This window comes from Schistocerca nitens, chromosome 2 (genome assembly GCF_023898315.1).
Source record: "Schistocerca nitens isolate TAMUIC-IGC-003100 chromosome 2, iqSchNite1.1, whole genome shotgun sequence".
NCBI lineage: Eukaryota > Metazoa > Arthropoda > Insecta > Orthoptera > Acrididae > Schistocerca > Schistocerca nitens.
In genome coordinates this window covers 837,084,238-837,134,746 of record NC_064615.1, presented here as the reverse complement: position 1 = coordinate 837,134,746, position 50,509 = coordinate 837,084,238, and the positions used below count along the sequence as shown (strand labels likewise).

The 50,509-nt window shown below is 40.8% G+C and overlaps 1 protein-coding gene across 1 annotated transcript; it reads right to left on the bottom strand.

The window, feature by feature from the left end:
* Positions 1 to 19,382: 19,382 nt before the first annotated feature.
* On the bottom strand, positions 19,383 to 46,182 carry LOC126237107 (glutathione S-transferase D5-like). The gene is made up of 6 exons (XM_049946918.1): positions 46,137 to 46,182; positions 33,157 to 33,309; positions 30,631 to 30,689; positions 24,608 to 24,746; positions 19,976 to 20,137; positions 19,383 to 19,619 (listed from the first exon to the last, which is right to left on the bottom strand). Exons 2-6 carry the CDS (start codon positions 33,298 to 33,300, stop codon positions 19,449 to 19,451), a joined length of 675 nt encoding a protein of 224 aa, XP_049802875.1. The 5' UTR covers positions 33,301 to 33,309; positions 46,137 to 46,182; the 3' UTR covers positions 19,383 to 19,448.
* Between the last annotated feature and the right edge of the window lie 4,327 nt (positions 46,183 to 50,509).

The following is a 50,509-nucleotide window of genomic DNA, read 5'->3' as shown; positions in this document are numbered from 1 at the left end:
TGGAGCAAGCGACAGTGCGTTCCACGGAAGACTGAAACCACAGATGAGCACATGATATCGCACGGATGCGCTGAACATTCAGCTGGCGCTACACTACTGCACTGCTAACAGTATGGCAACAAAGTTATGAACCGGCCGATTCACAGCGCGTATCGCCTGTGGACTGTAGACAACGGGTGTGACGTTGAAGTGTCTAATTTCGTTACGACCGCTCTTGTAATGTCTTTATGCAATGTAACATAAACTGATTAGTCAGAAAATTATGACCAAAGACCTACTATCGATATAAACCCGTCCATGTCATAGCAGCGTCAACTGGCGAGGAATGGCTGCTAGTCAGACACACACACGGTGCATGTAGTATCAGTGCACATGCTGTCCGTGTGTAGAATGAAGGAGGTCAGTCATCTGTTTGAGTTTGACCGATGGAAGATTGTGATGACCTGGAGTGCTCGGTGAGTGTCTTCAACACATGGCGAAACCTTGGTGATGTTTTGGTTTGTGGGGCGCTCAACTGCGTGGTTACCAGCGCCCGTACAAATTCCCGACCTCCGCTCAGCCCATTCTCGCCAATTTCATGAATGATGATGAAATGATGAGGAAACACAAATACCCAGTCCTCTCGAGGCAGATGAAAATCCCTGACCCCACCGGGAATCGAACCCGGACCCCGTGCTCGGGAAGCGAGAACGCGACCGCGAGGCCACGAGCTGCGCACGCGAAACCATGGTGAAACCACGTCCAGACATGGGTTGGGCGGCCGCCCCTCATTACAGATGCCGGATATCCTAGAAAGAGCCGACTAGTAAAAAATGACAGGTGGCGAACTGTGGCGGAACTAAGGTCAGACTTTAATGTTGGGCAGAGTACAAGTGCGTCTGAGCACACAGTGCACCAAACACGCCTAAGGTTGGTCCCCTGCAGCCCATGACCCAAACATGTGTCAAAGATAACATCACGACATCAAGGGCACGTGACCATCGGCAGTGGACGTTGGCGCAGTATCAGAGCGTTGCATGGTCGGGTGAATATCGATAGCTTCTGCATCATGCCGATGTGAGGACACGAATCCGTCGTCTTCCAGGGAACAGCGCCTTGACAGCTGTAGGGCGGGACGGAGAGTAGCTGGCGGCCCCTCCATTATGCTCTGATGCTCTGGGGAACTTTCACCGTGGCTTCCATGACGGCCGAGGAGTATGGTACACGGATTGCAGGTTACGTACACCCCTTCATGACGATTACGTTTCCCGACGAAAGTGACATTTTTCGGCAAGATAATTCTTCATGTCACGAGGCCAGGAGTGTTTAGGAGTGGTTCGAGGAACATAGTGCAGAGTTCCAGTTGAAGTGCTGGCGTTCCAACTCGCCAGGTCCGAACCTGATCGACCACATCAGGGATGTGATTGGATGTGGCGTCAGAGCTCATCGCCTCCTGCCCGGAATTTACGGGAATTAAATGACTTGGAGGTGCAGATATGGTGCGAGCTCTTTTCAGCGACCTACTAAGGCTTCATTGCTTCCATTCCACGACGAGCCGTCGCTGTTATCTGTGCCAAAGGTGGACATACCGGCTGTTAGGTAGGTGGTCATAATGTTCTGGCTCAACAGTGTACTTCTTGGCGTCTTGTCTTGTACGTTAAAGTGTTATTTTAGAACGATCAGCAGTGTGTATCTTTTCAGACACCATTTTAAATTAATTATCCAGCCATTTCTACGCTGTGTAATGCTAGTAATTATGCACTCAGTCGAAATGGCTCTAAGCACTATGGGACTAATCATCTGAGTTCATCAGTCTCCTAGACATAGAACTACTGAAAACTAACTAACCTAAGGACATCACACACATCCATGCCCGAGACAGGATTTGAACCTGGGACCGTAGCAGCAGCGCGGTTCCTGACTGAAGCGCCTAGAACCGCTCGACACAGCGGCCTGCTGCACTCAGTCGAACAATTAAAATTGTATTGTGTATTAAGATTAATTTTATTTCAAAACCACTTACGTGCGCTATGGCTCTCCAAAATCGGCAACAAAATTCCTCTTTAAATAAAATTAAATCATTTTGACACTAATCAAATACGCTGTACTGCCTACCGTTTTGAGGAGACTCCACTAAATGACAAATATTAGTGGCAAACTAATAGTAACTGCTTAGTTTTCACGTGGTGCGAGAAACTAAATAACCTTTCTAGCAATGTACTATTCTTGAACAGTCGCTCGGTACCTAAAAGACATTATCACTAAAATTCTCACGAAACACGCAACAAAAAGTCTCAAAATCTGCTGGATGTTGTTCAAAAACTGAAGCCATCAATTTTCAGTTTTGGTATGTACTTCCAGTAGAGACTGTTTCATCAGACATTTTCATCCACATCGAAAGCTTATCTGATGTGATATAACGCACAAATATAGTCCCACTGGTGTATCTTCATAAGAGAATTGCTCAAAAATCGTGGTTAATAATTTAAAGGCCACCATCTGAAAAGCGACCGTTAATGCATCTAACAGCAACGAGAGAAGGAGTGGGACAAGAAGACACTGGCGAATTATTTACAGCCTGCTAGTCAAAGTACCCTCAACAAATGACATTCCATACTTTGATAAATTGTTGCTAACATTGCATTTATTAACCTTTATATGGTGCTGTATTTCCTACCTTTAGCTCTCTTTTTATTACATAATCCGAATCGACTCACGGCCCTTGAGATTTTCAAGTAGTAAGTGGCAAGTAGTCGTTCCTGTTTTTTTACTACATCACTCGATAAGTCATACGCGTAAGGAAAAGGTGAACTCCAACGTCCCTTTGACACAGTGACCTTTGAAGATGAAGCATCACACATTTGTTTGGCGTGGTTTAGATGAGACGGGGAAATGCCATTATATAAGAGAGAGAGACAGAGAGACAGACAGACAGAGTGAGAAGAGAGGTCAGAGGACATGCGATCGCTATTGTTTCTTTCTTATTAATCAGATTGCACACCTCATGTATAGTTATGCAGCATTTCGAAGCGAAAAAATAACATGTCTGACAGTGGCCTGCATCCGAGATCTTTGGGTAGGTAGTCTGACACTTCACCACCTTATTTTAGCCTGCATCCGAGATCTTTGGGTAGGTAGTCTGACACTTCACCACCTTATTTTATTTTTTCTAATTTTATTAATGAAATCAATTTTTGCGGAATATGTAGCAGCATTTGCAATACTTGCAGGAGCGACAGTCTGCATTACTGACTGATCTGGCATTGAAACATATGGCCCTGCTGCCTACTGCGAACTACTGAAAGTAAGTGGAAACAATAGCCGTTATATCTCCCAAGGACATGCAGCCTAATGATATAGAACCTACACGGGTAATTGCAAGTGGATGAGTCGATTGATATTGCTGGACTGGCTGTCTTCCTGTTAATTTTGTGATATCCATATAAAGATTCACTGTAAAAAGACTAGCATATCTGTGCTGCCAACTACTACTGACAGAAAAGAATTTTTTAAACATGATTAACAGTTTTTTGGAAGAAATCATCTCGACGGGAACGACTGTACTGTTCAGATGGGGTAAAGGCAGTGATTGGTGAAACAGCAGAAAGGTATCTACAGTAAAACGCAAAGCGTCAAACTGTAATTCCAGCCATTAGATCCCTCACAGGAAAGCACTTGCGATGAAGAAGACGCCAGCAGATCTAAAATTGGTTCTTGACCCAGTAATAAAAATAATGACGTTAAATGGCACCCTCTTAAATGTCGATTGTTTTCAACATTGTATGAAGATTATGGGAGCACAATGAGGGTAGGTGGTTATCTTCCGTAACAAGATTATTCTAAGAGCTGAATTACAAGTTTTTACGATTTACATTTTTTTTAAATTAAAAGACCATTTGCGCGAATTAATTTTGTTGTTCTGATTAGATTATTTTGCAGATACAAGGTAAATTTGGGAATGTTAATGTATTAAATCTATCTTCACAAGAAAAAGATCCAAGTAACAAAAAGAAAAAAGAGACTAAAAACAAAGTAAAAGTTTTCAAAAAGTCAGAGTTTTGGATTGTTTATATTGGCAAGAGAAAACTGGAAAGCTTTTTGACACTGAATATGTTTGTTGGTGAGACAACAGAATAAAATATTTAAAAAAAGTGTTCCAATGTCTACATGACGCACGCGCATCTTTTGAGACGTATTTTCCTGAAGAGCAGAATACTGGCAATGAATTCCTCGGTTCATAATCCTTTTTTACTGAATTTGCAGAAGCCAGCAAATATATGAAATGAAACCTATAATTCCTTTTTAGATCTGACGTTAGATTCAAGCATGGAATCGTTTTCAAAACAATGTCACTTGATTTGTGGGGCACGATTGACACACAAACTCTAATTGTTCCTCTAACGTTCCTAACAACATACTTGTGTGAAACGGGGCTCTCAGCTCCCATAGCTACAAAGACAAAATTCCGCAGTAGACTGGCTACTTAATCTGACATGCGTCTTAAACTCTCTTGTGTTAATCCTGACATTAAACAGTTTGTCAAAATTCCACTAAATGGAAACAATTCTCTCAGTTTCCCGTCTAAACAGTGCAGTGTTATTTTGTGCATTGTATTATTGTGTCTGTGTTCTTTTGTATATTGTTGTAGAAGTCAGTAGTGTATAACGTACCTAGTTTTGTATGATTTTCATTAAATGATTAGAATTAATGAATGAATATAAAACCTGGCTTTGCATATTTCAGGTTTCGGCAAAATATTTAGCGTTTCAATAGGATTCCGTCCCCAAAGAAGTTAGAGAGCCGCCGGATTACAGGACTGAAAAGATAAATGAGTGAGCTGAAAGTAAATACAGGGAGAATAAGAGAAGTTCGGTGGCGGGATGTACAGGACTGATAATCAGGTGAGCAGGGGATTATATGGCTCTGAGCACTATGGGACTTAACATCTGTGGTCATCAGTCCCCTAGAACTTAGAACTACTTAAACCTAACTAATCTAAGGACATCACACACATCCATGCCCGAGGCAGGATTCGAACCTGCGACCGTAGCAGTCACGCGGTTCCGGACTGAGCGCCTAGAACCGCTAGACCACCGCGACCGGCAGGGGATTATAAAAACGAAAGTGGGTAGGGGGTATTGTGGAGAAAAGACTAATAACGAATAAGAAAAAAAGAATGAAAGTAATGCACATAATACGGTAGTACATGCACAACTACTAGTCACTTTCAGACATGATGGACAGCATCCATAAATCGCCAAGGCACACTGAATGATAGTGGCGCGATTTATAGACAAATACACATTATGAAGGAATTTGTAGATGCTGGCCTCTTTGAATCGTACATAAAGATGAAGTCATTTTTGTGGTGTCACCGCCAGACACCACACTTGCTAGGTAGTAGTTTTAAATCGGCCGCGGTCCATTAGTACATGTCGGACCCGCGTGTCGCCGCTGTCAGTGATCGCAGACCGAGCGCCACCACACGGCAGGTCTCGAGAGACTTACGAGCACTCGCCCCAGTTGTACGGACGACTTTGCTAGCGACTACACTGACGAAGCCTCGCTCCTTTGCAGAGCAGATAGAATAGCCTTCAGCTAAGTCCATGGCTACGACCTAGCAAGGCGCCATTAGCCTTACATAGCAATTGATACTTATCGTATAAAGCATGTCTCATCAAGAACGATGTATACAACAAGGATGGATTAAAGTTAAGTATTCCAAAAGCTACGTACTTTTCTTTATAGCATTCATTACGTATCCTGTTTCAGACCTCACGCCATCCTTCGTGTGTTTATAGCGTGCATTGCGATCCCCTCAAATCACACTGTGTCGGCACTTCTGTCGACACATCAATTTTCTAAGAAAATTAACAGCTATATAGATAAAAATGACAAACAGTACACAAATTTCAAATTAAATTTGAAGATAATCTTAAAATTAAGTTACCGAACTTTATACCTTGCTCGTAGAATAAGATGATTTATCCTAGCACTTCGCCAAAAGACAAAGTCTTTCTAGGTTCAGAACCGGTGACTCCACGTTCATCTCAGAAGGCTAATACCATCGCAGCGGCATCTTATACCCGATCACAGCATATCTTCCGGTATAATTTCATTCTTAAGCTAAAAAATGCTATTTAGCTGAAACGCGTTCTGTTCATTAAGCCCCAAGACACCTTTCAATTGTTTTTATCATATATTAAGATATTACAATGATAGAACTGTTTAGCCGATTGTGGCGGTTGTGCTCATTATGTTCTCACTTATTCCACGAAGTTTCAGAAATCTGCCTCGTGCTCTAGTACGACGAAAAATGTACATTAGTCAAGAAAGCCTGTAAAAAGTTAACTGCATTGGGCGTGTCCCTAAGCTGCGTAATGTTGTCAGTCTGCTGTAAGTTCTTTCTACACATCAGGTCTAGTTTTGCTATTAAATGAGGTAAGCTGTTTGAAAAATTATTGTGCTGTCTTTTCTTAGTGGGAGGCCACAAATACTGCATGAAAGCTCGTGTTACCCGTTTGGAACACTTTGTTGAACACTTATTAATTTATTTTTCTATTCAATTCACTCTAACTGTCCCCTTCACAAAGAGCCCGCGTATATAGCGAACGAATGACCATCCGGTTATAAACTGCAACTGAAATCAGTCTATTAACAGTCAAAAGGCTCACCTGGTGTTCACTGATGAAATTTAATCACCAAAATATTATACAGTGGCCCACTCCCAGCGAGCTAGTGTCTCTAAGTAATGGCAGTGTAATATGACAAGCGGTATTTATGACATGGAGGAACACAAGCAATTTTCAATTTAGCATAAAAATAGTCTAAGAAAAAACATGCAAACCAGATAATTATGATTATATCCATTTTGCACTGCCATTACATTGATCATCACTTCAGCATATGCTTCAACACTTATCAAAATTTTCAGAGCAACGACTGACACGACCTTCCTTTACGATAGCCTAAGTCCGACTTTTCGAGAATTTGTCTGCGCAGTCGATTTACCGTCTACAGTACAAGGGGCCGTGGTCTTTTCTCATTGGCTGGCACAAATGACGCTCATTGCCCTTGTATAAACTGGTAGTTCCGCTGGCTTGCCACTCAAAATCCTTAATTAAAGTTAGTAGTTTTCCAAATAATGATCCCGAAGATTGCCAAACGAGATCTACACAATATCTTCAGGTGTCCGAAGAAAAGATGTTATTTTCTTGATGTAAATTTCGGAAGATTTGCAAGAAGCCTCTCACGCAGTTTACCTTATTCACTATCTCATTACTTAAAATTAGGTACACACTAATACTTAATTACTTACACTTTAAGTTAATTCTTCACGTACAATCATCATTCATTCCACCACATTTTCTGACAAATTCCTCTCTTGTGCAGACCTTTTTTTTCTCAGAGCAGCACTTGCACACTACGTCCTAATACTTCGACTCTCTTCTGTTCTGGTTGTCTCTCAGTCTGTGTTTCAGCACCATACAATGCTTTGCTCCAAACGTACAATCTCAGAAATTTCATCATCAAATTAAGACCTATATTTGATCTCTGGTCCTGTAAAACTCTAATGTACTGCCATTTCTTCTTCTGTCACGTCGTGAATCACTTCTTCAGCCTGACACAGGACTTCAGTGTATCCTTTCCCCTATCTGCTCTAACCCATGCGTTTGACACTGGAACTCCCATTGCACTCTAATGTTCACGCCTCTCTTTTCATATTTCCTTACATTGTTCCAGTAGACATTTCCTCTTGACTTCTCTGCACTTCCAATTTATTTCACTCCTAAGTGATAACTGTATTGCTGTGTTCCTCTATTTCCCTTTTCATTTTTGTATTTCCTTCTTTCCTCCACCAGTTGAAGTATATTTTCTGTCACCCAGTGCTTCTTTGCAGTTACCTTCCTTGTATCTATGCTTCTCTATGATGCGGAAGAGGTAAAAAAAAATCAGCCAGCCAGTTGCAAAACCTATGTTTAGATATTTACAAAAATATATTCTTCAGAAGGAAGGGGCTTGTTACGTCACACGATGGTACGTTAGATTAGCTGACGTTTTGGTCTTTTCCAAGCATATCTTCCCCTATTATGGTTTTTGAGCAGTGTATTTGCTATTAGTAACTAAAATTCGTCCCATAACTTCATTATTGGATGGGCCCTCCCGGCCAACGATGCCATACGTTCATTTCATTTCTTACTCTTTCTCCCCTCTCCTCTCTACTAGCAAGCCCATATTTTCTCGTAACTCTTCTATTCCTTCCCTAATATCTTAGTTAGAATCCCTATGATTATTACAGTAGCATTTCCCTGTACATACTGAATTATCCACTCAGTATCCCCATACCGACCCTGTCTCATCATCTTTTGCTTGTGACGTTAGTATGTGTACCTAAACTGTGGTTGTTGATGTTATTTTCTGCCGATTCTGATGTGAAATACCCCACTACAGAATTGATTACAGTAATTCAGTCTCTGTCCTGCCTTTCTATTCATAATGAATCCCACTTCTGTTAATTCTGTGACACTTTTAATATTACTGTATGCTGACTTGAAATTCTTATCTCCTTTGCGTTTCCTTATGTAGATTGAGTCTGCATTTCTTTTTCCATTTTTTACTAACTTCCCAACAATGTGTAAGACACAATCAATGCCTTCTCTTGGCGATAGGAATGGAAACACTATCGACGACAGTGCTGCCAAAGCAGAGTTACTAAACACAGTCTTCCAGAATTCGACTCACGAACAGCTGCCAATATGAGCAGCTTAGAAGTAGATATCCTCGGAGTAGTGAAGCAACCTAAATCACTTAATAAAAGCAAGTCTTCCGGTCCAGACTGTATACCAGTTAGGATCCTTTCAGAGTATGTTGATGCAATACCTCCATACGTAACCCTCGCAATACCAAGCCATTTTCAGTAACGTGTATTACCAAGGGGAGGGGGAGGGGTGAGGGAGTACTTTGTGGCCTCCATAAAAAACTTAAGAAATAAATAAAATTCATTAATTATTCTTGAATTACATTAATAACATACTTTTGAAAAGTCTATTGATGCATAATCAAGATCCAGAACGTGAATATTTCTTTTCAAACTGTTTTCAAAAATGGAATTTAATTCTTTCACTTACCTCATCATTTAAGTTTACTAAGTCTAATTATTTTGAGAAACATTAGTAGTAAAAGTCGTTATAGTGCTACTGAAGTACACTTTACTTATGCCTTCTCTTTCTGTCACTATGTTTTGTGCTACTCGTCTTCTAATGTGATGAGGACTGGTGTTATAAATTTTTCCAGTGCTTGCAATATACTTGTCACTAACCTCTGTAGCTACTCTACCACTATCCACATACTCGAGCACAACACATTCCTCTTCAGATTCACTCACTACATCGTCAATTTTCATCAAATTCAATTTGAGAATCTGTAGATTCTTCCAAAACCTGTGATATTTCTCTGTCAGTAAGTGACTGCCGATACATTTTCAATCACGTTTGTATCTAACACTGGACTAAGTGCCACTGAACAGGAAACAATAGAGAACCAAAGGGAAATGAATCGTCGTTGAGACCATTGTTGCTGTCAACCCAGAGAAATATAAGGTCCATGCGTTCTAAGGTTATGTAATGCTATTATTTGTAGAGCAAGACGACTGTTGTGGGAATTCGTATCAACTACCGAGTGGAGACAGACTTTATGACCACCACCCTTACACTCAGATTTTCTGATTAAGCTTAAACGAAAAATATAAAACAGTCATAGAATATTTTTTTTACAAAATTTGAAAAAATAGAGTACCTGAGTGGATTTCAGTATTTTCAAAAGGTGGGCATAGAGTACCCCCCCCCCTGCCCTTCTTGGTATAGCGAGGGTTAATAATCATATTTAACCGCTCGCTCGACGAAAGATCCGATGCCAAAGAAAGTTGCACAGGTCACGCCAATATTCAAGATAGCAAATGGAGTAATCCACTAAATTATAGGCCCATATAATTAACGTCAGCAGGATTTTGGAACATATATTGTGTTCAAACATTATGACCTACCTCGAAGAGAACGGTCTATTGACAAACAGTCAATACAGCTATAGAAAACGTCGTTCTGGTTAAACACAACTAGCTATTGAGAAGGTATTTCAAATTGATTATGTGTATCTTGATTTCCAGAAGGCATTTGACACTGTACCAGACAAGCGGCATGTAGTAAATTGCGTACTTCTAGAATATCGTCTCAGTTTAGTGATTGGATTGTGATTTGCTGTCAGAGGCGTCACAGTTCGTAGTACCTGACGGAAAATCATCAAGTAAGGCCGCATCCTACGTAAGCGACAGAAGCGACCGAGAGCGCGCGACAGCTTCAGACGATAATACACAACTACATGTATAGTTACGGATCAGTCCTACGTGAGCGACATTTATGCCGCTGCTTGTCTTCCGCTGCAACTGACAACGTTTGAATTCATACGTGTTTGAATCTTGTCGCTGCAGCACGTGCGACAGAGGGCGACAGCTACGTGTCTTCTCGGCAAAGCAGTGGAGTGGACGCTACGACAGCTAAGAAATGCTTATCATCCGATTTCAAGAAAAGTACTTGGTAAAAAAATTTGATTCTTCCGCATCTTATAGCTTGATATCTTTGCTCGAAAAAGGTCTGTATTTATTTTCGTTTTTCGTCATAGTTACTGTGCTGCACGAAATTGAGTACCTGGTTGCATTACATTTATAAGAATGTGCACAGGTAAAATCACATTGCGTAGATTTTCCAGATAGTTCTTTTAAGGCCATACATTATTGCGTATGAAATGTAACCAATATATCTAAATTGTATTTAAAGTTGAGAGCGGAATGACATCACTTTTCATTTTTGAGATATTGGTTGTTATATTCGCGGACGGGTCGCTCGCGGCGCGTCCGATGAATCAAGAGGTGGTAAAAATCGTCATATCTCATAAATGGTTCAAGATACCGAAACGAGGATATTTGTAAATGACATCACGCAGAAAGGACTATTTTATTTATGATTAACACTCGATACATTTTTGCAAACGCGGGAGCAGAACGAAAACAAGACCTCCTATTAATTACACCAGGCGGTTTTGTCCGAATATTCATAGCCAAAGAGAATTAAATAGGCAAACGTGGTTTCAAAGTGACCAGCGTGAGATCTAGTTTTGCATGAAAATATTTAACTGCCTGAAAGTCATCAGGGTAAAAAAATTCGGTGGAATGGTAAGGTTAGTAATGAAGAGATTCTCCACGGGATCGGCGAGGAAAGGAATACATGGAAAACACTGACAAGATTAAGGAACAGAATGGTAGGTCATCCGTTAACACATTATGGAATGACTTCCGTGGTACTATAACTAGAAAGATTTGTAGGGGGTAAAAACTGCAGAGGAAGACAGAGATAGGAATACATCCAGTAAATAACTGCGGACGTAAGCTGTAAATTCTACTTTGGAACGAAAAGTTGGCATAGGAGAGGAATTATCGGCAGGCCGCATCAAACCAGTCAGAAGACTGGTGCCTTAAAAAAAAATCATCAGTGTAATATTTTCCACTATCTTTTGCACGCAGCGGCGCAGAGATCTTAGCTAAAGGTCGATAAAATGTAGCGAGGATAATTTTACTGATGCCAAGTGGTCTCATCAATACACATTACCTGACAGTAACGGCCCGCCGGGGTGGCCGAGCGTTTCTAGGCGCTACAGTCTGGAACTGCGCGACCGCTAAGGTCGCAGGTTCGAATCCTGCCTTGGGCATGGATGTATGTGATGTCCTTAGGTTAGTTAGGTTTAAGTAGTTCTAAGTTCTAGGGGACTGATGACCTCAGATGTTAAGTCCTATAGTCCTCAGAGCCATTTGAACCAAATGACAGTAACGGAGACTTTCCAGGCGCATGCTGTTGTCGTTAGCACAGTAAATCAACAACCTCGGAAAAATATAATGTTAGAGCTTCAGAAAGTACCATGGACGTTTGTTGGAGGCCATTAGATGTAGCACAAATGGTTTAGGATGGTGGAAGCTATTTGCCGTTGATTTGTGAAAGAATGTATTCCTGTTCTTACGTTAGACACCAAAATGCTTGATCAAGATGGTCAGATTGAGATTCGAACCATGTTCCTTTAGGACATTGTTTCACTTAGCGGTGGGGAAAATATATGATAAAGGATAACAAAGGCTATCAACAGAAAAAAAATCAGTTGCTCAATAGAAACTTCTTTTCAGATGTACGACGAAAAAGGCTTATTTCTTTAGTTCTTCAGTTGTGAACATGATCTGTAGACAGTGGTAAGGGACAGTCGATAGGAAACAGATTTACTGCATACAAAACATTGTACGTGATGTGTTTTGTTCTTATTAGCTGACAGTTCCACGCAAACCCTGAAATGGCAGCTCTGTCTCTAATTTCAGATTCTCGCTAATGATAATTTGGTCAGTATTTGTGCATGTAAACAATGGTAAGAGTGAAAAACATGGCTGCAAGTAGTAGTAATATGTGCTGTGTTCATGCCAGAGAAATTATTTTCAGGGACGATTTGTACATCCGAGGATGATGTGGTTAACTACGACTCAGATAAAGTTGCTGAACATATTTCTGAACGCAAATGCGCTTCGGAAATTGTTGCAAATCATGTAAAAGTTAACAGTTGTGTTTAAGCAAGTAAACAATGTTCACTTGCGACCCTAACCAATGTTTACGTGATGGCAGCAAAATTAAGGGATAAAATTAAAGGATAAAATTAAGGGACACCCTTAGTTTCGTAGATTACTTTTGAGGTTGTTATAGTCAATTATTTGAAAACTTTGTAATTCAAATATTACTATCATAAACTGAAACAATTTGGACCTTTTAAATCTGTATTTTTGAATGGTATCACAGTACAGTTCGTTAATTCACCCACCAAGTAAACAATGGTAAGTTAGTGGTAACGCATGTTAAGTGCACTCAGTTTGCAACGATACAATGGTAAACACACACTGTCGTATTTTTAAGAATAACACTTTACCGCAGAACTTAGGGTTTAATAAAAAATTCGCTACTCTAGAGTTATTTGAAACAATGTCTTAGCTGATAAAAATCACAATGAATGTAACTAAAATATCTTATTTGTGAGATTTTATTGAAACTTTAGACTGCAGTTTCTCAAAACAACCAATTTGCCCCTTACCTTTGTCCACAGCCGAGGCCTTCAGTTTATGTTTACACTTATGTCACTATGAAAGTAAATCGATTGCTTGAAAAAAAAATTAAACAAAATGAACGGCTGCGACAGAAATTCCAAGAAATCTTTGGGAATGTCTGCCAAGTCCATTGTTTACATGTTTTCTTAATTTGTATCAATCAGAGAGAATGTGATAATATAAAGAGAAACAAATAGCGAAAAACAATGAGGAGAGGATATCTATAGTTTTAGAGGAATGGAATGAGGAAATCACGTAGTTTACTAATTGAATATTTCGATGTTTCGTGTCTCTCGTTATTTAGTTGTCAGCACTTTTATCAGGATGGTAAACGATTGAATAGAAGTTTGTAAAAACTTCATTCATTTTTCTGTGTATCTCGAAAGTGAATGGCAAGTATCTTTAAACTTTTATATCTACTAATCACAAAAACAAATGTTTAGACGACAAACTAAACTGAAGCCATTAAAATGGAAGGACAAGTAGAAGAAATTACCTGCTGTCTTTCCTGACGTAATCAGCACCGATATACACTGTTTTATCAGAAGTGTCCAGACACTCACATGTAATTCGGAACTGACCGCTATATGATGTGAGAGGCGAACTGGTCAGCACAAAAAAAGGTCAGGATGTTGCTTTGCCTGTAAAGAAGCAATAATAGCAGCGTAGGACGGTCAGAAGAGAAAAGTGACTTCGAACGTGGACTAGCCATCGAATATCACATAAGTAATAAATCCGTCAGGACATTCCAGATGTTCAAGATGTTTGTTAGTGTTGCGGTTGTTAAGTGGGAACGCGAAGCAACACCCACAGTTAAACCAAGACCAGATAGATCTCATGTACTGACGCACAGAAACGTAGAGCACTGCGGAGGGTGGTTGTAAAAAACTGCATGAGGTCAGCGGAAGGAATCATTCGTCAGTTGCAAAGTGCTACCAGCAGTCCGGCTAGAGCAATGGCTGCCCTAAAGGAGGCAAAATATGAGGTAGCCTGGTCGAACAGTTCACCAGAAGCCACACATTTAAGGATGCTTGATGTGGCGTAAAGAGCGATCCCAATGGGCAGTGGATGATGGAAAACGAATAATTTGGTCGAATTCCTTCGTTCCTTGTGGTGATCCGAAGGAAGGATTCCGATGTGGCGAGTACCTGGAGGACGTTCCTTGCCACCACTTCTAGTGCCATTAGTCAAGGGGATAGGAAGTTGTGTTAAGGTATGAGTGTGTTGTGGTTAGGGTGTGATCCCCAATTTGCGCTTAAGGAAACGCTAAATGCAGAACGATACGGACACATAATCAGCATCCATGAGGGAAAGGTTTGTGAGCAATACCATTGCTGAAATGAAGTGGTCTGCCCAAAGTTTCGATCTGAACCCAATGAAACACATTTGGTGAGTGTCGACTTGGGTCCATACCCTAGCGCCCAACATCACTACCTTCTCTCGTTTAGGATTTTGAGGAGTAATGAGTTGCCTTTACTGCGCAAAAATTCAAACACCTCACTGAAAATGTTCTCAGCAGACGTCAAGCCGTCATAAGGCCGAAGGATGAACACACCCTACTTTAATATCCACTGATAGGAATATCGGACCTTTTACCAGGTAAGTTATGTATCTTAAGCTTTCCGCATGTGTAATGGCTTAAAGTACTATATTTTATGCTGTTTTTAACGCTTTAAGAGCAAAATTCTTGAGGGAGCAGCAATAAAGTGGCAGTTTTAATTACAAAGTATGACTTCGGAGAAACCAGCTCGTCCCCATTCCCTCATAATACTGACAAGGAAGGATGTAAAATGGAACTTAACTATCACCCCATGTAGGTCATAGAGAAATCGTGGTACCGTATTTCAATTCTCTGATCTATATCAGCAATGAAAGGTTTCGTATAATGCGATCTGTAGAACCCACAATAAGAAGAATCCACTGACAGTACTATTTTAGTATTTTGTGTTGGCTCTTTCCAAATCGGTCAGTGCCAACATAATATACTGTCTCAAACAATAAGACATCAAAGAACGCATTCCAGTGAACTACATTTTATGTAGTAGACTTAAGAAATACCAGGGAAGCAGCCTCATTTGTTGCCTCTGTCGGGTTTTATATTAGGTCTGACACGATCCTTTGCTTAACTGCCTTCAGCCGATCCTTTGAGAAATAATTTCCATCCATCATTGTCGGAAGAAATATCATTCTACACTATGTGATCAAAAGTATCCGGACACCCCAAAAACATACGTTTTCCTATTAGGTATATTGTGCTGCCACTTACTGCCAGGTACTCCATATCAGCGACCTCAGCAGTCATACATCGTGAGAGAGCAGAAAGGGGTGGTCCGCGGAACTCACGGACTTCAAACGTGGTTAGATGATTGGGTGTCAGTTGTCATCCGTCTGTAGGCGAGATTTCCAGACTGCTAAACATCCCTAGGTCCACTGTTTCCGGTGTGATAGTGAAGTGGAAACCTGAAGGGACATGCAAAGCAAAATAGCGTACAGGCCGACCTCGTCTGTTAACTGACTGAGACCGCTGACAGTTGAAGAGGGTCGTAATCACACCGGAATTCCAAACTGCATCAGGATTCACTGCAACAGTACTGATGGACGACTTTGAGTAAGGCGAATGATTAATTCCGCTGCTCAGATGAATAGAAAACAGTACGAAAGTCATCAATCTTATTTTAAAAACCACATGGTGTCGTGTCAATGCTTTTCGAAGAATGATGCATTTCCATTTGAGGAATTGGAATCATACAGCGAACTGTCGGCAAACGGCTGGCTTATTTAATTTGCTTTTTTTGCCTATTGTGGGCTTCTTTATCACGGTATCTACAGCCTTGGAGAACTTCAAACCTATCTCTTCTTTCCTGAGTGCCTCAGTATCCTTATTTCCGTATCCATTCTTCTAACTGGTTTGATGCGGCCCGCCTTGAATTTGTTTCCTATGGAAAGCTTTTCATCTCAGAGTAGCTCTTCGACGCTATCTCAATGATGATGATGAAAAGGTTTAGTGGGCGCACGACAGCAAGATCTTTAACACCCACTCGAAAATGTAATGAGATGAGTACGGAAGAAGACCGTAAAATTACTAAATTGCGAGCTGCTCGACCCACTGTTCTGAATTATTTGTGAATATATGCAGTGTTTACACTCTACAGTTTCCACTAGTAGCATGGAAGCTGTTCTCTGACAATGCATGTCCCACCATTCTGTCCCGTCTTCTTTTTGGCGTTTCCATATGTTCCTTTATACGCTGATTCAGCGGAGAAAACCATCATCTCTTATCAGTCCACTTAATTTTCAGAGTTTTTCTGTAGCACCGGATCTCAACCTCTTCGATTCTTTCTTTTTTTTATTTTCTCACAATCCATTATCGACTGTCATACAACATTGCGCTCCAAACGTACATTTTTGGAAATAGCTTCCTCAAATTAAGGCCTGTTAGATGCCAGTAGCATTTTTTGACGAAGAATGCCTTCTTCATCAGTGTTAGTCTGCTTTTTACGCTCCTCTTGCTTTGCCACATGTTACTTTGCTTATGAGATTCCAGAACCTCTTCACTTCGTCCCTAATTTTGATGTTACGTTTATCGCTGATATCATTTTTCTATTCCTAATTACTTTCGTTTCCTTACGGCTTGATCTCAATCCATATTCTTTACTAATTAGGATGTTCTGACCATTCAGTACGACAACTAACTCTGAGTTAAAATATATGAGGATCACTCCAAAAGAAATGCACACTACTATTGTAAAAATGCAGTTTTCAATGTGCATGTGTGAAAGTTTTACAGTGTGTAGATAAATCCTTCCCGCTTGTTTTCAAACTTAGTTCAACCTGTCCCCGTGAGTGGCGCCGTCACAGCATGTCTTCAAGATGGCTGCTACACTTGACGTTCGTCAGAAGCAATTTGCTGTCATAGAATTCCTATGCTGTGAAAACGAGACAGTGGAAAACATCCACAAGAGGTTGAATAAGGTGTATGGAGAGGCTACTGTTGATCGCGGTACAGTTAGTTGGTGGGCAAGCAGGTTACGTGATGAAAGCAGGCACGGCAACATTGAGGATGGTCCTCGCAGCGGCAGGCCCCGTACTACACACACTCCAGACAATGTGCAGAGAGTTAACGAATTGGTGACTGCTGACAGACGCATCACAGTGAACGAATTGTCACGCTACGTTGGGATAGGGGAAGGAAGTGTTTGCAGAATACTGAAAGTGTTAGCGTTAAAAAGGGTTTGTGCCAGGTGGGTTCCCAGGATGTTGACAGTGGCTCACAAAGAAACAAGAAAAACGGTATGCAGCGAACTTTTGGAACAGTACGAGAATGGTGGAGATGAATTTCTTGGAAGAATTGAGACCGATGATGAAACATGGCTCCATCATTTTTCACCAGAGACGAAGAGGCAATCAATGGAGTGGCATCATGCAAATTCACCCAAGAAAAAAATTCAAAACCACACCTTCTGCTGCAAAAGTTATGGCTACGGTGTTTTTCGATTCCGAGGGACTCTTGCTTGTGGACATCATGCCAAGCGGAACCAGCATAAATTCTGATGCATATGTGACGACACTGAAGAAACTTCAAGCTCGACTGAGTCGTGTTCGTCCATATCGGCAAAAGGAGGATGTTTTGCTGTTGCACGACAATGCATGGCCACGTGTCAGTCAAAAAAATCATGGAATCGATCACAGAACTCGGATGGACAACACTGAAACACCTGCCTTACAGTCCTGACCTGGCTCTATGTCACTATCATCTCTTTGGGAAACTGAAAGTGTCTCTTCGTGGAACAAGGTTTGAAGATGATGCCTCCCTTGTGCACGCTGCCCAACAGTTGCTCCAACAGGTTGGCCCAGAATTTTACCGTGCGGGTATACAGGTGCTGGTTCCAAGATGGCGTAAGGCAGTTGAGAGGGATGGAAATTATGTGGAGAAATGAAAATATTGTTCCAAAAGGATGTATCTACACACTGTAAATCTTTCAAACATGTAGAATAAAAGTGCATTAAAAAAATTATTGTGCATTTCTTTTGGAGTGACCCTCGTACTATTGTTGTGAGTTACTTAAAGCTGAATTTTTCTAGTGAGGTGTATCACTTGTTGGAAATTGTTTGTTGTGATTCTATTGTAAATAAATTGTGTATTCTGATAAGAAAGGTGTACAAACCTTCAACCCCCAGTCAATTATCCTCTTCCTATATTGTTGGTAACCTTATCGTACCAGTAGTGACAAAGACAAATATAGTCATGTCATACAAAATTTAAGCCTTTTTACTCTTTAGCATTTTGTAATTAAGAAGCAAGAAACCACATACACAAGTCATGCGTGTTTTGTCTGTGACCTGAGTCGTTCTACTACTTTTCGACAGAAATCGTGTAAATAACCTAACAGTGTAACTTTGCTTGCGTCTAGTTTTATCTACTTTTTGCTGTTACTACACTGCTCATTAGTTCTGTATTTCAATTAATAGATAATTAATTTCACTAGCAACCACCGCTACTGGATAAATTTCGATCACGTACTGAATACCGAGTTTTTAGTACTTTCAGGTTATCTTTTTCCCTTCATGATGTCGCATTGTGGTAAGTATACAGTTATCAATTTGCCGACTCTAAGTTTGAATCTTGTATGTAATCATTATACATATCATCGGATAGCCTATCATTATATTTAATTTTTTTGTTTAGGAATGCGTCTAGTAACTATACTGTGTTCTATTTGAGCAAGCATAGTGGATCAGCGTCCATTCTTATGTTGTAATGCAGAAAACTTACGTGTTGTTAGACAAACTTCCAATGAGTGGACAAAGCATACTGATTAAGTAGAAACGAAGATATTCGGTAGTTGCGAAAAATTAAGACAAATGACCATAAAAATTTTACTTAAACTTTCTTCCGCTAAATTAATTGTACGCTTATACTATAGCACCTCAGTACAAAACAAATACAGCACTTTCTTTTGTAATCCTACGATTAACAAACGTCTTTCTGCCGAATCATTGATCTAAGACGAATACAAAAAGGAATTTAATCTAGGATGACCTTTCTGCAATACTTAAAGTATACTGCACTACCAACACAGACTGTTTCAATGAGAAGGAACTACACTGAATAGCAAAATGTCTTCATTCACATTATCTCAAGTATTTGCAAAATACCGGCGCATATCGCGCCGCATATATTGGTTCAGAGAACATGTTCTTAAGAAATGAAAACATGCATCTATTTGAATATTTATTACAAATATTTATTCCAAATATTAATCTAAAAGTAATTCATACACAGTTTGTTTCATTTTTTTGGTGCTTGTTTTTGTTTCTTCTGTTCTTCCATTAAGACAACCACAGAATCACTATATATTTTCTTCAATTCTGCGTACCTTGGGAAAGAATTTTCAACACGACGAAGCCATCGTGAAATGTTTCCATACTTAGACAGATCAAGTTTAAGATGTGGAATATACTGAAAAAGATGCGAATATTTGTTATTATTATAAAATTATGCTAAAGTATAAAAATTTATTATCACTTAGTTCTTTTTCGATTTCAGAATTGACAAATATTGCTATACCAACACGCATAACGAATATACTAGTCATTAAAAATTCGAGGGAGTAATGGAATTTGGACTAGCATGGTTTAGAGTAGCTACTATGGACTTGAATGTTATTAGTGATCAAGACTGAATGACAGCTGTCAGATTATAGGTTCAAAGAACTGGCGATAGAAAAGCAAAATATATTCAGTTAGTTGGACGTCCCATCTATATTTTTCCCAACGTTATACTGGAGTGAACTGTCTAGGATAACATTTCATTACCTCCAATGCTGCCATGGTCGCAGCTGTGGCGTAGTCTGCAAGCGAGATATGGTCCAGTGCGAGCCATTCTTTGTCCTCTAGCATCCTGTTCAGTATTTCTAGTCCAAGGATCAACCTGTCCATATCGTGCTTAGGTACAAATCCGGTAAAAAAGTCTCCAGCCTATAGGCAACATACGTAACATTATCAGTACGTTAGGTGCAATGAGTATGTGGCGGGTTGCAATTATTAAAAAACATAGTAAAAGCTAGAATGTCCATAAACTGAACTCGTTGAAGCAAAATATATAAATTATAGCTGATATCTTAACTGAGTGCACGATACACCCCATATTGCAGCGTTTCGAAAACTGTTCCATCGAACCCTAGTTTTCGTAGCGATTAATCAAGCGTTCCGTGGAATTAGGTGCCTTTTTACATAACATTCCAGAAGGTGAAAATGATAAAAATTAACGTCTCTGCGAAATTATTGTTGAAATGGCTCTGAGCACTATGGGACTTAACATCGGTCTCCTAGAACTTAGAACTACTTAAACCTAGCTAACCTAAGGACATCACACAAATCCATGTCCGAGGCAGGATTCAAACCTGCAACCGTAGCGGTCTCGTGGTTCCAGACTGTAGTGCCTAGAACCGCTTGGCCACTACGGCCGGCTTGTCAGGTTGCAGCAATATACTGACAATGAGCTTTTTAAACCACTGGTTTCTCTTGTTCACAGTTCTGTTTTTAAGACTAGACTATGATCAGAATTCGATCACAATGGCATCAGCATTAGCATATAAATCTAGTTAAATTACGTCAACTGTATATTGTTTTGGTAAAAGAAGCCAAATTTTAATTGACAACAAGAGAAATGAAAGTGTTATGCAGAATTCCCCACTGATGACGTTACTCGGGAAGAAAGAAAAAGTTCAAAAATTCGGACGAAAATAAATCACCACATCTTTTGCAATTTTGGTGGGGTCCAGTAACCTAGTGTGTTTTAATGAAGTGAAGCCAGAACGGAAACTCAGCAGAGGATCTTCTCTCTAACCGTCAAAGATCTAAGAAAAAAATCATATGAAACAGTTCACAGCAAATAACATACCGTCTCACTTCTGCTAACCTCATTCAGAGTGTGTATAGTCGTTACGAATGCGACCTGGACAGCGAATAAGACTTCATTTATCAGAGACCAGAAGCATAACTTGTACACTTCTAAAAAAGATAGGAAGGTCATTGTCTATCCCCCACCACTGCTTTTGTCCTTTAAGAAAATTGTACAAAAATGACTGTTGAGTTTTATTGTCCGCTGTTAATAATATTACCAAAATAAGCAACCTACCACCGTATTTTTTGTCTTCAAATAGTTTTCGATATTTTTTTCACAAGATGGCAAGGTGGATTAAAAAAGACACTCTAAAGCGCTCTTCTGCCGAACTTGTCTCCTTCTGTTTCGGACTCAATAACTAGCTCTTTTGCTAAAGATAATTGTGGTAGCAATAAGAGTGACACCAATAAAATCACCTCAAAAGAATAGGTATGTTAGTGATCCTACAAGTAACCAATCCGAAGCAGTTACTTAAAAATTTAGAAACTACGATGGAAGCTTTTTTGCCTTTGATTCAAGAGCTATAATGATAATCGTCAGTGTTATATGCAGGACAGTTTTCGTAAGTAGCTCTATAGCTCAAGATTATGTAAATTGCTATCTAGAGTCTGTTGATGGAGAACTTCGAGAAAAAACATAATGAATGCTGCAGTCGAAGGCACGACGAACTTTAGAAATTAGAAACTTACATGATTCAAACCACGAAAACAGCTAACAAGAAAGCAACTAAGACTACTTAGTCAGCTATCAGATAATTGAACTTGGTGAAGCCTACTGGATTGCGGAAAATCTTATTAAACCTTAAGCTACGGAGATGTTACAATGTATGTTAGGTGAAATCGGCAAAAGGAATAGATAAGATCCCACTTTCAAACAACTCGGTAGCTCAGCGCATCGGAGATTTATGAACGAATATAAAGAAAGAAATTAATTTCGCCTCGAATCATGCAAATTTTCTTTTTACAGGTGGATGGATTATACGATACAGCTGTATGAACTGTAACAGTATTAATTGTATAGTTAGATGTCAACATGAAAACACATTGGTAGGACTCTTCTCTTAGTCCAACAGATACCAGTGGAGTTGCAATATTTGCTCATGTACATTTAAGTACCATGCGAAACCTCCTTTGGTGTCCATACCGATAGGGCCAAGACAACATTAGTAGGAATGTACAGCTTATTAAAAATATCGACAAATACTGTTCCAAAAGCCCTGTAAGAATGCTCCTGATGTAGTCACCAGTTGCAACAACACACACACACACACACACACACACACATCCATCAGTCTACCGACTGGTTTGATGCGGCCCGCCACGAATTCCTTTCCTGTGCTAACCTCTTCATCTCAGAGTAGCACTTGCAACCTACGTCCTCAATTATTTGCTTGACGTATTCCAATCTCTGTCTTCCTCTACAGTTTTTGCCCTCTACAGCTCCCTCTAGTACCATGGAAGTCATTCCCTCATGTCTTAGCAGATGTCCTATCATCCTGTCCCTTCTCCTTATCAGTGTTTTCTACACATTCCTTTCCTCTCCGATTCTGCGTAGAACCTCCTCATTCCTTACCTTATCAGTCCACCTAATTTTCAACATTCGTCTATAGCACCACATCTCAAATGCTTCGATTCTCTTCTGTTCCGGTTTCCTCACAGTCCATGTTTCACTACCATACAATGCTGTACTCCAGATGTACATCCTCAGGAATTTCTTCCTCAAATTAAGGTCGGTATTTGATATTAGTAGACTTCTCTTGGCCAGAAATGCCTTTTTTGCCACAGCGAGTCTGCTTTTGATGTCCTCCTTGCTCCGTCCGTCATTGGTTATTTTACTGCCTAGGTAGCAGAATTCCTTAACTTCATTGACTTCGTGACCATCAATCCTGATGTTAAGTTTCTCGTTGTTCTCATTTCTACTACTTCTCATTACCTTCGTCTTTCTCCGATTTACTCTCAAACTATACTGTGTACCCATTAGACTGTTCATTCCGTTCAGCAGATCATTTAACAGAACAGGATAGCAATGTCATCAGCGAATCGTATCATTGATATCCTTTCACCTTGTATTTTAATTCCACTCCTGAACCTTTCTTTTATTTCCATCATTGCTTCCTCGATGTACAGATTGAAGAGTAGGGGCGAAAGGCTACAGCCTTGTCTTACACCCTTCTTAATACGAGCACTTCGTTCTTGATCGTCCACTCTTATTATTCCCTCTTGGTTGTTGTACATATTGTATATGACCCGTCTCTCCCTATAGCTTACCCCTACTTTTTTCAGAATCTCGAACAGCTTGCACCATTTTATATTGTCGAACGCTTTTTCCAGGTCGACAAATCCTATGAAAGTGTCTTGATTTTTCTTTAGCCTTGCTTCCATTATTAGCCGTAACGTCAGAATTGCCTCTCTCGTCCCTTTACTTTTCCTAAAGTATGACCAAGAAATAGATCGGTGCGTTGCCTGCCTGCCTTTGTCGCTGACAGACCCATAGTGGCTGACAGCTAAAACACATCGCACTGCCTTGCCAGCACTCAGTCCGACTCCATGCAGCGACTGTGAAATTGTTTCTGTGGAAGACGAGCAATACTGTATGACTAACTACATGGGTAACTTTCCCCATAACGATTAGATACCTATGTCCACTGCTCGTCTGAGCAAGTTTGACGCCTCACAGGCAGCAGCTGTCTTCAGCCAGTGCATCACAGGTTTTGCATCTCCCATCACACTCGAAGTAGTACTCACGCACAGAGGAAATTGTCTTTTTCGAATAAAGACGTCAGGATCACATAATACAGTTTAATTCTTTACCCTGTTTCGGCTGTTGATCAAAAGTTAGAACTCGTAACACAAAGTCTTTCGAGCATGCTAAACGAGCTAGGCGGCATTATGCACGAAAATCCACCATGCTCGCGGCCTCCTTTAGAGAATTTATTTCCTGCGTAAATGACTGAGGAAATTTACCTGAGCGAGTTGTGATATGGGGTGTGTGCACACTAGCAAATCGACATATTTTCAACAAGAGCACTCGCTGTTTTATTATCATTTCTTTTACTTTTCTACCTCTTTTTCTTTCCAATGAAAATAGGTTGAGCTTAAAATTGACTCATTAAAATTATTTAATAAACAAGGAGGGATCAAAAAACAATCATGAATAAATATTTTAACATAAAGGCAAGCCAAAGGAATTTAAAAAATCATTACCAGAATACATCTTGGAAGACAGAACACATCGCAGATCTAATTTGAAAACGTGAAAATGAGAACTTTCCGAACTCAGCACAAAAAGACTCATTGAAACGCCATTGTTAACTAAAAAAGCCGTTATTAACTAAAATATACATAATATTTTTAGAATGACGAATTTTTGTATTTGTACAGTTGCAGGCTTTTCAATAGGAACGGTACAAAGATTAATGTAAAGTTACTGAAAGGAAACTAAGGAAAACTGCCTGACGTACAGTTCAGAGATCAATGACAATTAAAATTTCAAGTTTGGAACATTCTTTAGTACAACGAGTAAAAGGAATGTTTTATGCTTACCCAAACAACTTCAAATGATTTGTACAGTTCAGTATCAAAATACAGCCTCTGGTCAACAAGCACGCGCTTCGACGCGTCCTTTGGGTATAAAGAGTCGTTTTTCCCGTACTTCGATATGAGGTAGGATGCGATGGCTCGACTGACAAAAAAAAATTTAGTAAATTATCAGAGATGCCTTATGAAACTGTATAAAATAATAAATATGAACTATTAGTTAATGAAAAACATTACATGCCAAACCATTGTAGCAGGTGGGTAACTGTCTCTACCCTGGTAGAGTCTGACGCTTGCTGTGATATTGCTGTGTCATCTGGATGAAAAAAAAATGCGTTTCCGGTCGTATATTCAAATAAGCATTCTTTTTCTTTAGTACCGTATGAAGTTTGTACTTCTGGTACAAGTTCACCTGAAGCAGGATGCAGAAGAATATTTCTGCGCCGTCCACATATGTTTTATAGTATTCATATTTTTATTTCTTTTTATTTTCTAATCGTAAATCTGTAACACAACAATATTTTGACTACACGAAATCTCTAGGGTACCGCCACCTACACTACCTGAAGTATCGGAATACCCCTGCGCAGTCGACCACCAAATATGACGAAAGAGGGACCTGTCAGCATACATGGATGTGGGGAGTCTTGTGGGATCACTTGGGAGGCCATTCTGATGTTGCTTTTCCGTGGTTTCCTTAAAATGTTCCACGTAAATGGTTGCTCATTAGGCCAAGGCCTACTACCTGTCACATTCTTCTCGTTGTAGATCTTTAAGTCTGTAAATGTATCTATATGTGTATTAATTTCTTATTGTTGTTGTGGTCTTCAGTCCCGAGACTGGTTTGATGCAGCTCCCCATGCTACTCTGTCCTCTGCAAGCCTCTTCATCTGTGAAGAACTATTGCAACCTAGATCCTTCTGAATCTGCTTAGCGGATTCATCTCTTGATCTCCTTCTACGATTTTTACTCTGTTCGCTTCTCTCCAGTACTAAATTGGTGAACCCTTAATGCCTCAGAACAGGTTCTAACAATTGATCCCTTCTTCTAGTCAAGTTGTGCGACAAATTATTCTTCTCCCCAATTATGTTCAGTACCTCCTCGTTAGTTACGTGATCTACCCATATAATCTTCAGCATTCGTCTGTAGCACCACATTTCAAAAGCTTCAATTCATTTCTTGTCTAAACTGTTTATTGTCCATCTTTCAATTCCGTACATGGGTACACTTCAAACAAATACTTTCAGAAAAGATTTCCTTACACTTAAATCTATATTCGATGTTAACAAATGTCTCCTCTTCAAAAACGCTTTTCTTGCTAATGGCAGTCTACATTTTATATCCTCTCCACTCCAACAATCATCAGTTATGCTATTTTGTATAAAACTGACGTGGTGAGACCGTGGCTGTGTACAATTAATGTAGGTAGATTCTTACAAAGAAGAAGACAGCAACCAGCCACTATTAACACTGCTACTTATTTAAGTAAATAGCGCCGTAACCGGTTTTCGAACTGACAAGTTCATCATCAGACGGCTGTTCACAAGATTTGCAAGATACACTTTACACTCTGGCGCCATTGTATTTGTAAAACCGCAATCTTTGTGTCAACTTCACAAGTGGCAGATACATTTTGGTGTGTCTGTATGTGGTGCTTTGCACAATATGGTGATGTGCAAATCATAAGTGCTGCATATATTTTGGAATATCTGAAAAATACAATCCTGCAAATTCGCAACAAAATCGCGCGGAATTTTCGATGGCACCAACACACCAACAATATTTCGCCTCAGTGGAAGAATAAAAATCGAAAACTGACGATTACGTAAACTGTATCTTGCAAATCTTGTGAACAGCCGTCTGATGATGGACTTACAGTTCGAAACCGGTTACTGTGCTATTTACTGAAATAAATAGCAGTGTTAATAGTGGCTGGTTCCTGTCTTCTAGCCGGCCGTGGTGGCCAAGCGGTTCTAGGCGCTTCAGTCCGGAACCGCACTGCCGCTACGGTTGCAGGTTCGAATCCTGCCTCGGGCATGGATGTGTGTGATGTCCTTAGGTTAGTTAGGTTTAAGTAGTTCTAAGTTCTAGGGGACTGATGACCTCAGGAGTTAAGTCCCATAGTGCTCAGAGCCATTTGAACCATTTTTTTGCTGTCTTCTTCTCTGTAAGAATCAGCCTACAATAATCATCAGTTATTTCGCTCCGCAAATAGCTAAGCTCATTTTGTACTTTAAGTATCCCATTTCCTAATCTAAAAGTTTCTTGTTATTGCTCTTACATTGTAACAGCAAGACATGTCCTGCGTTCTTGCAAAAGCGATCTAGGAATAAATGAAACTACTACTACTACTACTACTACTACTACTACATTCGGTCAGGAGACCTCAGTGACTTGTAAGTAATTGCTGGATTTTAACTATGTAAAAAATCATTCAGTGACTCTTCAAACTTTTGAAAGCTGCCCGAGTGCTGTACCTGTGAAGCGGAAACGCGAAAAACCGCAACTAAACCAAGACCAGGCAGACCCCCTGTACTGATGAACAGCAACCGTTAAGCGGTTTTGAAAATTCATACACAATCAGCGAAGGACTCATGCGTGAGTTTCAAAGTCGTACCAGTACCACAATGACTGTGGTTAGAGAGTTAAGAACAATAGGGTACATTTCTGTAGCCAGTGCTACGCGACGCTTGGGGTAGTGTAAAAACTGAGGTCACTAAACGGTGAGTGATAAGAAACGAGTGACCTGCCGTGATGCGTTTCGTTATAACCGGCGATAATCCGACGGAAAGGTTTGTCTTTGCGAAATGCCTGGAGAACGCTACCTCTCATCAAGTATAAATTAGTGCCAACAAAATGGTTCAAATGGCTCTGAGCACTATGGGACTTAACATCTATGGTCATCAGTCACCTAGAACTTAGAACTACTTAAACCTAACTAACCTAAGGGTATCACAGAACACCCAGTCATCACGAGGCAGAGAAAATCCCTGACCCCGCCGGGAATCGAACCCGAGAACCCGGGCGCGGGAAGCGAGAACGCTACCGCACGACCACGAGCTGCGCACTCATGGAAGTGTGTGATGTCCTTAGGTTGGTTAGGTTTAAGTAGTTCTAAGTTCTAGGGGACTGATGACCTCAGACGTTGAGTCCCATAGTGGTCAGAGCCATTTTTGAACCGAGAACGCAGCTTTCCTTATTCACCCTTTACGAGACGATTGGGCTAGACCCAACATCAGGTTTCGGCTGTGAAGGAAGAATGGGCTTCCATTCATCCATAGACATTAAAACACGTGACTGGAACGTCTCCAGCGGTCATAAAGGCAAAGTGTGGACAGAACCCATATTAATGTCCATAGGTGTTCGGACATTGGTTGTCACGTGGCGCATGCAGTTGAGTTTAATATAAACCTGAATTCACAGCAAAGATTCAGTTGAGTGCGTGATGTCTTTCCGGCATTGGCTATCTTGAGACATATAACTCTAAATATTGCCTCTAACTTTGAACCATGTAGAGTACCCACGAAAGTATTTCTTTTATGATTCGAAGAGACATCTACAAGAATTACATAGTGCCTTTTATCCGAGTGGATTCATAACTTCCAAACAGTGCAAATCAGGGATACGACGACACAATTAAAGATGTTGAATTTTGGTAAGGTAGAGTCGTTTATCGTGAGAATCTAACAGTTCGTTGACATGTACAAGCAATGACATAGTTACACAACGTCAAAATCATGTTTTTAGGATGCTTGAAGACAGGTGGAAGTTCCGCTGCAGCACAGGTAACGCGTTAATATTGCAAGCAGAGCGCACAGACAGCTCAGACGGGCTAGAGAGCGGACGGGTTCGCGGTCTGATAGAACGTTCTTGTCTGTTGCACTCAGCCTGCCAGCCCCGGGGCAGCACGGCCTCGACTGTTACACCCGCACCGTGCTTAGCCGTAACCAGGATCGTTATGTTGCCTTCCCAATCTAACGATGGCAATAAGCAGACCACCTGTGGGTCCACATATCCTTTTGCCTAACTTCGGCTTCGAGAAGTTTATGCTCTGCGTGGAATCATAGTACTTTACTACCAGTGCAATCCAAGTACGCCGGGCAAGCGTTACGGACGCAGTGCAGAGCTGTCTGTATCGCATTTCAGTGGCCAGCACAACCAAATTATAGCACTGTTTCGATCGATAACAAAAGGGCGTTCGCTGGAAGATATCAGCAGGTATTGCTTTTTACGCGTATAACGGTATATGTACTCCATTATTTTACTTTCTTGGTTGCATAATCGATGGCGGAATTGAAAAGCAGCTACAATCGCTTAGTAGTGGGAAGGCGTCAGGATCAGATTAGATACCTATAAGACTCTATAAAGCTTATGCGAAAGAACTTGCACCCCTTCTAGCAGTAATTTATCGTAGTTCGCTTGAGCAACGAAAGGTACTTAACGATTGAAAAAAAACGCAGGTCATTCCCGTTTTCAAGAAAGGCCGTAAGACAGATCCACACAATTACAGATTTATGTCGTTGTCTGTTGTAGAATTATCGAACATGTTTTATGCTCAATAATTACGACGATTTAGGAAAATGCACATCTCCTCTATAAACACCAAAACGGATTCCGCAAACAGAGATCCCGCGGAACTCTCTCTGTTCCTCCATGAAATCCCCAGCGCAGTGGACAACGGCGCTCAGGTTGATGCCGTGTTCCTTGATTTCAGTAAGGCATTTGACAGCGTCCTGCATTGCTGTATAATGAAAAAAAAAAAAAACAGGAGTTTACGGAGTATCGGAGCAGACTTGCGATTGGATTCAATACTTCCTTGCAGGTAGAACTCAGCACGTCGCTCTTAACGGAACAAACTCGACAGATGTGAAGGTAATATCCAGAGTACCACAAGAAGGTGTGATATGACGTTGGTGTTTACGATGTATATAAATGATCTACTAGAGCGCGCCGGATGCTCTTTAAGGCTATTCGCACATGACGCAGTTGTCTACACCAAAGTAGCAACGCCAGAATATAGTAAGAATTCGCAGAACGACCTGCAGAGAACTGATGATTGGTGCAGGCTCTGGCAGTTGACCCTGAACGAAAATAAATGTAACATACTGCGCATACGTAGGAAAGCAAATCCACTACTGTACAGCTACACTATTGATGACAAACAGCTGGAGACAGAGTCTGCCGTAAAACATCTAAGTGAAACTATCCAGAGCGACCTTAAATGGAATGACCACATAAAACAGATAGTTGGAAAAGCAAACACCAGACTCAGATTCATCGGAAGAATCTTAAGAAAATGTAACTCATCCATGAAAGAAGTGGCTTGTAAGGCTCTTGTTTGCCCGATTATTGAGTATTGTTCGTATATCTGAGGCCCCTATCAGGTAGGACTGATAGAGGAGAAGATAGAGAAGATCCAACGAAGAGCGGCGCGATCGTTTACCTGGCGGGAGAGCGTCACGGAGATGCTAAACAAACTCCACTGGCAGAAGTTACAAGAGAGGCGTTGTGCATCACGGAGAGATTTACTATTTAAATTTCGGGAGATCACTTTTCAGGAGGCGACGGACAACATGTTCCTTCCCCCACCACATACATCTCGCATATTGACCACGAGGAGAGAATTAGAGAAGTTAGAGCCAATACAGAAGCTTACAGACAATCATTCTTCCCACGCATTATTCGCGAGTGGAACGGGGCTGGAACGACGAAATAGTGGTACCGAAACTACCTTTCACCATACACCGTTAGGTGGCTTGTGCAGTATGCTGTAGATGTAGATATTTACATAGTTGCAATTTCTACAGCAGAACAACGTAAAGAGTTCGATGCACAAACACGAGTTCTTAATGTGAAATAGAAACACTTAATAACAAACACCAGACAGCCAGTAGTAGTTACAACAGTGCCAAGTTAAACTCATAGGCGTACTTTACAGATACGGCGTACACATCCATTTTGCTACTGATAATGCTATATCAACTTATTACTGAAAGAGTTAATTGGTTTTTGAAGTACTCTGTACTGACCTTTCTGCGAGGTACAACCCGTTGTCATCCACCGTTGGAACCGTACGCTGCGGATTTTTCTGAAATAATAAACAATAATGGCCTTATGCATCTGGACCAACATACTGTACAGAAGTTTCGTATCTGACTCTATGAAAAGTTTTAAATATCGAAGAAGACACCAAAACTGCAACGAACATTACATACAGTGTGTCTCGAATAGTTAAGATTGAAATTATACAGACAGTAGAGAATCTTAAACTGGGTGTTCAGAGATAAAGAATCAACAGGCGGACATTAACATTTCAGGTGGTACTACGTTTTCGAAGAATACTGTGAGTCAAGTATCTGTCTGTAAACTGTCTGCGTTGCATTACACACAAATTCCAGTTCCATCGACGTTGATGACACTAACCTGAGAAACAACGTCCAAGATGAAGTTTACAACTGTTCATAGTTCATGACTGGTTGTCGAAAAGTGTGCTTTCGGTGTATGGTGCAGTAGTACGTTGTTGTTGTTCTTGTTGTGATCTTCAGTCGACAGACTGGTTTTATGCAGCTCTTCATTCTACTTGTGCGAGCCTCTCCATTTAAGAATAACGACTGCAACCCACATCCTTCTGAACGTCCTTACTGTATTCATCTCTTGGTCACCTTCTACTGCTTTTAACCCCCACACTTCCCTCCAGTACCAAATTGGTAATCCCTTTATGTCTCATAATGTGTCCTCTCTAACGATCCTTTGCTTTGGCCAAGCTGTGCTACAAATTTCTTGTCTCCCCAGTTCTATTCAGTATCTCCTCATTTGCTATGTGATTTACCCATCAAATCTTCAGCGTTCTTCTGTAGCACCACATTTCGAAAGCTTCTATTCTCTTCTTGTCTAAACTGTCCATACATGGCTATACTCGAGGCAAAAATACGTTCAGAAAAGTCTTCCTCACACGTAAATCTATATTTGATGTAAACAATTTATCTTCTTCAGAAATGATTGTCTGGAATTACCAGGCACATTGTACATCCCCTCTGCTTCTTCCATCATCAGTTATTTTGCTGCCCAAATAGCAAAACTTATTTACTACTTGAAGTGTCTCCTGATATAATTCCCTTACCATCACTTTATTTATTCCACTACATGCCATTATCCTTGTTTTGCTTTTGTTGACGAACGTTTTATATCCTCCTTTCAAGACACTGTCCATTCCGTTCAACTGCTCTTCCAAGTCTTTTCCTGCGTCTGATAGAATTACGATATCACTGGCAAACCTTGAAGTTTTTATTTCATCTCCTAAACTTTCCTGCTTGTTCAATATACACATTGAACAGGGATAGGCTACAACACTGTCTCACTCACTTCTCAACCACTGCTTCCCTTTCATGCCCCTCGAGTCTTGTAAATGCAGTCTGGTTTCTGTACAAGTTGTAAATAGCCTTTCACTCCCTGTATTTTTCTCCTGCTACCTTCATAAATGCAAAGAGAGTATTCCAGCTTTCTCTATTCTTCTATAAAGAATTAGTGTTCGTATTTTGCAGCCGTGATTTATTAAGTGACAGTTCGATAATTTTTATACCTGTCAGCAACTGCTTTCTCAAGAATTAGAGTTATTACATTCTTCTTCAAGTCTGAGGGTATTTCGCCAGTCTCATACATCTTGCTCACCAGATGTGCCATGTCTGGCTCTCCCAAGCCTATCAGTAATACTGACGAAATATCGTCCGCTCCTGGGATCTTGTTTCGACTTAGATCTTTCAGAGCTAACTCAAATTCTTCGTAGTGTCTGGGAAACCAAATGGGTGTATAAAGGAAAGTTTCTTAGGAAATATCGTAACTGGAAGAAACTTCTCTCCACACATTGCAACGTGGAACGAACTGGATCGTTGACGCCATAAGTGTTCGCAAAATACAATTTATGGAGTTACTTTCGGATCGCATGGAAGAGGATTCATGAATAAGTGTGCGTCGGATATTTCAATATGTTTAATACTAATGACGCATTGGAATTTACTAACGTCACTTGCAACAGTTTCTATCAGCTTCAGTTATCGCTATGAAATGTAAAATTAATATTCATTTCTGAACATTACTTCATTTAATTACTCAGTATAAGATACCTTATCATCAACATAAGTATGACCCTAAATTATCCTGTGCTACACAGTCACTGAAATTAACTAATTCACTTACATATACGAAATTTTCATCAGTTTCACAACCATTAAATGTTTCATTACTTTCACTTACTGTGAATAGAAGTCCTATTTTGTGGTATGTTTCACTTCATAACTAGCTCTGAACAGTTGGTGTGTCCTGCAGTGTGAATTTATAGGACTATAGGATTATTTACATGCAAGAAAAGAGTAGTCACGCAGTATCGTTCGTAAAACACAGCCACACTTCATATAGAATACTGTTACTGATTGCTGTCTCGTATTCCATTGTTTATTGTCTTTTGTGTCATTACACACAGTTGTTTAATGAACAGATAGTATCTCAGACGTTGTCAATGGAACAATTGAGTGTTGGTGAAGTTGGTACGCTTACGTTACCTTTGTCATCTCAGGAGCAGCCATCTCTTTGGTGATGTCTTTTATTGGAATTTTCTTGAGTTCCACTCCGAGTATGTCAGCTATGACTCGCACCAGGAAACATGGCGGACTCGGATCGAAATTATACAGAATTATGGGCGCCATTGTAGTTACCTGCAATTAAATAAACATATAAATTCGGCTTGTAAAGAATACCCAATAGTTCTACGAAAGAAACAACACAGCTAATTTCCAAAATCACACGGATTTGAAAATGGCAGATATAGAAATGACGGGGCGAACGTTTGAAGAAGAATCAAGCAACGTACTACGCTTCCAACAGACATCTCGCATGATGGGAAAATCGACGAAATTTCCGTTCATAAGGCATATCGATAGTTATTCTTTCCATACTCCATTCGCCAATGGAACAGTGAATCAGGGAAGTGACATTGTTCCCAGAAGGCCTGCCACACGTCATAAAGTGGCTTGCCAAGTGTAGATGTGGAAGTGGAACTATGAGGATGTGTTTCTCCCTCTGGTTGATTTCTTAAAGACGTAGCTACTTTGCGTTCATAAAGTTGCAGTGATGTGATACTTGATTTTTAAAGTGGTCTACTTTGAAATCAGGCACTAAATTTAGAACATTTCGAGAACAGCAGCTAGTACAGAGACAAATGAGTTGTCAGGAAGATCATTTTCACAGCTTATCTATTTTGCGTGAAAAGGGTTGTATTGGTTTAGTACATAATGCTTTCTGAACAAAATTGGAAAATAAAAGAATTAAAAAATGGTTAAATTTTTTTGAGCAATGACTCGTTTAAAAGTAGTACATGAAATAGTTTACAGACTCATCTGACGCACTTTGAATGACGCTCGAAAACATGGACAGAAAATGAGGTACCAACTCAGAATTTGAAGTTCAATGCTTAACTTACAATGTTAGAATGTTAATAAGTACTCTAAGGATATTGGTCTAATGAATTACGTAGACCGTGCAGGCTGCTGTTACGCGCCCTTGATACATTGCTATCACCCATGTACGGAGTGAGAAACGATCTTACAATTTTTCTGTTTCAAAAATTTTTCTGTGGGTAATCCTTCAAATACCAGAAAAGAGAATACGTATGAAACAAGAAATAATATCTCCCATGCAATTGCAATCGACATTATTGTTCTTGCCCACTCACTTTTCCCGATAAAAAGGTGGCTATAAAACCTAGAATAAAATTGTAACTGTAAATCAGAGAGCAGTTCCAACTGAACTGAGGATTCTACATAGTGATCTTTTTCCATGACTAACGTATCTAATTTCAAGCTGCTACGGCTCTATTCCCCCCCATGAACCATGGACTTTGCCGTTGGTGGGGAGGCTTGAGTGCTTCAGCGATACAGATGGCCGTACCGTAGGTGCAACCACAACGGAGGGGTATCCGTTCAGAGGCCAGACAAACATGTGGTTCCTGAAGAGGGGCAGCAGCCTTTTCAGTAGTTGCAGTTGCAACAGGCTGGATGATTGACTGATCTGGCCGTGTAACATTAACCAAAACGGCCTTGCTGTGCTGGTACTGCGAACGGCTGAAAGCAAGGGGAAACTACAGCCGTAAATTTTCCCGAGGACATGCAGCTTTACTGTATGATTAAATGATGATGGCGTCCTCTTGGGTAAAATATTCCGGAGGTAAAATAGTCCCCCATTCGGATCTCCGGGCGTGGACTAGTCAAGAGGACGTCGTTATCAGGAGAAATAAAACTGGCATTCTACGGATCGGAGCGTGGAATGTCAGATCCCTTAATCGGGCAGGTAGGTTAGAAAATTTTAAAAGGGAAATGGATAGGTTAAAGTTAGATATAGTGGGAATTAGTGAAGTTCGGTGGCAGGAGGAACAAGACTTTTGGTCGGGTGATTACAGGGTTATAAATACAAAATCAAATAGGGGTAATACAGGAGTAGGTTTAATAATAAATAAAAAAATAGGAGTGCGGGTTAGCTACTACAAACAGCATAGTGAACGCATTATTGTGGCCAAGATAGACACAAAGCCCATGCCTACTACAGTAGTACAAGTTTATATGCCAACTAGCTCTGCAGATGATGAAGAAATTGATGAAATGTATGACGAGATAAAAGAAATTATTCAGGTAGTGAAGGGAGACGAAAATTTAATAGTCATGGGTGACTGGAATTAGTCAGTAGGAAAAGGGAGAGAAGGAAACATAGTAGGTGAATATGGATTGGGGGGAAGAAATGAAAGAGGAAGCCGCCTTGTAGAATTTTGCACAGAGCATATCTTAATCATAGCTAACACTTGGATCAAGAATCATAAAAGAAGGTTGTATACATGGAAGAATCCTGGAGATACTAAAAGGTATCAGATAGATTATATAATGGTAAGACAGAGATTTAGGAACCAGGTTTTAAATTGTAAGACATTTCCAGGGGCAGATGTGGATTCTGACCACAAGATATTGGTTATGAACTGCAGATTGAAACTGAAGAAACTGCAAAAAGGTGGGAATCTAAGGAGATGGGACCTGGATAAACTGAAAGAACCCGAGGTTGTAGCGAGTTTCAGGGAGAGCATAAGGGAACAATTGACAGGAATGGGGGAAAGAAATACAGTAGAAGAAGAATGGGTAGCTCTGTGGGATGAAGTAGTGAAGGCAGCAGAGGATCAAGTAGGTAAAAAGACGAGAGCTAATAGAAATCCTTGGGTAACAGAAGAAATATTGAATTTAATTGATGAAAGGAGAAAATATAAAAATGCAGTAAATGAAGCAGGCAAAAAAGAATAGAAACGTCTCAAAAATGAGATCGACAGGAAGTGCAAAATGGCTAAGCAGGGATGGCTAGAGGACAAATATAAGGATGTAGAGACTTGTCTCACTAGGGGTAAGATAGATACTGCCTACAGGAAAATTAAAGAGACCTTTGGAGAGAAGAGAACCACTTGTATGAATATCAAGAGCTCAGATGCCAACCCAGTTCTAAGCAAAGAAGGGAAGGTAGAAAGGTGGAAGGAGTATATAGAGGGTTTATACAAGGGCGATGTACTTGAGGAAAATATTATGGAAATGGAAGAGGATGTAGATGAAGATGAAATGGGAGGTAAGATACTGCGTGAAGAGTTTGACAGAGCACTGAAAGACCTGAGTCGAAACAAGGCCCCGGGAGTAGACAACATTCCTTTAGAACTACTGATGGCCTTGGGAGAGCCAGTCATGACAAAACTCTACCATCTGGTGAGCAAGATGTATGAGACAGGCGAAATATCCACAGACTTCAAGAAGAATATAATAATTCCAATCCCAAAGAAAGCAGGTGTTGACAGATGTGAAAATTACCGAACTATCAGTTTAATAAGTCACAGCTGCAAAATACTAACGCGAATTCTTTACAGACGAATGGAAAAACTGGTAGAAGCGGACCTCGGGGAAGATCAGTTTGGATTCCGTAGAAATGTTGGAACACGTGAGGCAATACTAACCTTACGACTTATCTTAGAAGAAAGATTAAGAAAAGGCAATCCTACGTTTCTAGCATTTGTAGACGGAGAGAAAGCTTTTGACAACGTTAACTGGAATACTCTCTTTCAAATTCTGAAGGTGGCAGGGGTAAAATACAGGGAGCGAAAGGCTATTTACAATTTGTACAGAAACCAGATGGCAAAGAGTCGAGGGGCATGAAAGGGAAGCAGTGGTTGGGAAGGGAGTGAGACAGGGTTGTAGCCTCTCCCCGATGTTATTCAATCTGTATATTGAGCAAGCAGTAAAGGAAACAAAAGAAAAATTCGGAGTAGGTATTAAAATCCATGGAGAAGAAATAAAAACTTTGAGGTTCGCCGATGACATTGTAATTCTGTCAGAGACAGCAAAGGACTTGGAAGAGCAGTTGAACGGAATCGACAGTGTCTTGAGAGGAGGATATAAGATGAACATCAACAAAAGCAAAACGAGGATAATGGAATGTAGTCAAATTAAATCGGGTGATGCTGAGGGGATTAGATTAGGAAATGAGACTCTTAAAGTAGTAAAGGAGTTTTTCTATTTAGGGAGCAAAATAACTGATGATGGTCGAAGTAGAGAGGATATAAAATGTAGACTGGCAATGGCAAGGAAATCGTTTCTGAAGAAGAGAAATTTGTTAACATCGAGTATAGATTTAAGTGTCAGGAAGTCGTTTCTGAAAGTATTTGTATGGAGTGTAGCCATGTATGGAAGTGAAACATGGACGATAACCAGTTTGGACAAGAAGAGAATAGAAGCTTTCGAAATGTGGTGCTACAGAAGAATGCTGAAGATAAGGTGTTAACTAATGAGGATGTATTGAATAGGATTGGGGAGAAGAGAAGTTTGTGGCACAACTTGACTAGAAGAAGGGATCGGTTGGTAGGACATGTTTTGAGGCATCAAGGGATCACAAATTTAGCATTGGAGGGCAGCGTGGAGGGTAAAAATCGTAGAGGGAGACCAAGAGATCAATACACTAAGCAGATTCAGAAGGATGTAGGTTGCAGTAGGTACTGGGAGATGAAGAAGCTTGCACAGGATAGAGTAGCATGGAGAGCTGCATCAAACCAGACTGAAGACCACATCAACAACAACGGCTCTATTTTCAGGAACTAAATATTTCAATACTTTATTTTCTATAGCAGTCCCAACCACATTCTTACTTCAATGCTTGAAATGAAAATATCAGGTTATAGGTTATTTCTGCTGGTGTATATTGTTCAGAATATTCAACTCTGCTTTGCGGCGACGACATATTTCTTTGATTTGTAGCAATATATGTGAAGTTAACCACTAAACCTGAAGTTCTCTTTCGGCACCTTATTTGCTGTAAAAAGTAAACCTTTAATTTCTGTACTTTTAAGGGGAGGACTGTGTTGTCTTCAGTCTTGAATGAGACAACCCTCCTTGTGTGCATAGTTCGGTACAGGAAGGTCACTTCGAAAGCCTGGTGTGCACTGCAACTTACGGAAAGAAGTGTTGTATAACTACTACCCAAACAATGCGAGTCGTAAGTACCCCTGTTAACTTCTGCAAGGTAGCTGTTTTTAAAAGTGAATGCTGGAATGACATTTAAGTGAGGTGTCGATATATCTCCACTTCATTATTTATTCCAGAAGTACTGTTTCCGTGGGATGTACACTATATCTTCAAAAGTATCCGGAGGCCTGGCTGAAAGCGACTTACAAGTTGGTGGCGCCCTCTGTCAGTAATGCTGCAATTCAGTATGTTGATGGCCCAAGCTTAGCCTTGATGAGAAATTCCACTCTCGCTGGCATACTATAAATCAGGTGCTGGAAGGTTTCTTGGCGAATGGCAGCCCATTCTTCGCGGAGTGCTGCATTGAGGACAGGAATCGATGTCGGTCGGTAAGGCCTGGCACGAAGTTGGCTTTCTAAAACATCACAAAGGTGTACTATAGGATTCAGGTCAGGAGTCTGTGCAGGCCAGACCATTACAGGAACGTCATTGTCATGTAACCACCCCGCCACAGGCCGTTCATTATTAACATGTGCTCGATCGTATTGAAAGATGCAGTCACCATTCCCGAAATGCTCTTCAACAGTGGGAAGCAAGAAGGGGCTTAAAACGTCAATGCAGGCCTGTGCTGTGATAGTGCCACGCAAAACAAGGGGTGAAAGCCTTCTCCATGAAAAACACAACCACACCACAACACCCCCGCCTCCGAATTTTACTGTTGGCGGATAACGTTCACCGGACATTCGCCATACCCACACCCTGCCATCGGATCGCCACATTGTGTACCGTGATCCGCCACTCCACACAACATTTTTCCACTGTTCAATCGTCCAATGTTTACCCTCCTTACACGAAGCGAGCTGTCGTTTGGCACTTACCGGCGTGATGTGTCGCTTATGAGCAGCCGCTCGACCATGAAATCCCAGTTTTCTCTCCTCCCGCCTAACTGTTATAGTACTGGCAGTAGATCCTGACGCAGTTTGGAATTCCCGTGTGATGGTCTGGATAGATGTCTGCCTCTTACACATTACGACCCTCTTCAACTGTCAGCGGTCTCTGTCAGTCAAGAGACGAGGTCGGCCCGTACGCTTTTGTGCTGTACGTGTCCCTTCACATTTCCATTTCACTGTCTAATCGGAACCAGTGGACCTATGAATATTTAAGAGTGTGCAAATCTCGCAAACAGACGTATGACACAAGTGATACCCAATGACCTGACCACGTTCGAAGTCCGTGAGTTCCGCGGAGTGCCCCATTCTGCCCTCTCACAACGTCTAATGACTACTGAGTTCGCTGATATGGAGTACCTGGAAGTAGGTGGCAGCACAATGCATCTAATATGAAACACGTTCGTTTTTGGTGGTGTCCAGATACTTTTGATCACATAGTGTAGTAGTAGAAAGTATATCTGCGTCTTCTGTTTAGCTGTCCATGCATCTCGTAGATTGATTAAAAAGGTAGTGACTCGTTTTCCAACCTTTAACTGCCATGAAGAACTATAAAAGTGTTTGCCATGTGTCCATGAATTCACGTAGGTACCAGAAGTTCCATTTTCTCGCTATAGTGAATCATGTTAACGGCAGTCTCCACTATATTCAACAAGTGCTCTGTGAGCATCGGAACGACTCCGTGTCGGATGACATTAACAATTCAGTGGAGCCGTCACTATGAAATAGCAATTGAAATGCATGATACGATCAATTCTGTATTACTACCTGACATACTCGACATGGAGAGAACGTTCGGTAAACTTGAATGTTGTAGATCTTAACGTAGAAACAGTGCTCACTAGTTTCAGATCAGGCTATAAGTATGCGCTGTCTACAGCAAGAAAATAAGCAAGACACTTGGTCATTTCTGTCTTAACATTTTTTTTAAAGGAATGAATACTGAAATGACAAGTGTCTTACCTGTTCTCTTGATGTAGACACTTCATGTTTGTGCTCTAACTTGATTACCATTTGAGCGGTTGCAACTAGTAACCACTGTTTTCTACATTGCGATCTTGCTAATTAAAGGCTGTGATAAATCAGAAGCATCCATGTCTGTACTTGATCTCAGCATGATAGTAGCACAACTAGAAAAAGCCATTCCCCTTTCCCACTGATTTTGGTATTATCGCAACTTCGAAATAGCCTGTTGACTTTGCCTCACTAAACTAAAATTCCATGCAAAAACGGATGGAACAAAAGGAACTCATTGAAGCAACCCAGCTCAATTAATAATGAATGTAAGCTAGAATAGAACAGAAGTGAAATGAAATATGAAGCTTCGTTTTCTCCCTCGAATTTACGCACACATTTCAAAACAGTTGTGGCTAAATCTCCTGTTGCATTAGTGTGCGAATTTTAAAATTGTGGTATACACCACATCTAACAAACACCGAACAACGCGCTCCAGTACGCGGCCGCCAAATACATCGCTGGCCGCACTTCTCTGGGCGGCCTGCTGCTTCCATCGCTGGCCGTCTTCACACGCTCGCCCCCTTGCGTGGCCTAGAAATACATCGCTGGCCGCACTTCTCCGGGCGGCTCGCGGCTACCATCGCTGGCCGCCTTCGCGCGCGCGCGTTTGTCAGCACCCAGCAATTGGCTACGCCAGGAAACATTGCGATTGGTTTTCCCTGGAAAACAGCGACCCCAGCCGACGGCTCCATTAACTAGCAAGCCTTATATAAACCCGGCCGCCGCCGCAAACGACAGTTCTCATCGGGAAGTGCAGTACGCCGTGTTCCAGCTGCTTGTGGATGACTCGCCGCACCACTCGAGGTTACCTGGCTGCTCGGCGGAAATATTGCGACTTCACTTGGAGAGACTGAACTTCACTGAACTTCACTGAACTTGGGAATAATTACGGGACGTGCACCCCACCATGCACATTTGGACATTGGTATAACCAAACTTTAATTGTGCATTACTTCTGAGTGTGAGCCTGGGTAGACGCTTGGCTAACATAATTGTTAAAAAGTGATTTGTGATTTAATAAACCAGACTGAAGAGGTTATTGTGTTATTCCTGGTTATAACAAAAATCATCGGCAGCAACAATTTTACATTTACCGGTGGGTAAAAGCCTTCTTCACGCTTCTCCACGAAGAGACCTCGAGACATTCGGCGTTTCCCATCTATTGTACTCACAGTTTTTTGTCATCTAATCACATTTCTTACGTCATTGTCTAAATAATTTCTTATTTGAGTGAATCTGGAAAGGAACTTCCATTTGTAGTCCTTTCACCTATCTATATGCGGTACCAGACGCCATTTCATTTCCTTTAGAACCACAATCACATTTTCCTCTCTGATCTGGTAGCTGTTTTATATGTTTGTACTCCCGTCGCTCCAAGTAGTTCGCAAAATACATCTCAAAATTACTACCTGAGGTCTGCAAACTCAAGCACTTGTGGCTATTTCTACTCGTCTTTTTATTCGTTTTCGTATCAACCCGGTCGACTTCAACTGCAATAACGACAAGGACTCATGAACAAGTTCACTGACTTTCATGTTCGTTTGTACTATTTTCTTTCCTCTGTGTTGATGGAAGATTACATCTGTATTTTCATAACTGAGCTTCAACCCAGTTCTGATCAGTTTGCTTTTGACGTTGATTTGAACTAGAGGACATGACGTAAGCAAAACGAAGATTTGTGGAACGTGTATCATAGACGTGCGTTCTTCGTCCTTATTTCTAGTTTACGTATCTAAAAAATTTCTCCAGAGTTCGACAAAATGGTTTTCATTATGTGGAATTTCTTTGACATTCACTTTCAATTTCCATCTCCCTGATGCAGTATTATAGTGCTGCCTTGTTTTCCAGCGATAAAGTTCAAGCCACTGTCACGTTCACGACTGAAGAACGAAAACAAATGTGCTAAGAGCATTTCCTCTGTTAAGAGTCACTGGGCAGCCGCTACAGTGTCACAGGGTTATCGTCAATTATGTAATCGAACGAAGTTTATGGACTTCTTTCTGCTGCCGCGGTGGGTGAACTATAGCATCAACGATATGTGATGCGTTTACGATTTACTTAGCTAACTGGAAGATTTTGTGTATAAATAGTTAGAATTTTAGGTACAAGAACTTCAAGATCTTCAGTTCTAGACCACAAGGTAACAGAACGTCAATCTTCAGAGATGAGATACCTGTAATGCATACCACCACAGAACAACTTTATTTCTAAAATGAAGATGTTTTCTGCAGGTGATAGCGAAACTTCGTTTCCCCTCAGATGGAAGCACAAGTTGTTAGGCTACTTCGTTACCGCACGCGTCATTTTGTAGCCTATGATTGTCTTTCGCCGTTATCAAATTTTGTTAGTGAGATAGACCAATTTCAGAGGCTTGGTAGACCTCTCTGATAATAGAAGAGGCGAGCGAAGATGGTGATCCTATTTTCATTATGTATTCATCGCACGAAGGATATTTTGCTGACGAAATACACGAGTGAAATTTGACTCGCGAACTGTTTAAGGTTTCGGTTACTCTCATCAGGTTATTGGATATGTTATGCCTATTCTTCAGGAAAAAACATAGAAATGTGACTCATTTCGTGGCAGTGTGTGTATCATATTGAAGTACAATGGTAGAATCTCTCAAGAGCTTAAGACGGTGTGACTATGTCAAGAGCTTGTGCAGTACAGTGTTCTGTACCGCGGAAGAGAATTAAAGGATCATTTTTCGAAACCTTATACGTTTTAACCTATTGTGACGCAGAAGTTTTAAATTTGACTCCAAGGTACCTACAGCCTTCCTCTGTAATGTTGGAAATGCATGGCATCCTGCCATGTCACAGGGTACATGGCGATTATTCAAACAGCGAGGTGTCGATAGATGCGAAAAAAGACCAGAGTTCAGAAGTTATTTGTGATGTAAGGTGCGTTAATTATGTCATGCTGGCGCCACATTTTGCCAGAGTTCAGCTCAACGCCACCGTGGGCATGTTACATGATGTGAAGGTCGTAACCCACTACCGTTACCGACATCTCACCCCATCTCTTGACGCCTGTGCGATAGAAGTCACACGCCCAGCTTTGAATTCAGACGGTTTCCTTTCGAGTGGCCGAGGAAAACATTTCAGACATACCACCGTTTAGAATCGACACGAAGAGGCCTCAGGAGATGGCATAAATTGCGCAATGAAACCACCCCTTCCCTCAGGGCATTCATTTGCACACATTTCACGGTCGAAAACAACAATCTGCAATGCGGTGTAAAACAGAACGACATACTTGGCTACCTTTTAACTGCTGACACTCCCCAGACGATTCGACCCCCCTCTAAGGAAATCGTTGACTACAATCACATTGATGGGATATGACCCATTTGGGGTGCAGAGCTACTGCAGTTTTTGCTCTGTTATGGGGTATGGAACGACGAATGGGTGGTCGGAGGAGGGGGAAGTGGACACTGACGCATACATGAATAAAATTGCAAAGGTTCGCTCTAAGACCCCAGGTTGGTATCATCCTTGTTGCCACCTGCGTGAATTTGTTGAGCCCTATAAAAATAAACATCTAGATATACTACTCTTGACCGTGTCCCACGCGCCTGTGGGCAGACAAACCCTCCGACATTCCTCAGATTCCGCATGCCTGCAAGTAGTGCTAGAGCAGTAGAATAGCGCCACTCTGAAGAAGGATTTCGAAAGAGTTGCCTGCTCTCAGGAATCTAAGAATCGGTCAAGGGTTGTCTTTGCGCACAGATATTTTTAAATTGCTCAACAAACTGGAGGGTGGAAACCGAATCACTGCCAGAAATGTTCCCCGTTTCGAAAGTCAAACACAAGAAAGAAAAATGTCATAAGCGCCTTAATGCTTAAAAGGTAGATATGTAAACAAAACCATATTAAAACTAAATCTCTTTATTCCATATTCCATAGGAAATAACTAGAAGTGGACATAAATATTCCGCGAGTGCCAAATAGTTAGAAACAAGTTTAAAAAATGTGAGCAAGGTAAATACTCCTATGAAAAATCTGTGTGCAACAACAACGCAGTAGGCTTCGCAATGGTTGGTTGGTTGGTTGGTTTGGGGAAGGATACCAGACAGCGTGGACATCGGTCTCATCGGATTAGGGAAGGATGGGGAAGGAAGTCGGCCGTACACTTTCAGAGGAACCATCCGGCATTTGACTGGAGTGATTTAGGGAAATCACGGAAAACCTAAATCAGGATGGCCGGACGCGGGATTGAACCGTCGTCCTTCCAAATGCCAGTGTCTAACCACTGCGCCACCTCGCTCGGTGCTTCGCAATGGAGTTAACGACTTTCAGCATGAGACATCACCAATAGATAAGCTACTCTCCAAGACTATTCTAGAATTCGAATGAAGAACAGCTGCCAGTATGAGCAATGTGGAAGTAGATATTGTCAATGCAGCGAAGCAAATTAATTCATTTCTAGTCAAGATTATACATTAATTACGTTACTTTCAAACCATGTTGATTTACTAACTCCATACTTAGCCGTCATATGCAATTGCTCACTTGAAGATAGATGTGTACCAGAAGAACGAAAGTTGTACAGGTTACACCAGTATGCAAGAAAGGAAATAGGAGTAATCCGCTGAATTATGGACCCGCACCACTGGCGACAGTTTTCAGTAGGGTTTTGAAACACACAGCGTTCCAACAGTATGAATTACTTCGAAGAAAATCGATGTGTTGACACATAGTGAACAAGGATTCTGAAAATACTGTTGCTGAGAAATAGAACTAGTTCTTTATTCGCAAGAAGTAATGCGTGCTATCGACAGGGAATACCAAGCTGATTCCATAGTTTTAGTTGCCAGAAGGCTTATGACAACGTTCCTTACAAGTGGCTCCTCATCAAATTTTGTGCCTATGGAGTATCGTCTCCGTCATATGACTGGATTCATGATGTACCTGTAAGATGGATCAAGTTAGCAGTAACTGTCGGACAGCCATCGAGTAAAATAGAAATTATATCTGGCGTTCCTGCAGCAAATGTTACAGGACACCAGCTGTTCCTACACAAACGATTTATTTGATAATCTGAACAGCCCGTTTAGATTGTTTCAGTCGATCAGCAGAAAATCAAAACCAACAGCAAAATGATTTAGACATCTGTGTGACGTGAAAAATGGCAATTGACTGTAAATAATGAAAAGTGTGAGGTCATCCACATGAATATGAAAAGGAATACGTTAAATTTCGGTTACACGATAAACCACACAAATCTAAAGGCTATTAATTCAACTGAATACTTAGGGATTAGAAATATGGACAGCTTAAATTGGAGCTATCACATAGAAAATTCTGAGGAGAAGACGAACTGTTGACTGCCCTTTATTTGTAGAACATTGCGAACATTGCCTACATTACGCTTGTCCGCCTTCATCTCTAGTATTACTGCTTTTGCCGTGACCATTGTAATAAAGTAAGAGAAATCAGAGCTGTCATGGGAAGACTTAAGTGTTCGTTTTTCCCGTGCTATTCGACAGTGGAACAGTAGAGAAATAGTTTGAAGGTGGTTCGATGGAACCTCGTATTTAAATATGAATTGCAGACCCATCACGCAGCTCTACACGTAGAGAAATTACGTTTCTGAATCTTAGTTCCCTCTGGATAAGAAAACTCCTTTTAACAACTGTTCAATGAAATACATACGCCTGAAATAAACCTGTTCCGAAGTATTTATGACGACGCGTAGTCCCTAGTGTCTACTGTTAGTTCAGTAGATCCAAAAGAGGGCGTTGTTTCCCGTAGAAATTTACGCTAGTCGATAATGCTCTTAACCTTTCCGGAACAGACACTATTGACCCATTGGTTAGTTACTTCGCAATATTCCGGCAACAGGGAGGCGGAGCATTACCACTGAAGCGATATCATGTATAGCAAATGAGTCAATAAATAAAAAAAGGAATGGTGTTTCGACGGAACGGTTGCTCTAGTCAGTATAAAAGGAATTGCCACTAGCAAATTTTTAATTTTGCCTTCGTGAAAACTAGAAGGCAGGATTAATAAGCGCTGAATGAAACTGATATCTAGACGGACTTACCTCCTCGGTGTACAGCGAAACACAGTGACTGCAACTGTTCTGACTTGCGGACACGAAAGCCCGTATTTATAAGACAGACGAGTCTCCTTATCTGGTGCTGGGGTCAAACTTGTGATGTGGCTGCAGCATCATTCTACATGCTGCCTCATGCCACTGTGCATTATGAATGCTCTCACTTGATTATCAGCAGGCTCTCCCAGTATACGAGCAGAAGTGGTCAATGCCTATGAACACGCCAGTTTTTATCGTTGTTTGTGATTTGCAGTTTATTCGTTATAAAAATTAGGCTCTCTTCGAATAGTAATTTGATGGTAGATACCGCTAGATTGCTTTGAAGTTACAAAATATGTAAAATAAACAAAATGAATTATTTTCGTAATCTACTTTCTTAACGTAAACGACTCTTATACGCTAATTTTTTTCCGTAATATCAATTTCCAAACAATGAAAATTGTAGGAAAATCGGCGACTCTTCTTTCCAGCCCCCAGGACCCTGCGTTACTCAGATCGTAACAACTGCAAAACATCATGGGTTCAATCTCTCATGCGTTTTGTTATTGCCCTAGTCACTCAGGGCACATATATACTACTCTTAATAGCTCTTGTACTGTGCATTTCATTGAATGACAGAGAAAAGAGGTAAAATGGGAATAAAAAAATTCACACACTATAACATAAGCTAGTATTAAATTTAGCAGAAATAAACAACGTCTCTAAATAGTTAGATAATTTATATTTTCCTGGTTAAATGTCTTATTCAGCATGTCCATTCTCGGGAGATCACAGTAAAAATGCAACTGATGTTGCAATACGCGCTACTGTTGTAAAACGATAAATAAATTTTTGTTGTGGTTCATAAGGGCATCGTGAAAAATTTAGCTTCTACATGCCACCTTAATTGTACAGATCATGTATTCGATATTTATTCTATAGGGGAAACGTGCGCTGGAAATTTTTTGAGGTTTAATCACATATAGGTAACCGTTGTGGATGTGCCACTTGCTTGTGTTCCGATTAGTGAATCTGTTACGTACATGGCAGACAGAAGTTACCGAAGTACTTCGTATTAAGTTTCCTCCCGTCCCATTTTCGTCTTAAGCGCGGGAAGATTGCCTCTGTGCATGACAATCTTGTAGAGAGCCATACGTCGTGGGCTGTAATATAATCTTAGATTCCTCAGTGAATAGTGGTTTTTGAAACTCTGAAAGTGTCCTTCCTCGTTATAAGTAACGCTTATACAGAGTGTTACAAAAAGGTACGGCCAAACTTTCAGGAAACATTTCTCACACACAAATAAAGAAAAGATGTTATGTGGACATGTGTCCGGAAACGCTTAATTTCCATGTTAGAGCTCATTTTAGTTTCGCCCACCTACGCTCAATGGAGCACGTTATCATGATTTCATACGGGATACTTTACCTGTGCTGCTAGAACATGTGCCTTCACAAGTACGACACAACATGTGGTTCATGGAGCTCCTGCACTTTTCAGTCTAAGTGTTCGTACGCTTCTCAACAACAGATTCGGTGACCGATGGATTGGTAGAGGCGGACCAATTCCATGGCCTCCACGCTCTCCTGACCTCAAACCTCTTGACTTTCATTTATGGGGGCATTTGAAAGCTCTTGTCTACGCTACCCCGGTACCAAATGTAGAGACTCTTCGTGGTCGTATTGTGGACGGCTGTGATACAATACGCCATTCTCCAGGGCTGCATCAGCGTATCAGGGATTCCATGCGACGGAGGGTGGATGCATGTATCCTCGCTAACGGAGGACATTTTGAACATTTCCTGTAACAAAGTGTTTGAAGTCACGCTGGTACGTTCTGTTGCTGTGTGCTTCCATTCCATGATTAAGGTGATTTGAAGAGAAGTAATAAAATGGGCTCTAACATGGAAAGTAACCGTTTCCGGACACATGTCCACATAACATATTTTCTTTCTTTGTATGTGAGGAATGTTTCCTTGAAAGTTTGGCCGTACCTTTTTGTAACACCCTGTATTCGTCTGTCACTTGAGGTTTTTCATCATTTCAGTGACGCTCTCTTTCGGTTAAAACAAAATTGACGCCATTTGCGTTGCCCTAGTTTGTATATTTTCAATATACCCTGTAACCCCTGTATTTTATGGGTCCCATATATTACAGCAGTATTATATGATGGGTTGCACGAATGTGTTGTAAGCAGTTCACATTGCATATTCGTTGCATTATCCCAGTATCCTATCAATGAACTGAAGTCTGTCCCCTTCCTTAACTTCGACTTAGTTGATGTGGTCATTGCTTTTCGTATCTACACAAACTGCTACACTCAAGAAGTTTTTATGGGTTGCCTGACACAAGCGATGACTTATTGATATCGCAGTCATAGGATAGTACATTTTTCCGTCTTGGCAAGTGCTCAATGTTAAATTACTGTATCCTTAGAGCAAATCGGATCACTTCCAAACTTTGTCAAGAACTGACTGAGTACCTATGCAGCTTTTTTCAGACAGTACTCCATTACAGATAATTGCAGAAACTGTCTGCGTCTATTATTACTTTTGTTTGCCAGGTCATTACGACACAACGTTAAGAGCAACGATCACGACTGAAGTTAGATCAACATTTGCCGAAGACTACCCATCCATCCATCCAATCATTCAAGACATCATTCCGTGTGCACTCTGCCAAGATATCGACAATCCAGGAAACAACTTTGTTTCAACCCATAGTATAACCGTATTTTCGCTTATAACCTTTGGTTTGGTATTGAGTCAAATAAATTTCGAAAGTGAAGAAACACAGTGCTTAAAGAAATACCTTGATCAGCGGCTTTCGAGGTGTCATGTTCGAAAAGCGAGAGGCGGGTTTCACGTGACACATAGTTTCTTAATCATGCTGGCTGACATGGAGTAGCTCATTTATGACGAGATAAGTTTGAGATCAGAATATGTTACAGGATTCTACAACCGATGGATATCAATAATAATGGCCGAAGATCACGTTATATTTGCATGTTGCCGAGAATAATATTTCCCCTTCATGTGCTGGCCGCTGTGGCCGAGCGGTTCTGGCGCGTCAGTCTGGAACAGCGCGCTGCTACGGTCGCAGGTTCGAATCCTGCCTCGGGCATGGATGTGTGTGATGTCGTTAGGTTAGTTAGGTTGAAGTAGTTTTAAGTCTAGGGACTGATGACCTCAGATGTTAAGTCACGTAGTGCTTAGAGCCATTTGAACCATTTTGAACCCTTTCAGGTTGTAAATATGTCAGTTGTTTCCTTTGTTATTGCTTGGACTCAGAATTTCGTGCTTAGGGAGTATTTCACTTCTGGTTTTGTCTGTGTTTAAACTTCTGTCGCTTATGTCACTGTTACGTTTCACTATGCACCGAAATTACGAAGGAAGCCCAAGGTAGCTGCTAATTGAATTACACTAACATTGAACACGTTGGAAGTTCAAGTATCTGCCACAAAAATTACAGTATTCTCAAATACACTGACAATTCAGGGATAAGCCTCACATTTTGTGTAATGAGTTGTTTTTCTTCTTTCTGATTACTGAATGACTCTTTGCTCTTCCAGGCTGCTCATTTAAGGACTGACGAAGAAAGTAGCAAAAGGAGCTATTTTCAACTGACATATGACAGAACAAATATTTGTCTCCCAAATGGCGGGTCGTGGGTCGTGTTTGGATAGGTCAGTCGGAAGAGCACTTACATGAAAAAGGCAAAGGCTGTTTCTTTGGGTCCCTGGGTGAGACTCAGTTTTAATCTGATAAAATGTTTCAGTGCTTTGGTGTGTTTATTATCTTCTGTTATACTTCAGATTTTTTCAGTTTCTTCTCCTCAACATTTCCCTTCTATACATTGCTGTGTTTTGCATTCCAATTTCAGAAACTTTAGCCTTATTTCTGTAATAATATGATACTAATTGTTCAGCATTTGGAAGATCACATAGCGAATAAGCATTACCCCGCAATAGACGTGTCAGTTCTAAACCGCAGTTGACCGTACGAGAAGAGTAGGAGTACTCTACTATCAGCGAGGAAAGGAATATGTGGATGAATAACATATTGTAGCAGTATAATGTTACCGACGAAAGCGCAGCTAAAGCAGGGCTCTAAACTCGGTTATCCGAGATTTCTCCCCCAAAGTAGTTGCAGTAAATATTCGAGAAATCTATTAAAGAGCAGCTGCCAACGTGACTAATTCGGAAGTACGTTCTATCAGCGTCGCGAAGCAGCGTAAGCCAATAACGGCAAGCCTTCCGCTCCAGGTTCCTTTCAAAGTATGGTGAAACTCTTCCACTTTTAGGAGTTACATACGAGTGCTCACTCGGCGAAAGATCCCTACGTAAAGACTTAGTTTCACAGGTAACAACAATACGCAAAGAAA

What these genes read in the sequence shown, in the direction of transcription:
- LOC126237107 (XM_049946918.1), bottom strand. Translation starts at nt 33,300, where the DNA reads ATGGCGCCCATAATTCTGTATAATTTCGATCCGAGTCCGCCATGTTTC. An exon ending in CTGCTCCTGAGATGACAAAG is followed by an intron (nt 30,690 to 33,156) that starts GTAACGTAAGCG and finishes TTATTATTTCAG; the next exon opens with AAAAATCCGCAGCGTACGGT. An exon ending in CGACCATGGCAGCATTGGAG is followed by an intron (nt 19,620 to 19,975) that starts GTAATGAAATGT and finishes CATCTTTTTCAG; the next exon opens with TATATTCCACATCTTAAACT.